Genomic DNA, 72,089 nt, shown 5'->3' with positions numbered 1-72,089 from the left:
CGTGAAACCTTGTGCATATGAGCAGTTTGAAGGCTGCTTGGCATGCCAGCTGCCTTTTGCTCAGGCCAGGTGGAGGCAAAAATCACATGATGCTTTAACTATAAGTGAAGATTTGTACTTGCTTGAATCCCCTGCCCTTGTATTTGTTAGCAAACTCTGTATGATCTCAGCTAGCTTGTGATCTAACCCTCAGGCAGTTTTCCATCGTTTCAGCTGCAGCTGAAGTAATGTTTGTCTCTTTTTTCACTTAATCTGAAGGAGGGCAGCTGGCATGCACAAAAACTCAAAGATGGTCTGTTTACCCAAACTTCAGCCTATACAGTGGCTATAAAGCACCTGAAAATGCTAATGTTTGAAATTCCTCTCCCCGCCACCCCCCAGTTTTTGAACAGTTAATGATAGTTAAAACACTGGAGATTAGAGTCATGCAATCAAAGTCCAGCCTTTACACTAGTGAAATGCAGGAAAATGTCAAAAGTATACTTTGGAGTTTCAAGGGTGTAATGAATTTAACCCTGTTGTTTGTCTTTGATGCTTTCCTCCCATAGACCCAATCCTAACGCACGCTGCCACTAAAAACACAACCCTTTTAAAATGAAAATATAATACAGTCAGCACAGATTGTTCTGGATCAGAATTGGTCATTGAAAGAATCAGGGCTATAAGAGTCATTGAGAGGCAGAAAAAATTGCTTTCTCTGTCAGACTCTGTAATAACCATAGTACTGAGACGAGCAGCTAAAGGCGGGTGAATTTTTTCAGTGTTCCACTGACTCTGACCTAGCCGAGTAGGACTATACATTTATACCTAATAGATGTTTCTTAATGTGCTTGTAAAAGCAATTTGGGTGAATAGTGATGGAGATGGTAATTAGAGGCCAACAGAATTAGTGGATGTGCTTGGAAGATAACGGCAGTGTCGCAAAACGCTTGCCGCTGCAACTGGGCCGCAATGGGAGCTGCTGCGCGGGTGCATGTGTTGTCATATGGAGCAACCCGGCTGCGCTGGGGCTGTGCTCTGCTGAGTGCCAGTCAGTTTTCTGAGGGGCTGAAACTGTACCTGCGACGGTCCCTTTTTTCACACGTGAAAATAGAGCAAAGTAACCTGCCTGGTCACAGATTCCCTGGCTGTACGGCATATCCTGATATTCCCCCCACTGATGAAGTATGCCAATGTGATGGTAATGAAATTGAGTGTGCAACCTCATTAGCCTAATCATGATATCTACAGAGCATATCTTGGGTCAAGAGTTGCAACCCTAATCCCAGAGAAGTCAGTGGGTTTACAAAATACTTGGCTGCTCTCAGTGACCCAAGTCCAGCACTTCAATCATGTTCTTACTCTGCTTATTGAGATTACACTTTTTCAATCAGGGAACAGAAACATCACTGAGAGACTAAGGTGAAAAATTATGTAGTATTAATAATATAAACTGATTGGGCAAGACCAAACTCATTTTTGTTAAAAATAATCTTTTTTACATGAAGCAGTGAAGCAACTATGAGCGAACACTGCCACAGATATCAGTCTGCTAATACACTGTGAAAAGTCACTGAAATTTGTCTACACAGGGGTGTCCTTATTGCTAGCATCATAACCAGTCACAGTGACTCTCCTCCCCTCCCTCTCGTTTTGAAGAATATTTACTGATATTGGTTTTGACACTTTCCCTCTTAGTTCTTTATAGGCCATTTTAGAATCAGGACTTTTCAATTTGATAAATTGTGGTGACTGACATGGGCAGGTACTCAGAGGCACACAAAGAATAGGACTTTATGCCCAGATATCTATCTAACTATCTAATCTATCTGTCTATCTATCTCATGTAGTTTTCTCTAGACATAGAAAACTCAGAAGGAAATAGAGATCATCATATGGTGAGGTCTTCAGGTTTACAAAATGTTCGTGGATGTGCAGTATTCTTGTTTCATAGTTACCTCGCATTTCCCACCCCTGCTTGCCTGCCAAGAAAAATTGGATCAGACGTCTGTTTTTCAGTTATTTGAATTATTTTATTATCCACCAAAGAGGACTTTGGCAAGGTTGGTAAGCAGAAAAATAATGAAATGAGCTGGAAAAATTTAATGAACATAAATAAAACTTGAAAACAACAGCTTAAGGTTTTTGATCCTTGGACGACCCTTTGATTGCTTGCATTATGCGCTTCTGCGTGGAAGTATGCATTGCAGAAGACAGACTGGTAGAGGAGGTTAGGGAAATACAAAGTGGCATGAATAAAAAGGGAAAAATAGAAAGAGGTAAAATTGGGCTTGGGGACTTGAGATATAGCAAAGCGGTGTTTCTTCACTCATGTTCGGCAAACCTATCAGCTAAGGGACGGGCACTTATTCCTTCCTGCTCATGAAAACTAGCTATTTTTGAAGCTGAATAAAAGCACCGGCCAAATCTGATCCTCACGGGCTCTCCTTAGCATGTGCAACCTGCAGTACGGCTCCCCGAGGTGGGAGCTGTGGCTGTGGGAAGCTGCTGCAGCAGCTGGGCCGCCCTCTTGCACCTCTGGGGTCCTGAACCCTGCTGCCAATTGCCTTCTGCAAAAAGTCTACTTGAAATTAAAATGCTATGTTTTGAGAAGGCTTGGCCTTCTAAAAAGATTTTAGGGTAGTCATACCAAAACAAAATTGTGCTTTCTCTTAGACAAGCAAAGTCTCCTACAAAATATCTATTATACGTAACTGCGGTCACAGGCCCAAATCTTATGACATGAGAGTTACCTATAGTCTTCTTGCTTGCAGTCTGTGGTCAGCAATTCAGATTTACGCTAACATTTCCACTGTTTGCCAGCCAGAAGAAAGATAACAATTGCAAATATCTGTGCTTGTCCTGATGCTTCAGCTTTTCTAGGCTGGTGTGCCCCTGCCCCTTCCCTTCAACAAAAGCATCGCCCAGTGGCCAACAAATGTTCATTTTCACCAAGATTTTGTTATTGATTATATTTGCATTATTAAAACTTTGCAAGCTTTTTTGCATTCAGATGACTGACCTCTCTCTTTTGCTAGTGCAGTTTTGCCCCACAAAAGCAATCTCTGCTTTGTTGGAATGCAGGTGAATCTAGGGTTCAAACTGGAACATTAAAATCATTACAATTTAATACCAGAACAAGGGTGACCTTGGTGCGAAAGCGTAACTTCTCTAGCGTAATGCTTTCTACAGACTTGAAAGCAAGAGCCTCCTCATGCAAGCTCATTTCTCCCCCCTCCATCCTCAAGGAAAAGCTGATTTGATATTTTGTAAGAGCAACACATATTGACAAACAGAGTCCACAATCTTCTTTATTAATGACGGCAAGGTTGAGGTGTGAATATTTGTCTCAGTCTTCAATGCTCTGCAAATGTATTCCTGCATGGCAGGCCTGGAATTGTAGTAATTCTATTTTCTATTATGTGGTAAATTGACCTTCTAAAATAAAAAGGGAGCACAAGAGGACAGCCTGGATAATATTGCAGTTACTTCTTGGATTTCTCAGGGACCTGATGATTTCCACCTTTGGACCTTGTGAATTTTGCAGCTAATAAAGAAATAATAAATACTTTGTGCAGCTAAAGTTCAGGCTAGTTTAGATCAGAACTAAAAGGGGACTGTGACAAACTATAGCTGAATTTTAAATGAATATAAGACTGTTATAACCGCTGATGTCTTGAATCCTAAGTTCTATATTAAGGTCATGATAATGGCTTAGTGTTTTATGAGGCTTTGTAGTCTTAGCGGCACCATCTCTTTAATCTTAACTTCGCCTCAAGCCAAAATAAATCTCAGTGTTGTAAACTGTATTGTAACATAACTGCCTTGTTCAGGAACGATCATTTTTTCTAAATGTCACTAATGTCTGGCTGTGGCAAAAAAAGAAAGGAAATCTTACTCTTTCTCCTGAAATGGCAAACCTGGAACTATTGTAGCATTTCTGTGTGAGGTGAATCTTTGTTTTTGAAAATTTTATCCCTAGCATTTTGAGCTGGTTTGATTATTTTCACCAGTGCATAACTCAGGTTAAAAAGACTAAGAGAACTTAGGCCATCTTCAGTGGCAAACTTAAAATGTTACGCACAGCTTATTTGTTTAAACATCTGCCATATTGCCGGATATATTTGAATAAATCAAAATGGGACCTTAGGAGTGCCTGTGTGAATATTTAAAAAGTTCTGCATAGGTCATGAGAAGGGAGAGGAGGTAGTAAGTCGGGTATGGATTTTATGTAGCAAAAATGCCAGCCCTGTGGTTTTGCTGCTGGAGTAAAGAAGACACAAGACTGTGTGTCTATATACAATATATGGGGTAAAGAGTTTGCCAGACGAGCCTTTCTATAGGTGATGTTGCCTCTCCAATTTTCCTCAGCATGGTGCTCCTAATGTTCTTTTCGATATCTTTTTTTTTTAGTTCATTATTAGATTTTTTTTTTTTTTTGCATTGGCAGGTACATATTCAACATATGTTCCTTGTTTTCAGGATCTTAAAAATTAGGACGCAATCCGGAAATGCAGATAAACTCCTTCACAGTTAACTGTGACTGAATTTATAACCTCATGAAGTATCCTGTGATGAGATATAGGGTCAGTCTTGGGTTGGCATGCCCAGCAGCTGATTCGCATGTTGCCATCCGTTCCTGGAAAATGCCAGTAACAGACTACAGGGATGGAAACAGCTGATGATTCTTTACCAAAGTAAAACAAACAGCAAGTGGTGCTCAACAGCAGTTTTAGTGTTTGGGAGGAACACCATGGGGAGAATGAATCTTTGGTCTCTGTGTTATTATAAATAATAATTTTCTATTCACCCACTGTCATTTATGGATTTTACGGATTCAGCCAGTAAAATGACAATGATGGCAATAAAACAACGTCTAGCTGTATTGAATTTCTGCCTACTTTAACCATGCAGATGAAAAGAATGTGAAATTAAACAAACATGACAAAAATTGTCATTTCTTTCTGATGAGAACTGTGGTGCATTAGCCAAGGGAGTGACTAGGAAATGGGTTTCCGGCACCTGCAGGCAGACCTGCAGGAATGAGTCGCAGTGAAAAACAGCACACATGCTTCAGCTGGGGCTGCCCCTAAGAAAGCTGGTGGCTAGCTTGCCGGCGTGGCTTGGCTGGCTAGCATATGTCAGTGAAGTTTATTTGAATTAAATGAGATGAACTGTCCTCTGGAAGCCCGTACTTCTCTTCATTGCTTAGAGAGGGGCCTTGTTTGGGTTAAAGCTGGCTAGCATAACAAGAAAGGTAACTGGCCTCTTTGTGAGACATCCCCGACTGAAAGGGCAAGTGCTTTTGTAATGCGTTTATTGTGGGAACATTCGCTGTTGTTCTCACAGGCAAGGTGTGACACTAGCATAAAATACTCTGGACCAGTTCACTGCTTTCTAAACCCTGGAGGAAGATCTTACATCTCATAATAACCTTCTTCTGCAGTACAGGGTAAGCAAAGGTTGGTATTGCCTGTATTTTTCGGCTGTTCAACGTTACAGTTAAATCAAGAGAAATGCTCCCTTGCCAATTAACATTCAAAAGCTGAACAGGGGCAGTCTGTATCAGTCTGCATTTTTTTTTTCTTGAAACTGTTTGTGCTGCAAATCTAAGTACAAGTTACTAGCTTTTATTACCACTTCTCTGAAGCTCACATCCTCTCTCTAAATGCTATAAAATGTTATTTAATACTATCTCTGAAGTATATTTATATCTCCAGAATCTCTAAGGGCTGGTGTTGGTCATCTATAGCAGCCACTTAAGTGTTCTTCCTTCCAAGCGGTCTCTTTGCATCAAGGAATGCGTTAAGGATAAATTCCTCCTTTACTCCTGCCATATTTTACCATCACTCAGCAGTCCTGTGGCAAGGCAAAAGTGCCTATTGTTTCTGAATCATGCATACCTATGCAAATTATTTGTTAGATATGAAAAATTCTTCTAGTATGGTATATTGGCTAAAGTTCTTCTGTTACCTGAGATATTGCTGAGTAAATGTAAAGATGACCTGTGCTTACTAATCCAGTTCGTTCCTTTAAAGCAGTGACATCATTAAAGGCAATTTTATCCATAGGTATTAAATATAGCTATTAAAGGATGAGCTTTTTTGTTATAACGATAGGATCTTAGGGAACAAAATATCAAAAAAATTTCGTGGGTTGTAAAATGCTACCTTGTGGGCTGGAGTACAAAAAAATTGTTCCGAGGAGCACTCAGCCTTGGATACTGTACCAAGCATCAAGGATTATGGATTTTATTTTACCGTGATTTTTAAATGAAATCTTAAGTGCTTTTGGACAAGGATCTGGAATTCTGCCACCCTCCTACCCCTTGTCTTTCTAACCAATTTACGACATAAGCTCTTCTGGTTGTAGAGTATCTTTCAAAAAAAACAAAATGTATACACTGTTAGGACAACAAGATTCCAGTTTGACTTGAGACCTATTGTAATTATTGCATTACTACTAATAATGCTCTGAAAAGGCACTGTTAAAGCTTAACACCCTTGCAGACTTCACATTAGTGATGTGAGCTGTGCATTTTCAGCTCATACTGAAGGGATTCTGATACATGTTCTTAAGGCAACCAGGAGTCTTACTGCCATGCGCATTTAAACTGAGTAATTTAAACCAAACTAATTTATGATGATGGAGAGAAATTCTTGTGCTGGGGGAAGGCTACTGTCAAAATACCCATCTAGGGGGGGCCACTGCTTAACTGATTGCAACAGTTACTGTACTCCTCACTATAGGGTGCTCTTCCCTAAGCCAGTTGCAGAGGGAACTGTTTCTAAGGGGATCTTGTTTAAAGGGTGTCTCATGGCAGAATTTAACCTCTGAAGACATAACCAAAATAAGTTGCTAGTAGTTCACAGTGAATACTGCACAGGACAAAATCAGCCCCCGCTGCTGAGCGCAGGATGTCAGCACGCAGCTGCTGATTTCTGCTGGGCAAAGCTGCTGCACACATCTCTGGGAGCATCCGTTTCTTATGTTGCACCTGGAAAACATTTTGCAGTGGCCATTCAGAACTGAGTTCCCTGGATACTCTCATGTATTTGTGACCTGTCACAAGATGAGAGGAAAATTTCTCTTTCTTGCTTGGCTGGGCACAAAGAAGGACCTGAAAGAACAAGAATTATGCAGCCTGTGATATGTCAGTGTGAACACCTGCAAAAGCAAGTGTAAAATGTGCTTTGTGCCAATAGCCAAGCAAATAAAACATAATTGTTCCAGTGTTCAACTAAAGCAAATGTAAAGGGAACATAGAAGTTCTGGCTCTTTTTCCCTGCTCAAAGTGAAATATTCTTAATATTCTTTATTTTACCTGTGAGTGTGCCTACTGATAACTTTAGCCTATATACTTTGACAGGTTTATCGTTTCTCTAAAAACATTGGGAAAAAGGTATAATTTATGTTCCTCTACCATGTGAGGAATCCAGCTAATAAATTAGCTACTTCTTAACTTTTTTAATTTATAGAAATTGTTCATCTCTTCTTTTCTGTGCCTGACTATTAAGTGTAACAATTTGGACTACTTTTTTTTTTCTTGCATGCAACACTGAACAAAACCGTTTTGCCAAAAGTCATTTGGTTTTAAGCAGCTTGAATTTTTTTAAATATTGCGTCCCAGTAAGTAAGCCTATTTTTTACTGCAGCTATTTTTATGCTAAATAGTCCTTGGAATTTAATAGCTAATGCAAATCAATATTTTCTAAATAATTACTATCTGCATTAGAGTGCTTATAATTGCTACCACAAGGTCGTAAGATTATGCACCAGCCGTTTTATGAAAGAATATTATTTTAGAGGACAGCACACAGTCAGTGATGTTGAATTGACTGAGTGATAACTGCACATTATTCCCTAAGAAATCTTAAATATTTACACTAGAATAAAATAATCTCTGGTAAGAGTTTTCCTAGTTTTTTAAAAAATATGGTTAGATAAGTCAATGGAAGAAAAACCTTTCACAGGCCATTAAAAACAAAGATACCAACAGTGATGTGGGAAGACACTGAATTACAAATTGCTGGAGTGTATTTTAGGGAAGAATCATATTACTCTTGCCCTGTTCTTATGCTCTTCCCTACAGGGGGAAGCAATCACCACTGGCCAATGCAAGCTGGAGACAGCGCTCTGGGCTTGACTGACCCGGGGTGCCCACTCTTGTGCTCTGCTGAGTCGAATTGTCCTGTGGAATAATAGCGGAGCTGTGTAACACTTGATTTGCTAAGTGAATAAGGACATATGCAGAATATAAGAATGGCCATACCAGGTCAGGCCTAAGGCCCACCTACCCCAAATTCAATCTCCAGGAATGACCAGCTTACGGATGACGAAGAAGAGGATATATGTACAACATATGATGCCTCCCCTTAAAAGTCTTCCATATTCCACCTATTTTCAGTTTAGGAACTTTCTTGATTCTGCTGTGGTTTACCTGTTCGGTAAAACTCCTTCTGGCATCCACAGTATTCTTGGACAAGTATTTCTTTCTGCTGCAGAAAGAAAGATTTTCCTTTGTTTATTTTGAACCTGGCTCCTACCAGCTTCGTCTGGTGGCCCCTGGTCCTTGCATGAGAGTGGAAGCGAGCAGCTGAGCCCTGTTTGCTCTCTCCATGCTTCTGCAGACTTCTACCATAAATTAAGTTGTCTTTTTTCCAGGCTGAAAAGCCTACGTTAAATAGAAGTAAGTTCCTCATTTCTCGTTGCAAACCATGTCTTCTAGCACTCTTGCTGCTCTCAGAGCTATTTCCAGCTCATCTGTACCTTCTCTGAGATGAGGGAATCAGAACAGCTCACAGTATTCAAAGGGTGGGCAAACCATGGGTATATAAGGTGGTCGAACTTCTGTTTTGCTCTTTGTTCCTTTCCTAGTGTTTGATTCACTTTTTGGAAGTTCCACTCAAAAGTTCCTTCTACGACCAACCTCATTCTTACTGCCTTGCATAACCTCATATTAGCTGTAAACTCTCTCACTGCTCATGCCCTTTTTCATATCATTTATGAACATGCTTAATTCCACAGTAAATAGTAATAAGAATGACTGCAGTTACTCTGGACACGAAAAATAGGTCCAGAACAGCAAAAATGGTTTAGCTTCTTCATGATATGTCTCCCTGTACTCAGTCTCTTCTTTCCCGTTGAAATGCAAACAAATTTCACCTGCTTTTTGAATACTAGTGAAAAATAAGAAGTAGAATAATAGAAGGTAAGAAGAGAGTGGATTTTCTGCTGCTTGTAGGTCGAGAGCAGTCTAAATCAGAGAACTTGCTAGCTTCAGTTAAGATTAAGATGCTTAGAGACAATCACAATGGAAGAAAGAAGATATCCACCCATAAGATGAAAATCTATTAACACAGAAATCAAAATGATACACCTTTAAAAGCTTTTAAGATAAAGAATGAATATTTTGTCTGGCTCTTGTCCATCTTTCTGACCTCCAAGAAGGATCAATAGACTATTGCATTTTGGGTCAGGAGAAACTTTGCAGTTTAACATAATATGGTGTACTTCAGGCAAAGCTTTCCATATTACACTTTGTGAATGACCAATGACAGAGCTAGGGAATGGCGTGAGCTTTCCAAAAAGGTCTTACCTTGGGGTCATGGTTTCAGAGGTATGACTTAATTAACCCTATAGATGGAGTTAAACTTACTGTATGGTAATACTTTACCATACAGTTGTTTGCCTGGACTGAAATGTGCAATAAAACACTTCAATCTCACTGTATTTGAAAATTCAATTTATAATTCAATATAATGAATGGCTACCTAAATAAGAACACTTACAGTTGATGTTCAAACAGGAACTAACTGAAATCATACAGAACACTTTCAAAGACACAGGTTTTATTATCTATTTAAAACAAAATCTGAATTTCAATAATCTGCTTTTCTGTTTTGTCATGTACAAATTATGTCTCAAGCAATCTTTGTCTACTGTAGTTTTTAGTAAAATAGCTATATCATTTTTACTTATATGTATATCAAAGTCAAGTTACTGGCCTGTTCTGCAAACAGGTATCTCTTTTTTTTTTTGCCTTTTTGCTTTAGTTTATATATTTTGACTTATCTGACTTTTAAAGATGACAAAAAAGAAGTCATTTGTCAGCCAAGAAAATAAGTCGATAAATTTGTAGCAAAATCATGTAGATCTTTATATGTATTTTATGCAAGATATTGTATGATGTATTTTTATTTGTTTTATTTCTTTTCTACTAGTATCACTCATATGCTTGTGTGTGTGAGGAGAAGGAGAGACTGTGCATGCATATTTGCCACTGAGAGATGAATGTACCCTTGCAGGTGGGCATAAAGCCTTGGTTCTTGTAACTGTGATCCAGAAAGGAAGGCTGCCTCTCCAGATGTAAATCTCAGGGGTGCTGATTCTCTATGTCCCAGTCTCCTTAGACTCTTTTTGTAATCAGAACCACTTAATAATGCAATGCATCCAGTTTCTTGTAATGGTCTATTTTAGAATGGGATGAATCAGGCCCCTTGACTGGCCGTAAAGGAGGGGAGAGTGAGCACCCCATGGGCAGACATCCACACTACACACGTCCACATCCCATCAGCAGAATCCCTGAATTCCTCCTAGCATCCTTCTTTTTTCTTTCTGAGGCTTGATATTATGAAGCAAATAATTTGTTTCCTGAGTTATCACCAGCAGTCAAGCATGCTGCCCTCCTTCTTGGAAGCTGTAAATGGAAAAGAAATGCCCTCTTTCTGTGGAGCTGTGAGCTCTCTCTGTAAAGTAAAAAGAAAAGCACCTTAGAGACGTGAAACCTCATTTGTTTCATTTTACAGAATAAAACAGTGGTTATGAAGTTTGTAAAAGAGAATGGAAATCACTTGAGAATAATGTATACAATGCTTTCTAAAATTATTTTGGCATATACACATAAAATGGGTGATCATAACAGTTATTATATTAGCATAACAGTTAAAAACAATTGTTCATACTGGAATCTGAGACTACTTGCATTTCTACCTCAGTGCCTGATCTAGGAGCCCTGTTGCATTTGTGATAATTAAAAAGCTTTCCCCAGGGACTATGAAATTTGAAGTTATGTTCTAGCACACTTACTGCTCACAATCTCTCTCCTCCTTTCTCTTTTAAGAAACCTACAGGAGATACAGCATGTATGGCACGGTCAGTTGGTGCACTCTACTACGGGAAATGTACGCTAAGCTCCCTGTTCAAATTGCATATTAAGGAGTTTAGCTACCAAAGCTGCAGCTGACAGTCCTAGTAATAAAACCAGGTAAGATTAATGACAGAAGGTTGGGAAAATTTTCTGTGAAACTGAACTACTTTGTCTGCTGCTACTAATCATTGTAATTCATTACAGGATAGTCCTATCAGCACAACAAACACTGTCACCAAGCTTGCTAATTTCCCAAGCTTGTTTACCCACTTGCTTAAGAAGATTGCATGCTTTATCATTTTCTAGGGTTTGTTTTGATTTTCACATGTCGTTCTCTAGAGCAAGTGGATATGCTACCTCTTTGCAGCTCACAACAACGCAAACCCTGCTAAGGTGATGGAGTAAAAAATTCTAAAAATACATAAAGAACTCTCCTCTCTCATGGTCGAAGGAGCAATGCTGTAGGGTTGGAAATACCTTTTTATCCATTGAACAGAGCAATTATGCTCTGCTTAAGTTGCAAGGCTACAGATTTTTTCTTTTAAATATCCTGTGTGTATGTGTTTTTTTTTTTTTTTTTTACAAACATATCTTTAGCAAATGAGTTTGTACGAGGTCCATATGCACTGGAAAATTCACCACTGAAAGATAAGTGATTGCCTTATGGTAAGCAAGTATTATATTCATAGTATAATTTCTATTTTGTTTTTCCTCTTCCTTCAAGTCTTTTTTTAAACTATGAATGATTCCTGAAATTATTGGAGGACTTTGGAAATAAATTATATGAAAAATAAAGTTATGTTTAATCCCTCTAGCTTCCATAAGTATTAGGCTTCTGCACTTACCACTACACTTCCTCTTTATTATCACGTCCCTTGCAATTCTCCTTTAATGTCTCCATATCCTATTACTATTCATAATTTCTGGTAATAGAAAAAGCATACCAGTAGGAAATGATGATAAAGTTCTAAGATAATAGTTGTCTTCTTACATGACCATAGCCTCCAGAGAGTCTAATCAGAGCTTTGCAAATATATTTTTAGCTTGTATTGACTTCTCAGAATTCAAGGATTTGATTTTGAGTTAATCAGAAATAACAAAATGAAAAGTTGAAAAGAACATTCCTTTGAATGAGGTGTGTTTGATCTGAAATTTTATTCAGCAATCAATCAATTTAAGAGGATAAAAAATTTTTAAGAAATGAAATTTTGAGTCATGTACATTTTGAATAAAATATCTGTTTGCAAGCATACAATAATGAAATGTTTGACTTTTTAAATTATTTTCCATGAATAATATGAGCATTTGCATCATTGAATCTCCTTTTTTTCCCACTAGCCTTTTTTTCAGGCAATATTTCTAGCCTTACTGGAGAGCAAAATCCTGTTGTAGGTAATTTTGTAAAATGAGTGCAGGGAGTGATTTCTGATCATAAAAGTAAAGTTATCTTCCATATTTTCTGTAGTGACACTGACTTACGTTTGGCAGCTGCTGCTCTGTGCTCCTGCCTTCAAAGTACAGCTGAGGCCTCTTCAGTTTTGCTGATACAGCTGTTTCCAAATTGTTCGTCATAGTGTTCTGAGTAAAAAAAAGATCAAAAAGTCTTTCAGCAAAGCAAAAAGTCTTTATTTGCCTCTTTTAGGGTTACTTTTAGTCTGGATCAGCAAATGATCTCATTTGCAAAGCAGCCCAAGGAATAGTTGTTCTGCCATAGCAGTGAACTGTAGTTTGATGGTGGTTTAGGATGGCACAAGGAGTGACAGGGGAGTCACAGACTTCTTAAACTGTTTTTTTTCTAAAGGAAAATACAATGCAACTACCTAAAAAAAGGGTCACTAGATAATAACTATCACGGAATAGATGACAGAGAAAAAAGGAATTCTTTTCTTTGCTTTAAATCTAGATATCTGAGTTGAAGTAAAGAAATCCTGTGAGCACAAGTGATTTTGGCACGTAGCTAACATCAAGTGTGTGGGTAATCCTGTTGCTAAGTCACGTGTTAAATCACACAAGACTTTGGCAGTCTCCTCTTCTTCCTCCAGGATATTTAGCATAGTTTCTCAGAATTTTAATAATAAAAGATGATGTCATACGTGATACTGCGTGAAGATCTCTTGGGATCTGTAATATCATGTGATATAATTTTATCCTTGATGCATTGGTGCTCAGAACTTATGAAAATTAGTAATTATTTTAAATTTCCTTAATTTCTTTTAGTTGTTTTGGTGATGTTTTTGAAAATATTTGATCATCTTAATGTATTTGCTAGTAAAGGAGGATCTGCATTACAAGCCTTCAATGTCCCTTCATGCTACCGATTTTCTAGTAATCACAGCAAAGGAATTGATGCCTGAATGAGCCAAATAGTCAGAGCTAGTTCTCTTAGCCATCAGCTCACCTCTTCATTTCTACGTTGGACAAGGCTAGGGAACAGCAGCTGCCGGGTATGGAAAAGCCTTGCTCCAATTGGACCTGCTTTGAGCTGAGGAGATGGCTTCTGGAGGTCCCTTCCAACATACGTGATTCTGTGATTCTTAATTTGTTTTCATGAAGCACTCTAGTTTCCCTAGTGCTAATCAGTTTCTTTTTTCTTCAGAAAATGTGTCTGGAAAAATAGGAAGGTATTGAGGAAGAAAAGACAGATGTTAAGAAAGGGGAAAAGGGCGCAGCAGTAATTCTAAATACCCAGTGTATATTCATACTGCTCAAGTGTAAGTAATTAACATAGCTCAGTTGTATACCTATGATCCTTTAATATTCAGTGAGGAGGTTGACTCAAAGAACCTAAATTAAGCTCTTGCTCTGAATTGCCTTCTAGAGGAGTCTTTCTCTCTCCATTGGCTTTAAAGGAAGCCTATGGGACTAGAAGGATAAGGTAAGTGATGTGAAAGTTATCCTCAGTGGGTGCTGTTTTCCTTTATGGTTTGCCTCTGTCTGTAAACTCCTGAAGAGAGGGACTTTGTGTACACTTGTATAGTAACTAGCAGGATGGGATAGGATTCACAAGAGGATCCTTTAGCTGCCATTGTAATACAAAGTAATAGTAAAGAGAGAATTTAACGTGTGAGACAAGTCACTCAGACTAATAAGAATTATGAATAATGTTTTATTTTAAAAAGATGCAATGCAATCAACACATTAATTGCAAATGGCCCAAACTAAACTCTTATGATTCTGAAGGGAAACCACGAGAAAATTCCGAAGGGGCCTGACCAAGCCACTGGAAAGGAAAAAGAAATTAAATGTTGGAGCAGCAGTTAGAGTAACCAGGATATCTCTCCTTTCTTCAGTTTCTGATCATGTCAATAAATTTGAAATCCAACATTTAATTCTGAGGTGATGGAAGAGTGAGGGAAATCACAGGAAAATCTGACAGGATCTTATCGACGTAACTGAGCTGCAATCTTACCCTTAACCTAGATTGCAACACGGCATGCTGGTCGAATGACTCCTTCCTAAAGAGACAGGCAAAAACTGCAGTAAGTGGAGGCCTGTGCTGGCCTCTACTCTCTCTGGGTAATATACACCCTAGAGAAAGGAAATAATTCATAGCATAATCAGGTAAGATCTATAATTTCGAGGGCATTTCACGGAGCCTTTCAGATAACGTAAGGCCAGTAGATAAATCGCAAAAAGTAAAATGTCATAAGAAACATCGACCTTGTCTTTTAGAAAAAGGGAGCTTGACATAATCCAAAACAAAGATATATAAGATCATGTCCTTGCTAATATTGTTACTGAGTTTTAAGAACAAAATGTGCTATAGGAGCTGAACGACAGTTTACTCAGTCTTGTGCAAAGCGGCAACACCTTAGAAACTTTCTGTTTCCTCCCTGTCCTGCTCAGGTAGCAATTTCACTGGACCTGGATTATTTTTAAAAACATTTCCCAAATTTTTTTCTTTACTAACAAATGACGTTTCCATCCCAATTCCTTCTACTGTTCATGACCTTGATGATAAGCTATTGGACAATGATGCTGAGGTAGGTCTCTCTCTTACAGTCAGTTACAGATGAGTGACAGATTTTATGCTAAATCTGTCAAGTTGTTGTATTTTTAGCATGCAGTCATTCTTCACTATGTTTTTTTGCCAAAATGTACTGTGAACATAAGTATCTATACAAGAAGCAGAAAATTAGAAAGGTAGGAGTAATTCCTACCGTAAGATAAAATGACTAGTGGAACTTGTTACAAGGACGGTCAAAAATCTTTACAGAGCAAGGCTACGATTGGAAACCGGATTACTTTGCTGAAAAATATCCGTTCCTCAAGAATTTTTTCCATCCCATTCCGTAATATTTTTGAGGATAAAATACTTTTTGTTGATTTTTATTCCTGTGTATGTTTTTATTAGACAGGCGTTAACTGAGAAACCTGGACCTGTACTTGTATTGTAAGAACTGAGGTGCAGATTCAGGCATTCTCAAAGCCGTGGCTTACAAATGAACTAAGCAAGTTACAGGCCTCCATAGCAGCAGGTGTGTTAATGTATATATGTATGTTTACACTAAAAAACAAAACGTCAAAGTTTTATCATCATTTAAATAGCTGTAGTGTTCATTAACTTGAAGACCTAACCTTTTTTGCTTTTGTTTAAAATTGAGACAAATCCCACTGAACTCAAAGGTCTTTGGGCGTGGTTTGTAGTCCTCATGTGAGATATGGAGAATACTAAGGTGAGATTGTTCCAGTTCACTGGTCCTTGCAGGCTGTGTGCATTAGTTCCTAAAATATTGATACGGTACGTGATATAGATGATATCATGCAGGACTCTGTATCATGCTCTTACTATGTGTTTTAGTTTGACATGATAAGGCATGATTTTCAGTTAGTAACACTTGCATAGAATTGGTTGCCCTGTAGTCTGCTTGTAAAATGTGTATAATCTTACACAACAAATCATGATAATTCCCTTCTGAAGGTAACAGGCCTCCTGTTAAGACTAAGCTGCTTTTCCAGGCTTGTACAAAGAGCGCAGGCTTTTACAAGTGCATCTGAAAGTTTGGCTAGGGCTCTGATGAGAATCAAAATACTTTGAAGTTCATCAGTCACTATTTAGAATAGCAGGAATAAGAACTATTCTTTCCTTTTAATTAGCATTGGCTGGTGGATGAAACACTAAGAGATAAACTGTTTGTAGAAGCTTGAGAGTACACATAAAGTCTGAGTCCGTATTGTTACATAAATGCATGAATGAATAACAATGAAAACCATATAATGGAAAGTTTTCCCTCTCCTTTAATTCTAATATGCCATAATGCAAGCTTGTGTGGTATGGGAAGCTTTTTGCACATATAATTATACTGTTGAAAGCCAAAAAAGAAAAAAAATTGTAAACTCTGAAGGCCACAGAAGGACAGATAAATGAATGGCAAATTCCACTGAGCATTTTATCAGCTTCCTGCCATTCTCTGAACAGTGCCAGATAAAAATCCCAGTGCTTAAAGGTCTTGTGAAAGGCTGTGCGTATGCTTGTGAACCATGTATTAATTATAGAAAGTATATTATTTTCTCCTCAAACTTCCTTTAGTTTTCTCCAAATGCACAGACACCTCTGGCACCTTCCTATCTGGCCAAGATGGCTACATTTAACATTGAAATTACTGGACTGTCCTTATTAAATTAACTGGCTAATGAGATTTATTATTTGAAAATAATTTTTATATGTGTCTCTCCTTCTGTTTTCCATATCTCTTTTTATTTGTTATGGGCAGAGCAGGTCGTAAGATGTGTGGTTAACTTTGTTCAACACATCCTGATATGAATAGCTTGGACCTCATTGCAGGCATTTGGGCTGAATATTTTCATGATGGCTACTCATCTCACTGATTTTTTTTCTTCTTAGAAAGCCTCAGCTAAAACAATTCATCTATTATAGAATATGAGATTATGGACACATTCTGTTCATGCATTTGTCATTAACCATGACTGGAGAGAAGCATGAATTCATATTCATACTACTACTGCAAAAAATGAGGAACTCCTTTTTTTTTTTCCAGTACTCCTTTGAAGAGCGGACATATATGCACAGTAGTTCATGAGCCTGGTAAAATCATGAAGTACCAAGAAGAAACAAAGTTTCTCTATAAAGTGTCACCAAAAGAAAAACAAATATTATAGACGTTCTCTAAATATTTGTGGGAATAGGAATGTAATATGGATTTAAATTTCTGTAACTATGTAAATCTTAAACTGATATTGCCTCCTAAAGGCAATAGAAGAATCTGCCAGTGATCCAAAAGATGATCTAATGAGCCTTTTGAATGTTCGAAATGCAAATAAATTTTTTTCCATAATGACAAAAACCTGACTGGAAAAAAATAAAGGGCCAACCAGTCATCCCTCATTCCAGGAAGCTGCCATAAAGGGTTCAGAAATAATGAAAGAAGATAGAATAAGCTTGTTTCAAGAACAAACAGACTCTAACAGAACCCTTTCAGTTCTGGGATCTGTAATAAGGCTTTCTCTAACAGTTAAATTTGATTCTTCTCAATTTTCTGTTCCATTCTACTCAGATCTCCTATTTCCACCCATGCATCTAATACCAGTTTTTCCACATTCTAGCTCATGCTGTATTTGTTTTCCTTCCTTGTAAATTCTGCTTCAGTTGTACGTTTATTTCTTTTTTATCTCTGCTTACATTTTTGAGCAGTTCCTTTTCTATGTTGACATGTGAAACATATCTTATTACTTTTATTTTAAAGTTCAAATAAAAGTTACACTTCTCCTTTGCATCAACTGATGCCCCGATTAAGCCACATAATGCAATCTCCTTAGCTCCATCATCACAGAGCACTACTTGCCTTATTTCTATGGCACTCGTAGTTTCTCTGTTCACTTCCCACCACACTCAGGATTGCCCTATCTCTGATACTGGACTTGGGGATTATGAAGAGGATGATAAAAGCTCACAGCATGCAAGATCCACATAGGGAGCTCAAAGAGCAGATAAGTCACACCTGCAGTACAATTACTCTAGGAAGCCGTCATGGATCTGGGTGACCTAGTGTGTGCTGCTTTTCTTGAGAGAAGGCCATTAGCTTTTCTCTGAAGTAGCACACCATGACTCATAATGGATTTTCTTAAGCTTTCACTTTTTTGTCTTACTTATTTTGCTACCAGCTTATCTAAGAAATATAAGAGAGAGTGAGGTCTTCAGCTGGCTTGCTTCATGTAAGATAATTAAATGTTCTTCTTTAGCCTGTGGTCAGGCATATAGTGAGTCTTATAAGCAGGCCAGTGAATCATACTTTGAGGAGTCAGTTGATCACTCCGGCTGAGTGTGCTGGGCTTTTTGCCTGCGTGTAGGCACTTAGCTGGATCAGGACCTGAGACAAGAGCCTCAGATCTCAGCAGGAGGAACAACTCTGTCTCTGTGCTTGGCTTTTAGGTGGTTTTTCTAGCAAAAGTTAATTTGATTGTAAGTTAATATTCACACTTTTAAAACCAGATATTAGGGCTTGGATAGGAGTACTAATGTGTTTTGTAAACTCCATTTGCACCTTGGAAATCTCGGTGGGAGTTCTGTATTCACTGTGAGCCATAAGATGTTCACTCACGAGTTTTTGTGCTTTGTTAGAGGTACTTAAAACCAAAGCAATGCTCCGGAAAAATACACAGAGACTGGTTTTATTCCTCTAACTTAATGCTATTTTTCAGTGGCTCACCTACTTCTCCCTAGAGAGGGGAGAATGGAAAAGAAGATGTCTATAGTATTTTTCTTGTCCTTAACTGACCTTCAAGATCTTCTTTTTTGATTATCAACAGCGGGTAGCTGAGTTTTGTTATGGTTGAAGGTAAATTGCAGACATACTGTCATCTATATCAGATGCTTTGAGTGTTTATGGGTGGCTTGGAGGAAATTTCTAGTATTGCAGTGTTACCGTACAGTTTGTTTCAGTTAGGTTTAAATTTACTCTGGAAACACTTGATTTAATATAGAAAAAAACTTGCATAAGTGTCTGTTGAGAGTGAAAAAACAATCTTAATTCCTCATGAAGTACCTAAGATATTTTGATTACCAGATCTAATGCATGCTTGTGATTTAGAGCAAGCCGAGCAGTATGGAGAAAAGGGAAGAAATGGGAATTCTCCATTCACTTCCACATGCTCAGGTACCCATACTGATGTGGTGACGGGGAAGAGCCATGTGGAAGATGGCTCCTGTGCTCAAGAACACAAGTTTTCCTGTTTTGCTGTCCATTGTAGATACTAAGGACTAACATAAAGATAGCAATGGCCTGTATGTCTGCGTGGGTGTAGCTGTAGGCACCTTCTCGGTGCAAGCTGGGCACAGTGGTGACTTCAAGCTTTACAGTGTCATTTACTTGCTCCTATAGCTAGCAATAAGGAAATGGGACCTGGATTCTGAGAAGCTCCTTTGCTTGCTTGAATGTTGTTTTTAGCTGTATCTAAATCATAAAGAATCAATTTATATTAAAGCAACACTGAAAACCATGGATAAGCTGGAGGAGACTGTGCAGCTCCGGGAGTCCCCTGCCCCCACTGCAGCGGAGTTGTCGGAGGGCTCTGTACCATGTGTAAAGGTGCATGATAACACTGTTGAAGAGGGCTGGAAGCTGGTGACCTCTCGTAGAAGGAGAAAGGCTCTTGCTCCTTCTCAAGAGTTGCCTCTGAAGAACAAGTTTAGCGCCCTCCAAGCTGAGGAGAGGCTGGGCATGGCTCCAAGGGAGGCAGCTGGCCTGGCAGACCCTGTGCCGTGCAGGAACCCCCAGAAGAAGCGGCGAGTGATTGTTGTGGATGACTCCCTGCTACAGGGGACAGAGGCATCTATCTGCCGACCTGACCTCTTGTCCAGAGAGGTTTGCTGCCTGCCGGGGGCTCGAAGAAGAGATGTCCTGGAAAGATTGCCAAGGCTTGTCCATGCATCAGACTACTACTACATGCATCAGGCTGCTCTTCCATGTGGGCACTAACGACAGGAAAGGCAAACTGGAAACCATCAAAGGGGACTTCAGAGCTCTGGGAATAGTGGTGAAGTGTCTGGGAGCCCAGGTCGTTTTCTCCTCAATCTTGCCTGTGAGGGGAAAGGACGGGAGGAGGAGTAGACGAGTTTTCCAAGTTAACAACTGGCTGCGCCGCTGGTGTTGGCAGCGGGGCTTTGGTTTCTGTGACCATGGGACCCCGTTTGAAGATCGACAGCTGATGGGGAGCGATGGGATCCACCTTACCAAGCGGGGCACGCGTGTCTTTGCCAACAGATTGGCCAGCCTGGTAAGGAGGGCTTTAAACTAGGCAAGATGGGGGAAGGGGAGTGGTATAGTGGCAGGGGATAATTTCTTGACCCAGGTGGTGGAGAAGCCAACGAGGAGAGGTGCAGTGCTAGACCTTGTACTAACAAACAAAGAAGGTCTAGTTGGAGAGGTGAAGGTTGGGGGCAGCCTTGGCTGCAGTGACCATGAGAGGGTGGAGTTCAGGATCCTACGAGGAGGCAGCAGGGCAATGAGTAGGATTGCAACGCTGGACTTCAGGAGAGCTAACTTGGGCCTCTTGAGGGACCTACTTAGGGGAATCTCATGGGGTAGGACCCTAGAAGGAAGAGGGGTCCAAGAAAGCTGGTTAATCTTCAAGCATCACCTCCTCCAGGCTCAAGATCGGTGCATCCCTCTGAGGAAGAAGTCGAGCAAAGCGGGCAGGAGACCTGCCTGGATGAGCAAGGAGCTCCTGGCAAAACTCCAACAGAAGAAGGACGTGTAGAGAGTGTGGAAAAGGGGACAGGCCACTGGGGAGGAATATAGGGACGTTGTCAGAGTGTGCAGGGATGTGACGAGGAAGGCTAAGGCCCATTTGGAATTGAATCTGGCAAGAGATGTCAAGGACAACAAGAAGGGCTTCTTCAAATACATCAATAGCAAAAGGAAGACTAGGGAAAACGTGGGCCCGCTGCTGAATGGGGCGGGTGCCCTGGTAACAAAGGATACAGAGAAGGCAGAGTTACTGAGTGCTGCCTTTGCTTCAGTCTTTACTGCTAAGGCCAGTCCTGAGGAATTCCAGACCCTGGGGACAAGAGAGGAAGTCTGGAGAAAGGAAGACTCTCCCTTGGTGGAGGAGGATCAGGTTAGAGATCTTTTGTCCAAACTTGACATCCATAAATCCACGGGCCCTGACGGGATGCATCCGCGAGTGCTGAGGGAGCTGGCGGATGTTATCGCTAGGCCCCTCTCCATCGTCTTGGAAAGGTCCTGGAGATCGATCAGGAGAGGTACCTGAGGCCTGGAAGAAAGCCATTGTCACCCCAGTCTTCCAAAAGGGCAAGAAGGAGGAGCCAGGAAACTACAGGCCTGTCAGCCTGATGTCCATCCCTGGAAAGGTGATGGAACAGCTCCTCCTGGAGGCCCTCACTAAGCATGTGGAGGACCAGAAGGTGATCAGGAGTAGTCAGCATGGATTCACCAGAGTAGTCAGCATGGATTCACCAAAGGGAAATCATGCTTGACCAACCTGATAGCCTTCTCTGACGGAATGACTGGCTGGGTAGATGAGGGCAGAGCAGTGGATGTTGTCTCCCTGGACTTCAGCAAGGCTTTGGACACTGTCTCCCGTCACATCCTCCTAGGTAAACTCAGGAAGTGTGGGCTGGAGGAGAGGACGGTGAGGTGGATTGAGAACTGGCTGGATGGCTGAGCTCAGAGGGTTGTGGTGAATGGTGCAGAATCAAATTGGAGGGCTGTAGCTAGTGGTGTCCCCCAGGGGTCAGTCCTGGGTCCAGTCTTGTTCAATGTATTCATCGATGACCTGGAGGAAGGGACAGAGTGCACCCTCAGCAAGTTTGCTGATGATCCTGAACTGGGGGGAGTGGCTGACACACCAGAAGACTGTGCTGCCCTTCAGAGGGACCCGGACAGGCTGGAGAGGTGGGCGGAGAGGAACCTCCTGAAGTTCAACAAAGGCAAGTGCAAGGTCCTGCACCTAGGGAGAAATAATCCCATGCAGCAGTCCAGGCTGGGGGTGGACCTTTTGGAAAGTAGCTCTGCCGAGAAGGACCTGGGAGTGCTGGTGGACAACAAGTTAAGCATGAGGCAGCAGTGTGCCCTTGTGGCCAAGAAGGCCAATGGTATGCTGGGGTGCATGAGGGAGAGTGTTGCCAGCAGGTGGAAGGAGGTGATCCTGCCCCTCTGCTCAGCCCTGGGGAGGCCTCACCTGGAGTGCTGTGTCCAATTGTGGGCTCCCCAGTACAGGAGAGACATGGCGCTGCTGGAGAGAGCCCAGCGGAGGGCTACCAAGATGAGGAAGGGACTGGAGCACCTCTCCTCTGAAGAAAGACTGCAAGAGCTGGGCCTATTCAGCCTGGAGAAGAGAAGACTGAGAGGCGATCTGATCAACGTGTATAAGTATCTGAAGGGGGAGTGTCAAGAGGAGGAGGCCAGCCTCTTCTCCGTGGTGCCCAGCAACAGGAGAAGAGGCAACGGGCAGAAACTTAACCACAGGAAGTTCCACCTAAACCTGAGAAAAAACTTCTTCACTGTGAGGGTGACAGGGCATTGGAACGGGTTGCCCAGAAAGGTAGTAGAGTCTCCTTCGCTGGAGATACTCAAAACCCACCTGGACGCGATCCTGGGCAATATGCTCTAGAGGTCCCTGCTTGAGCAGGGGGGTTGGACTAGATGATCTCCAGAGGTCCCTTCCAACCTAAACGATTCTGTGATTCTGTGATTCTGTGAGTATCTGCTTGGAAGCTGCTGATCTGCCCTGCTCCCTGGGTTCTCCTGCTTGCAGCAGTTTTGATAAACAGTCTAGCAAAACTGCACCATCAGTACTAGAAGTAGAGTTGAGGAAGACAGGGAGACTGCTGGTTTACACCAGAGCGCCTCTGTTGCCTGTATTGATTGTTTTCTCAAGATCATGAAATGTTTTCATCTCACCTCTGAATTAACCCCAGGGGCTACATGAGCAGCAAATGTCTCCGCACAAATTGGGCAACTCTTTCTGCGTTCATACAAAGAGCCCCTGCTGTTAAGAGGAGTGAGGTTGGAGATGCTGCTTCTCTGGCAGGATGTGACCTGTTAAGAGCTGCATCTGCATCACTAACTGACTCATCCTCCGTGTTAATGTGAGAGCTTACAAATACCCTTGACTGTCAAGGTTGAGTCACTCAAAAAATATTGCGAAGAACTGGAAATAGTGCCTGTAATTAATCCTTATGAATTAATTCCTATTATTTTTAAACACCAGGAAACATGAATTTTCAGCTATTAATTCCAACAACTGGCCAATGCCATCATTTGCATTTCAGAGGCCAGGCAGGAGCATGAGGATAACTTCATATTAACGTGTGACTGGCCTTCTCTCACCTGATCACAGACGGTTATAGGGAGGTGGCTTTGCTGCCTAGCCCAGCCTATGCTCCAGCCTTTCTCCTTATGTGCCAGGGAAGGAGTTATCTGGTGCCAGGGTGAAGTTTCAGATCATTCATTCTCTCCTCCAGTGAGCTATTAACAGATAAAAAGCTATTCTTTGGGATAGCTTAATAAAGATTCTCCAGGACGTGTTATGGAAGGGAGAAGCTGATGCTGCTCGTTGCTGAAGGCAGCTGTGCTACTGCCTTTCACAGCGCGGCTCATGTCCCAGGCTCCACGGGCAGATGGGATTGTGCCAAACCTTGAACCCTCTCACTAATTAGAAATCCTAGAGTTAGACCAAAGCTCATGGATTTGAAATATGATTTTGAGCTGGCTCTTGTAAAATGTAAATTCTTCCACTGAGTGTTTTGGATTAAATTAGAAGTGTGCGTATACATGCTGTTCTGATTCCTTTACTTGTCCTAAAAGCAGGGCATGGACTTGCCTTAAGACAAGAAATTTCACTGTTTTATATAGCAAAGGTTTCAATGAAATTAAAAAAGGAAAAACTGAAATAAAATTTAAATCTCCTTCCCACAGATTTATTAGGGACCCTGCATTAAATCACATGTTTTTGCATGTGATCTTTCGCTGCATTAACAGCAGCCGAAAGATTATTAGGAAACTTCAGATTTATATGAATTCTTGAATACACACTCACTCCAGCTGCTCATGTCTAACCAAGTTAACAGCTGCAAAATCAAATTTCTGTTGAGTATTCCAGCACTCCTGTTTGGTTACTGCTATGGCTTAGATTATGTGACTGTTCCTGCTGTAGTCCATATTTTCAGGTAAACAGGATTTCATTTTACTGGTAGAAATTTTTGTGCATTGGTCTCAGCTCAGAGATGAACTATTTTTTCTAGTTTGAACAAAAATTGTTCTGCAATGAGAATGAAAACAACCACATGTCTTTAATTAAAAGTAATATGCTCACAACAATTCCAGGCATCCTCCAGCTGAAATGACAGAAAGATAAAAGCTAAAATTTGTCATGGAAAACTCCAATCTGTATTAATTTCTCAAACAGATTGTCAGAAAGATTTAAAGTTTGTTCGCAGCAAGAAGATCAACTCAATTAAATAAAACAAATTATTAGTCATATAAACTCAGCTAGGAACATTTTCCGGAAGCAGGAATGTTAATAAAATCCTTCGAATATCTTTTGATACTAAGCTGGCTTTCATACCCATCCACCTCACAGGGTAGTTGCATTAACACTAGTCTGAGTGCGGGTATCATATTTGGCTTTGCAGAGAGACTATTTAGTTACTGTTTGAAGATATTTACGTCAACTAAAGCTTTGTTCTTACAAAGACATTTCTGCTTTAAGCTGGGCTTCGTGTGATTATAAATAAAATTATCCAAAAGATTTAAGGAGCAACCACTTTCATTGCACAGATGGAGTGATTTTTTTAATTAGTAGCTTATTTCTGGTTTAGTTAAACACTGCTTACATGTATTCACATTAATTCGTTCCAGATTACGTCTTCTTAGTTTATTAAAGTAGTTGCTAAATGTGACACAGATTGTACCAAGTGCCACACAGCATTGTCCATTTGGGCACAAGCAGCTTGTGAGCGGCAATCAGCAGAGAAGACAAACCCAAGCCTTGATGGAGATAGTGATCATTCAAAGGAAAATACGTGGGCTCTGCAAGCAAGCAGAATCCATGCTTATCCGCACTCCCTCTCTTCTAGTGCTTTTGGTGAACAGCACCTTGAGCACTCATTTTTTCTGTATCTGCTCAGGTCTTTCTCTAAGTCCTTGCTTTCAAGTTATGTTCGCTTCGTATAGTTTCGCTCTGTGCAAAGGCTCCAAGGGATAAAGCCTTTCGTGTCCATCCACACGTCCGTAATGCTGGAGCAGGTTCTCTTCAGATCTCTATCCCTGGAATCTCCTTCTTTAACTGCTGCAGTCTTGCCTTGCTCGCATTTGCTCACAATGGTGCTGCAAAGATAATGTCTCTACTCTATCTACTAATTTGTAATCAGCTATCTCTTTGGGTTCCTGAGCTGGGTTTCTCTTCCTCTTTTCAGTTCAACCTGTCACCTGTCTTTATTTTTGAGACCCTTTCTCATCCCTCTTGTGATTCCTTATTTACTGCTGAAATGTCAGCTTAAATCTTTCATTGTTCGTGATGCCCTGATGAACTGAAGATATCCATAGACAAGATAGGATTTTGGTGTTTTGAATCATCCTTTGACTTCCAAATACGTATATTGCGTGTGATTGGGAAATGAGCGGATTTGTGGGTCTTTCTTTCTTTCTCTTTCTTTCTCTCTCTTTCTATTTTTTTCTCTCTCTTCCTCTCTCTTTCTCTCCCTCTCTCTTTCTCTTTCTCTCTGTTTCTCTCTCTTTCTCTCCTGTTCTCTCTCTTTCTCTCTCTTTCTTTCATCAGCAGTTATCTCCGTGTTGCTGATTCCCTTCCAAACAAAAAAGTAGTAGACTTGCATTGAGGAAATGTTAGGTGCTGAAATTTTAAAGACACAAGCATTCTATTGTGAATATACTACAGAAAAGAAAATACACTTTTACCAAAACCATCCTGGGAACACCTCTTTTCACACTTTTTGGAAAACACGAGTAGAAAAATTCCCTTTCAATCAGAATATAAATCTCAGCATTATAAAAATGTCAATTTTTACATATGTGGTTATGGTTTAAGTATTATCATCTTTATCATCTCATTATCAAGTATTATCATATTTTATCAAGTATTATCATCTATTATTATTTATCATCTGTTATTATCAACTCTATCATCTCATTATCATTTAAGTACTATCAGTATTTAAGTTATCATCTGTATTTCTTTGTAAAATATTATTGGTGGGATAATGATTTTTTTCCAGACTTCCACCAGAAGATTCTCTTTTCTTTTCCTCAGGAGTTGAACAATCTATGGCCATACTGGTTTTTAAGCATAAGTAGAATCGTTCATCTGTGAATTTTAGGTCTTACGGAAGTAGGAGACTCTCCATTGTAAGTAAATCTGATACAGTTTACCTCATTACTTTGAAAAGACAACAAATTCAAAGACTGAGCCAGCTGGCAGGAGAGAAAGGCTTGGATTAGGGTGCTTATGGTCTGGACAAGGTGTGACAAGCTCTGAGGATGGAGAACCCGTCCTTGCCTTACCCCAGCCTAGTGGTCCCTGGGGCTGGACTACATACGTGAAGAGCTTTTCTGGGCCCAGTATACAGCTGTGATGGGTCATGAACTTTTTTTTTTTTGTTTACTCTCCCTTCTGCTCCTGCCTGGGGAGGGAACAATCTGGCTCAAACATTCACCACTGCACAAACCAGTGCCTTGACTTTCCGAACCAGCGGGAATGCACTTGCTAATTTACTCTTTTGAAATGATTTATTCCGCAGACCCGTCTACTTTAATTACTATTTGAGCATTCTAGAACCACAGGACTGGCTAATTATTTTCATTGCCTCCCTCTGGTTGCTTGTGCTGTGTAGATCTGCTGTTTAATGAGTCACTCAGAGGCCAGGAGGCACATTAAATTCTTGAAGTATAGAGTGTCTAGACAAAAATGCACAAGCACATATTTCCACTGTAAGCAACAAGATAGTGTTTGTTTGTGACAAACTGGTTCTGAATCATTTATTTCTAAGCTTGAGGTATACTTTTTTTTTTGCATAGGGATGAGAGACAGGGGAAAAAGGAACACAGTAGTGGGTGGGGGAGCTGATTTCATTTGTTCATTTAATTACTGCGTTTTATAATGCCCTGACTGAGAGCGGAGCCCCACTGTGTTGGATACCGCAAGCATATAATAGGAGACAGTTACTGCAGTTTAGCTTTTAAGCAGGTCAGTAATGGCAAAGTTAACATTTAATCTGTGGCAAGAATTGTACGCCTAGGTACTGTCCTCACATAAGTGTGCTTGGCATAGCTTTTAGAACTAGTTATCAGCTGCAGTTTTTATTAAATGTTTATATTATATAATTTATATTTATATTGCTTGTTGACACCTACCCTTGCGAATACACAGTTATCCGTACAGGATTTACCTGGCTTATGGATTACTGTATGACACATGGGGCAACACGCCAGCTAACTGTGTGCAGAGCCAGCCATAGTCCTTTTTGTTTTTCTTTTTTTTAAGTAACTCAAACATAATACTGTGTGAGCATGGCTGGGCTGCGTGCAGGGCCAGCTTAAGAGCAGAGTGAGGGCAGTTGTGCTGGAGCCACAGTTACGGGAGACCAACTGCTTTCTGGAGCAGTGGTGGGTTGCTCCTGCGGGGCTTTGGCAGCAGCAGTTCCCCGAGCCCTTGATCGACTGTGTACGCTGAGCAAGCTTGCCCGGCTTAGCACAGAGGCTATTGAATTATTCCTGTAACTCACAATGCTGGAAACACAATATATAGACAAAATACAGAGACTTCTGACATAATAAGAAGAAATCAGCATGGTTCCACCACAGCTAGGTCTGGGTCGATAATAATAAATTCTACCGGACATGAAAGATCCTGAGATGTTGCTGCACTGCATTCTCCAGAGCACCCCTTGAACCTATGATGTCTATCATTTTTTCAGTTTCCCAGAATATTCCAACAATTTGTTCTCTCAGATAATGTTGGATTGGCTATAGGTCTGGATAGGAAATAGTTTTCTTATTCTGTGGAAAATTTCCCCACTGTTTCCGTCTCATATATTGAATTGTTTGAAAGGTTGAACAGGAATTATTTCACTATTTCTAAGTGTTAAGTTAGGGGAAACTGTTTATTTTATTGAAACTGAACACTTTTCCTGATTATATTTCTTTGAAAAAAGTCATTAGAACGGGTAGCTGTTGGCACCAACCGAAGGAAATTTGACCAAAGCAGTGATGACATGGTTAGAGACAGTGAAGGTGTGTTTCAAACTTTTGGGTAGAAACAGAAGAGAGAAATTGAAACAGCAGGCCTGAGCATTTTGTACAGGCTTATGTATTCTGTATAAGTACTTTAGCAGAACTAAAGTTTTTGTAGTTACTGACCCCTGTACAGCAATATGTATTAAAAGAAAAAGAAATACTTTTGAATAAGAAAAAAGTTTCTTACCCTCACCTCATCAATGGATGTTTTCCTCCTTGTTTTATGAAGTGTATCTCTTCTCTGGTAGTTAAAACCATCTCTTTTATCATATGTCATGAAACGATAGCTCATTGTCTTGCCTCTAAGCTATCATACACACTTAAAAAGAAACTCATCAATATAAATGTTTGTGTCTATGTCTGATTGGTTTCTCATGTTTAAAAAGAGTAAAAGGGAGATTGATTGCAGAGGCCATAAAAGTAATGATGCGTTTAATGAAAGCATACATTTTATAGGCAAAACACGCTTAAAAATTACTAGAAGCTGTTGTATATGAGTTAATGAAATTAAATGACCTTCAAAATTTTGCTAGTCTGACCTCAGGTTATCCTTTTGAGCCTTCAGCCTGCTTTACATTTATTTGCATGCATGGCTTTTGTTTTTGTGTATTTGGTCTTTCTCTAGAGCTTATTTCAGCTCTCCCTGTCAAATACTGTAGCTACAGAGCTACACTGTAATGGTTATATAGCATGAAAACTGGGATGCTGGCTGTGTTGCTGTCCCTGAAGACATAACTGTCCTTCCTTCTCCTAATGCTTCCCTTTACGGCTATGCCACAGATTTATCTTGAGGAGATCGTTCCCTCTAAACTGGCTATTGCTAGGTGCTTCTTTTCATACTAAAACCAACCTTTGACTGGCTCCAAATTGTAATGTTGCTGCATAGCACAGTTTGCTATGGGAAATCATATCAGAAAGTCTATATGTAGGTGATTAAGTAGTGTCGAATCATTCTACCTCTTGCCTAGCGGAACAACAACTTTTTGATCAAGATGACAAGTGTCAGGCCAGTTCATGTCTCTGAGGTGGTACTTATTCATTGAATGGATTAGAAAGACAAAAAGTGCAGGTAGTGGTCATATCTACATTATAGCTATGGTCGTGCTGATGACATTCAACTTAATGGCTGATCTCTTGCCAAGCGATACTGCAGAACTCATGCTCCCACTGCTCAGGATTATTCCTCGCTGTGATGGACTGGTCAAAGCAACACTGCTTAGCATTTAGCTTGTGTTCATGCAGCCCCTTGGGCTTTAAGATTTTATTTTTTCTGTTTTTTTTTTATTTGTTTTCAGTTGTAGATATAATAAGCAATGAGATGGCTGTGTTGCAGCATGCCAGAATGGCTTTTTTGTGGTGTGATTTCACAGACAGATACACCTTGTGTGTCCTCAGCTGTGGTATAAGGATGGTGGGGATGTTAGTGATTGAAAGTGGATAGAGCTGGAGGACACTGAGAGGTGTAGTTGTGTGCATACTGTGCACAAAAAGCAGTCCCCGGAAAGAACCATCTCTTGAAACTCATCTGGGTTTCTAAAGGGAGTTACAGCCCAAGGGTGAGCTAACACACGTATAATGCAAATAAGCAGGGCCCAGGAGGGTACTGGGGAACTATCTAACAGGATAGATGTAACTGCTATATCTCAGACTGCTATATCTCTATATGTAAGAGCTTCTGTGGATCCAGTCTTCCCCTGCTGGCGCAAGTGGGTGAGATTGTGTGCATCGGGGCATCGAGGAAATACAGGCTTTGGAGCGAGACATACGTAATGCACGGTGCTGTGTGAGGAGGGATTGCCGCTTCGCTGAAACAGGGACCATATTGTTGGGATCTGCTTCGTTGCTGTTCCAGCCCTGTGTAGCCAAAGAGCTGCCTAATTCAATTTTGCTTTAAAACACTCATATGAGTATTTCAAAATCAAATTAAATTCACAAGCAGCTGAAAACTTTCCAGATCATACTGTTTTCATGCTTTTCAAATGCAGATTTTTCTGCATCAGTGTGATGTAGCGTTTTTAAGTGACTCTGGTAGCTCAAAATAGCATAGAGTGAATAGGTTGTTTTACGTCAGCTACAGAGCGGAACATTTGGCCTTAAGTATCTTTTCGGAGCAGCTGGAAGGACATGTTAGACCAAAAATCCATACCGCTGCAAGAAAGGAGAGGTCTTGACCAAAGATTCAATTGTATCATACCCTTCCCACCATCATTTTGGGAAGGTAAATTTGCCTACTTACAGATGCAGATGAAAAAGGCTGCGGTTATCCTGAAGCCTTGGCCCAGCTGTAGGAACTGAAGAGCTGAGGTTTCCTGCGCTTTCCACTGGCCACAGCAGCCTCCCAAAACACCAGACAGATTCCACAGTGTCGCTGCTGCAACAGGGGATCTTGCTGGGAATAGTGGAGAAAAAGCTCCCTCTGTCACCCCTCTCGCCTAGCTGTGAGCAGATCCCTCTCTCAGATTTACAGAAAATTTGCAAAGGATCTGGAGAAGAAGAAGATGAGAGTTGTACTGTTTACTTCTATCTCTCCTCCCTATGACATGATATAGTAAAAAAAGTGTCCAGCTCTATGCAGCCCTGTACATGGCATTCTGTGAGTAACCATCTTGGCTCCCAAATGGGAAAGAAGTGCCATAAAAATTGTCCTCAATTCAGGCCCCTGGGCAGGTAAAAACTAGTAACAGGAGGTTAAGAGAGAGCATGAGAATGAAGCACATGTCCCATAATCCTTCTTTAATGTATTCTCCTGGCTTCAGATTACTAGCACATTTGCAGACAAGTTTAGTGCTGGGCTCTTTCTCTCCTTTTTTTTTTAAGATGGAGAAAATGGAGCAGACAATCTTTTCTCATTTACCTCATTTTAATATCTTTGAGAAAAAAGGAAAACTACCATTCAATGGTAGTTCCTTTCTCTCTAAGTTTTCCTTATGGGGAAAATTACTAGACTATTTCTTTAAAGTGGTAGTAATGATACCTATCTCCCTTTTAAGATGCATTGTGATCTAGTGGGAGAGTGCTTTGTAGCAGATCAATACTATTTTACGTTGATCTAAAATTATAGTAAGTAGTAGGATCTGGGTTTTTTTTGGTATCACTTAAGCCAAACTTTTGCAAGAGTTTATGGAGGGACAATAATATTTTATGTGTGGTTATAAACCATATGAAAGTCTTTAGATTTCTACCACAAATCTCAGCTTATTATTTGTACTTGACTCTCCCCTGCACTGATAAAATAATTAAGGAGTAATGGTGGAGACTGTTGCTCTGGCTGCAGCGTGTTTCCTCATCTGCACTTTAAGATGCACAGAGATGCCCTTTCTCCTCCGGGAGGTTTGGCTACCACCTCAGAGCCCAAGGTCCCAGCTGTCCTACAAATGAAGCCAATAGAAGAGATGCTGCTAAATTCAGTGCAGGATGAAATTGGGCCCTTTATCAGCTGCAGTTCCACAGCTGCTCCCTGCTGAATGATTTTCTTTTATTTCCCCCCTTTCCTGCCTCCTCCCAGCTCTCCGGATGCCTGCCTCCTCCCTGGCAGGATTGCTTTCCGTCTTGCTTGCCGAGTGCTGCCGTCTCTGTGGCATTTGGGTTCTTCGAGCGCCTTAAGGTGAGCTGAGGGCTTCAGATATTCATGATCAGTAAATTTCACTGTACAAACAAAACTATAAATCCTCCGAGCCTGGATAAGGCTGGCACCTTTCAGAATGGAACTGCTTTTGTTCCTGAGGTGCCTGTGAAAAAAGCAGCTTGGACTTTCCATTCTTTGGGCTCTTTCATCTTCTGAGAGTGAACTATGGACCCAGAGTATTTTATTCTGGCATCCACAGAATTTAAAATGCCTATTTTGAAGCAGTCTTCCTGATAAGACGTATTGAGAAAACAAGGAAATAAAAGTAGACAAGATACTTAGTTTAGGCATTTTTCTTCACAGGCTATGAGACGGATGCATTTTCTTGCTCTCAGAATAGCACTATTATCCTTTTAAGAAACTTTAGAACAGAAAGAGGCTGAAGCCCATCTAGGTCAATCCCCTCTAAATCTTCAGACATTATGTGATTATTTTTCAAATATGCAAATTGTAACAAATAGTTTCAAAGCATTAGAAATTTACCAGAAAGTGTTAGAGAAGAGCTTTTGAGAAGCTTTTGCTTCAAATATACCTGTATCAGCCCTTGACAAATATGCTTTTCATGTCTTCTTCATGTTACTGGGTGCAGGCAAGCTACTATGTAAAAAACTGTAGAATTATAGAGTAAAATGTGACCAGGAACCTACACAGTAAATTCCATGTTGCTACAGAATAGCCACTAGAGACTCATTTCTGTCTTTCGCCCTACAATCTTCTTGTAATATCCTAACATGCTGCAAATTATATAGTAATTACAGATGGAATAATGTGGTATCTTCAACTATTAGTACTGTGCAATTTGCAGTAGAGAATGACTGGCCATGTTCCACTCTAATATCAGTGGGATTTCTATGTCTAGATCAAGTTATCTGGACTGCATATTAGCAAGAAGGATGGATATAATAATTTAGACATGAGCAAATGCAAGAACTAGGAAAGAGAGTAGGAAGAGTCTTTGGTATTTTGTGCATGTTTAAGAATTTTTTTATTTTCTTTTTGCCATTTTTATTGCTTTTTAATTAAGAAGCTGACCATTTTCTTTCATGTGGTTGAACCTACTGACTTAGAAATTAGCCCCGTTGCTACTACCAGTTTTGTTCTGTCTCCTGCAGAATTGCCCAGTGCAATTGCATTTCTTTTTTTTTTTCTTTAAAATATAACTATCAGATTGATTTTCCCATAATGTAGTACCTGCGTATGAGCCACTACTGTCATGAACACGTGGCATTTTGGCCTGAGTATGTAAAAAGGAAGAAAGCTGAGTCACTGCTGTCTCTGATTACTTCATAGTTGCACTCGGTTCTCTCTCTGAAGGACTGTGAACAGCTAGGTACCGTTTCACAAAGAAAAGGCATAGAGAAAACATTGATGAAAACAAGTATTATTAAGAAGCACTTAGATATATCTGATGAACTCTAGTTTTGCTTTCTATGCCACCTCTACACAATTAAATAGATTAAATTAGGCTGCACTGAGCTCTGGGCTGCCACAGGAGGCTGCTTCTGATACCCCAGCTGCTTGTTTAAAGTTATCTCTGCAGAAATCTCCGTGTCCAACTGTAGTTTGCAGTCTACAGCTCATTCCCCCAGACTGATAACAATATTCCTCTGAATAAAACCACGTGCAATCCTTGCTCTTCACTACAGTGAGATTAGGAGGTGCTGTACAGAGCACTGTACAGAGAAGCGGAGCATGCATGTAATCGGCATTGTTGTTTTCACAGCTTCACTGTAGCTGGCGTGGTCATGGCTAGGAGAGATTCAGCCCTAGATCCTCAGTACTTCTGTGCAAAGTGTTTCTATGAAAACAAAATAATGCTTCAATGTTTTTATTTCTGCAAAATAGAACTAAACTCTTGCAATAGCAATCCCTATGGTAGTCGTTATTGCCCTGGCTAAGTCCGCTATTCGTGTCTGGTGCCAGGCTGGTGTGTTGGTCCAGTCTGGGGAGTGCAGCAACTCTCTGGTGTGAACAGTCTCAAAACGGCCAAAAGACTGCTCCAGAGGACTTGGTAATGCACCTTTTCAGTGTATGGAAAGGTTGCCAAAGATCTCTTTCTGGGATGTAACACCCAGTTGCTTTAATGTGCCTGCCATGCCGATCTACTCAAACTCTTTGATAGCTTAGTTACACCTTACTTTCTAAGTTATAGTTTGAGTCTTTGGAGCCTATGACAGATAAAGCAAATCATTATAGGCTTTTCAGTAAAATCTCTGAGTAAGACTCACTTTCTGCTGCTGAAAAGTACAGAAAGAGGAAAAAAGCTGCAAGGAGCATGATTTTTTTATTCTCTCAACCAAGATGTTCCTATTCCTTTGGCTATTTTCTCTCAGGGACTCTGAATTCTCAGGCCTCCTACGCTTCCACTTCAGTCTTTCTGGGGTCAGAAGAAAAAAAAAAAAAAAAGAGATTTCAGGTTTAAAGATGTGTCCCAGAAATCGAGTTACAGCTTCTTCCATTGAAAGGATGTTTACTCTTCATTTTGCTCTTGTCTCTGTCACTGGACCAAACTAATGAATTCTCTTATTATGCAGTTAGGATTCATTGAAATAGAGCAGAATCAAAATTGTATTTTCGATTCACAGTGTCTCTCCTATGTGTAGCTGTATATTCTAAAAACTTCCTGCATGCCCTCAATCAAAAATGAGAGAAAAAAAAAAAGGATGAACTACTTGCTGCATAGGCTGCAGTCAAAATGGCGTCTAAAAACTGGCCTGCTGACTGATATGGATGTATGCAAGTAATATGTATGTATATGCACATCATTCTACACTCATAGTATTTCTTCCTTTTTCTAGTTTCAGACAGAGTGATAATGAAAAGACACATACAAAGAAGAAAAAATGAGAGACTTTCTAAAGTCTCTCATGATGAATATTTTCAAAATAAAGTCGTCTTATTAGGCTTCTCGGTGTCTCAGTGCTTCCTTTTCAATTTTGTTAAAAGGACGCCATTTTCAGAGAGCACCTGTGTCCCCAGAATGGTGGCTGTATGATATGTCAATGCCAATGGTGCACCTGCCATCACTAGTTACTTTGGATAGTTTAGGTCTCAAGTGTCTACACTTCACCAGACTATCCATCTTTTCGTAAGAGTTTCAAACCTGAAAAGGTTTGAATTTGGATAGATTTTATTGTTATCTGAATGGCTTCCCCATCCTCATTATCACCTTTTTTCCCAGTGTGAGACTGACGCTCTGGTATGGTAATATCCATCCACAGAGAAATGAGAGCTTGATGCATTCTAAGAGGCGGGGATTTTTAATCATTTGATGAAGGCAGAATATTCTGAGTAGGTCTTAAAACTTTAAAGTCACACATAGTGTATTTTTTTTCTTTCCAAGGTCTGTACAGCTGGACTCTTGATACTACCGGATAGCTTAACTTTTTGGATAGAAGACAATGAAAAATAGCACCACTTCATCTTCTAACAGCTATAAAGTGTTTCTAAACACCCTTTTCCTGTAAATATTGATGATGTGCCTGCAATACAAGTTGGTGTTGGTTTCTATGGCCTGGCAAATCTATAATGCATCGTTTGAATGTCAGTCAGGAGAAATTTAAAAATATATGGCCTTTCTTTTAGAGGTGGATGCAGTAGTCAAAGCATTTGAGGAACTATACCTCCTACTGAATGTTAAATGAATGACAGTAGCTAAAAACACAACCCCTGTTGTCCTAATGGTCATCTAGAAACCCATACTATCATAGCAGACACTGAACAGCTTGTCTGATAGGGATACATTCCTCCTGCTGCTTTGATTTTAGTAGACAAATATAGACTTTGAATGTACTGTAATGCTGCTGTCTTCTAATTTCAGCCTGTAGCAGCATTCTCCGTATGCGTACATAAATATTGTTGTCTAGGATAGACGCTAAGTATGCATTAATATTTGTTAATTCACACCGTTTTGTAGTATTATGTCTTGGAATTAGTTGGGCCATGTTTCCACTCTAAATCAATTTCCAAACAAAAAATAATTGAGGGTACTTTAGTTGGAAGTGGATGATCAGACTCTTCAATTAATTAGCAAAAAATCGAAGAGATGATGGAACATGTGTTGCTCAACCACAAGTAACTACATGAAATAAGTTCAAAGCAACAAAAACCTAATAAGAAATCATGTAATTACCTATGATTGCTCTTGAAAGATAAGAGGTGCACAAAGTACCTACTACTTCCAAAACAGGGAACTGAAACAGTGGAAGCTAATTGAATGTTCCAGTAGTGAAATGAAACATCATCTATGTGGACATGAGGCCAAAGTAAAAAGTTTCATAAGAATATACATATTAATTAGTTCAAATAAAGCACTTCATGTTAGTCCTCTTCTTGCACAAAAATCAAGTTGACCAAAGTAGCATCCAAATGGAGACGGTGCTTAAGTGCTTTTTTGTATGTAGAGGAATATGAAGGGGACTGTAGTCATGTCAGGTAGCAGTCATGTCTGGTTTTAGTCAGATTGGTGGGAAAATACTAATTTTGTTGAATGCCAAAACTAACAGCATCTTTTAAGAAAAGTAGAGCTTTACCACAGGAATTATACTCCAGCGTCAGCTGTAGGGAGAGTAAAGGAAGGAGCACAGTCTGACAAAGAATAAGCTGGCAAAGCTTTTACGAAATGATCACTCGCATTTTAACAAACTGTCTATCTACTCATAAAAAATCTCTCTCATTTTTATTTGGCTGGTTGACATCAATACATCAAGAGGCAATAGCTCTAAGTCCAAAATATAAAAGGCAGTGCTAGCTCTTAGCCGAATGTTCTATCCAGTGCAATAGCAAGTGGGGAGGTAAAATTCCCACTGAAGCATGGGGAATAGCAAGAAGAAATGCACCTCTGCTTCACTACATTAGCAATAGTGCATCCCATTGCCTATAAAGATTCCTGCTGTGGTTAAGTATCTCTGTTTTTGAAAACCTTATCAGAAACAATCTTTTGAAATCTGCAAAACATGACAGAGAGTAAAATTAATTATATACACATGTTATTTTTTTCCCTCACTGGTCTCTAACAGACAACAATTTTGGAGAGGAAGAAAAATGTTTTTGTTTCCATGGCAACAATATCCACTCTTTTCCTTTTTGTCACAAAGCATAGTTTCTAAGCACTTTTAGGAAAATTGAAATGTGGGAGACTCAGATTGATAAAGCCAAATGCAGTAAATTTTTATCTGAATAAATATTTGTATTTGGTCTTGTATGCATTGGCTCTGAAATTTTTCAAGGTCATGGTATTTGCTTGCAGTGCTGATGGTGCTCCCATTAGACACTTTCGGCTGTTCACAACGAGAAGTCTTATTTAAATGTATCTTGAATGTTGCTGATGCTACCCTAAACAAAATGAAGTAATTAAAACAGGAAGCAGCACTGCGGCGCAGCACCTTTCAGAATGGCAAAGTATGCAGTTGCAGCACAGCAGGGCATAAGACTAACTGGTGTATACAGCATACAAGAATAAATGATGGAAGAGTCAGGTCATTAATTTATAAGCTACATGAGGGTCTCTCTCATCTTCTAGGCAATGCTAAGTGTGCTGTCAAAGTTCAGCAACAGCCGGTTAGTGCAGAAAACTGTCAAACTGATCTGTTAGGGCTCTGCTTTCTTCTTTTTAGTTCCTTCTCAGCACAAACCTCTTGGCTATAGAGTCAATCTCTTTCTTGTCTGTTGGAGTTGTTTCTCTCCGAATAATTTTTTGCACTCACCGGGACCGACTTTTGAGTCTTTGCTCCAGAAATATTTATTTATAGAAAATGAAAGGGTTTCAACAAAAGAAATAGAGACCCGCACTGGAATGTACACTGTGGTAGTACTTGGCTCTATAAAGCTGTATACAGTTGCTCACCCTCAGCTTCAGAACATAATTAAAGTGTTTTTATTGGAGTCATTCCAACCTGGAGTGAAATATGGTGTTTTTGTTGTTTTGATGGGAAAAAAACCTCTCTATTGTCGAATTTAAAGTAACCCTTACAGGAACTGTTGTTCACTGACAGAAAATTCTCCAGTAGTTCTTTTTGTAACTTTGATAAAGTGACTTGAATAGGCAAACTGTAAACTATTGAAAGGGCTAGAACTGAGGCCATAAAAAAATGAGGCTTCTGACTTTGTTGCCCTCCCCCTTGTGTAATCATTTAAGTCTGTGCCAATTTGGGAGCAGTTTGCACACCCCATGCCCTTGCGCTGGTGCAAAAGCATCCTGCATTTGGAGAACTCTCTCCTGGGGATGCAGTCGACTGATTAGTTTGGACATAGTTGTAAGGAGACAAAAAAAATCCATGTGGTTTTTGTAACTATATCTGGCCCTGAAAGACTTGTGCTGAAGCACGGCGCTTCTGGGCACTGCACTTAAGCTAATTAGACAGATATGCAATGGCAGGTAATGGAAGAGACAGAGGTTTTTCTCTTTCTCATTAGCCCTTTTCATCTAAGTTTTTTTTTTAACCTTACTTATTGCTCTATCAAATAGATCTTAGTTATCAACTCCAGCATTGACTTCTAATTAACCACCATCTCAGAATATTATAGTGTCTACTCAGACAATATAAAAGATCATCTAATTTGAAATAAGAAAATAAAATTGTGCTTTTCCAGGTGGCTCCTCGCATCAGCCAGCTTTTTTATAGGCAGCTGCTTTGCATATTAAGAGGGCTAAACTCTCTCTCATGTTGGACACAAGGAAAAATTTTACGTTAAGTCCATTCATTTTAATAGGGGCTGTGAACATTTTTGCATTCGTGGCTCCTGAAGTTGGATTATTAATGCCTCTTTTGTAAAAAAAAAAAAAACCTGTTTCTAACGGTTGGCAGGATTGGGGTCCTAGTTAGAGCTTGTCTTTAGTACTGCAAAAGCTGTATTTTACCTCAGGGTACTATGTATTTCGGGTAGCCTGAGGTAAAAATACAGTGAAGGAAATGCACAAGGTAACTTTGCACAAGGGTACCGATTTTGTTTCCATTGTGTTTTTAGCTTGGAATAGCTGGTGCTTGCTAGTTACCCTGAGGTGAAAAGTGAAGTTTTGCTAGCAGGAAGTTTGAGGTCTTATTCCTGTTTGTTTTTCAGAACCTGAAAAATGGTATAGGTACTGCTTATTGTGCCTGCTGCAATTCTTTATGTGTGTCTGTTTTGTAATATTTTGTGTTTAGTACTGAAAATGAATCAGTATAAAAAAAATACCAGGGGTACAGCATGATGAATGCAAAAACTTCACTGCTGAACTGAGGCACTGAATGAAGAATTACAATTGGGTTTTATCTTAAGGCATAAAACTCCCTGAAAAATAGGGGTTTGTAATGGAAAGGCTATTGCTGACACAACTTTAACATGAACATTGCCAACGGTCGCACTATCCCTTTATATAGTAATTTAATGGCCAGCTTTTTGCCTTGCCAGTGGGAACACAGCCAGTTGAGGTGACTAGGTTTGCACATTATAAAACAGCTCAACCTTGGAATGCACTGATGTAAAAGCACTCGTTCTTCATTAGCCAAATTTAAAATAATGGTCTGAAAATAGACGCATGTGACTCACATGTTCTATTTGCACTTGTACTGGATTCATATAAGTCACCTCACCTTCTAAGTTTAATGGACTTAATGAACAGTTAAAGTGTTTTAGGCAGTCCGTAATGGGTAACTGTGATGGCAGTCAACAGCTGAAATTGGCATTTCGTACCTCTTAGTAACCCATGTGCAGCAGAGCCTGGCTTACTGGAACAACTTCTGTTTATAGCTCAGAGACTGTTCCTCAGTTCATTTTATTTCACTGAACCAGCTGATCTAAACAACCTGTTTCCTTTTGAAAAGCAATAAATACAATAATAATCAAATTGCATTTCTTTAGGCATTGATTTTTGCCCCTGATCTAAAGTTGTCAGAATCTGGAATTTCAAAGCTATTGGCAATTTGGCTATTTTCAAAAGTACTTTTCCTTCGTTATGAAAAAAGTATTGCATTGGCACCATGAGCCTGTTTTGTTTTTATAACATGAAATATTTTACATCACATTATGAAATGATTAAAATGTAACCCCCTCCATAATTTGCATAAATGTATAACTAACATAAAATAGAACATATATAACATGTCTATTATGTGTGTGTTATATATATATATATATATAAAATATGAGTGTAATATAATGAGCTAACTTGAGAGCACAAGTTTTTGTTAATTTTAGTAAAAATCTGTAATATTGATAATATTTTGAGCTGGTCTTTTTATCTAAATGAACTGAAAAGACTAAGCATTTCAGCCTTATCAAAATGATTTTCATTTGACTTTATTCTTGATGAATTGAAATGGATAGATTTTTCAAAATTCAATTTGGCTGGGTTCTTTTTGCCTTAAAAATATTTTTCAGTTCACTTCAAATCTCCTTCAATTTCTTTTTTTAGGCCTATCCTGACCAGATGCTATGTCAGGTGCTAAATTTTTTGTAGGGCATTCATTTGTGTTACCTGCCCCACTGCTCCAAACTGGGGTGACCAAATCTGTCTATCAGCAGCCCTAAGGCCCTAATAGCCATACAGAGCTGTCCTATTCTCATATGAAGCACTGTCAGTTGCACCAACAAGATGACTGGCTCGGTGCATGAGGGGAGAGCAGTGGATGTTTTCATATCGACTTCAGCAAGGCTTTTGACACTGTCTCCCATCACATCGTCATAGCCAAGCTGATGAAGAATGGGCTAAGTGAGCTGACAGTGAGGTGGATTGAAAACTGACTGAACTGCTGAGCTCAGGGGATTGTCATCAGTGATGCAAATCCCAACCGGAGTTCAGTAACTAAAGTTATCCCCCAGGGGTAGATACTGCGGCCCTTGCCTTGTAACCTCTTCATTAATGGCTTGGATCAAAGGACAGAGTGTATCTATCTTCAGCAATTTTGCAGATAATAGAAAACTGGGAGGAGTGGGTGATACATCAGATGGTTGTACTGCCATTCAGAGGAACCTCAACAGGCTGAAGAGATGGGCAGAGAGGAACCTCCTGAAGTTCAACAAAGGCAAGTGCAGGGTCCTGCCCCTGGCGGGGGGAATAACCCCATGCACCAGTACACATTAGGAGATGACCAGTTGCAAAGGAGCTTTGCAGAAAAGAACCTGGGAGTCCCAGTGGACACCGAGCTGACAACGGGCCAGCAGTGTGCCCTTGTGGCCAAGAAGGCCAGCAGCCTCCTGGGCTGCGCCAGGAAGAGCATTGCCAGCAGGTTGAGGGAGGTGATCCTTCTCCTCTGCTCAGCCCTGGTGCAGCCACATCTGGAGTGCTGGGTCCAGTTCTGGGCTCCACAGTACAAGAGAGACATGGACACACTGGAGCAAGTACAGAGAAGGGCCACTGGAAGGGACTGGAGGAGCTCTCATATAAAGAGAGGCTGAGAGCTGGGCCTGTTCAGCCTGGAGAAGAGAAGGCTCAGGGGGATCTTATCAATGTTTGTAAATACCTGATGAGAAGGGATAAAAAAGATAGAGTCTTTTTTAGAAAGGCTCTCTTTCTTTGATGCTATCCAGTAACAAGATAAGAGGCAATGGGCATAAATTAAAATACAGGAAATTCCATTTAAACATGAGAAACAACTTTTCTACTGTGAAAGCGTTCAAACACGGAAACAGGTTTCCCAGAGAATTTGTGGCACCCTCATCCTTGGAAGTATTCAAAATGCAACTGGACAGGGCCCTGGACAACCTGCGGTAGTTGACCCTGCTTTGTGGAGGGGGGTTGGACTAGACGATCTCTATAGATCTCTTCCAACCAGAGCTATTCTGTGATATGGCGTGATTCTGTGATCTGTGAGCAGTTCAGGATGGTACAGCACTCCTTGGGCAGTGGGAAGGACGGGAAAAGCCCAGGTACCCTTTTTCCAGTCTCATTCAGACATCTGGGGAAGAGTATTTATGGAAATAAACAGTACCCTTACAAAACAGCTGCTGGTGTTGTAGTTGTGAGACCCCCTCACCTACAGAATTTACTCCACTCCATTCCCTACTACCCTGCAAGGCAGGTCCTGCTTCTGCTTACGTAGCCTCAGAGGAAACACAGGGGCTGTAACAGCAAACAAACAGCAATTGCTCTGGCTCTGCCTGCTCTCCTCCTTTAGACTGTCCTTGCTCCTCTTCTCTCTGACTCCTCTGCAGATGCTACAGGGTCACTATTAGCAGCCCCTCAATTACTCTACTCCAGGACCATATGAGTTCACTGTTGCTTAAGATATTGTACCGAAGAAAGAGGGAGAGAAGCTTATATACTGCATCCCGAGCCAGGATCATTGAATGAAATGCACTGGGGGACAACCTGGGAGCTTTGGCTCTTCTTTCGAGAATGATCTGATTTCAAATACTTTGAAAATGTCTGGGAAGACACCTGAGTGTATTCAACATAAACACATATAGGATGAGGTCTCAGTATGTCCAGGAATTCAAGGGTCTGAAACTGTCTGAAAGGGAGGTGAGCAGAAAAAGCCTTTTAGACTACTTATTATGTTGAAGGACTGACTTAACTGAGGTGTTCCTTTTTGGGAGGAAGTCATATGTGTTCTTCACATGTATTTTGTGGGAGTGCATGGGCTGAGAGGTGCAAGCAAGTGGTACAAGCTTAACCTTGCTGCGTACCAGAGACTTTAACTACTTCCCTCAGGGAGCCTCTGCTCCCTCCTCTTGCAAGCCTTGCAAGCTGAGATGTGGGACTGTGCGCTGTAACTCCTGGCAATGACGCACAACCACCACGAGAAGCCAACACCCATTCCTTTCTCCTTCGCTTTCCTTCACAAGAATCCCAGTGTTGTTTACGTTTGAAGAACTATATTTAAAAGAGAAAATAAGAATGATAGTAACATGAAAGCAGATTTGTATTGATCTTTTTTCTGCCAAGCTTATGCAAGTAGAGATTTAACTGTTATTTATGTTAATGCAGCTTTTAGCATAGCTTTTCCCTTAGTGTTAATCATGAAAATCCTCTTGAGTCTTTCAGTCCATAGTGAATTGTATTGCTGTTTTTCATAAGTGATACAATTTGAGTTATCTCAGAAATTTTGAGCTGGATTCTGCTTGATGCCCAGAAGACTGCTGCAGCTCTGCTCAGGGTCAATTGTTTCTTAAACTACTTTTAGACTCTGTTCAACATGACAAGCAAATCAATCTTTTCAATTCGCAAGCTGATGAAACTCAACATTTTATAAAGTGTTGCCATGAGAGTATGAACTGAGCAGATGGCTTTCAGGCCTGTTCAATGTCACTTTACACTATTTTACTACGATTTCTATAAATGCAGAATACTAGCCTATTTGAAGCTGTTAAACACAAACAACCGGATTAAGTGAAAGACATCCCTTTTACAATGATATGACTACGCTAAGATACTATTTCTGTCCTTCTTTCTCTCTTTTATCTGTTTGTGTATACTTACACACACACACACTACATTTAAGAGCGAGTCTATATCATTTAAGAGACTCTATATATACTACTAGGCATAATTAATAGATTTTATATAGTGCACAATATTGAATGAAATCAGATGATCAATAATTATTTACAGTTAGCTTAGTTAACTTAAAGCTATATTATTTTATTAGATTCTCCTAACAATAGCATCAGATGGTGACATAAATTTATAACTCTGTCTTAATTTATGAGAATTTCATCACCTGCCTATCATAAATTCTGAAACCTCTGTGCTAGTGAAGTAACTTATTATTACATTTTACATAAAATGTAACCAGTTGGGTTATCCTTCTGATTGACAATGATCCTTGCTTGAGTCACTCTCTCTCCTGCTGATATAAAGTGAGTGAAGTTTTGCTTCATTAGGTCTCCATACTTTGCAGTGACTGCCATCTTAAGCTTCAAGACGCAGGACACGTCCTATGTTCATGATAGCCTATTTGAGTGGGGTATGTAGGAGAAGATATTAAAAATGATTCTTGGTTTTAGATGTGTAGTTTTTGTGCATCCAGCAAATCAGGAAATCAGTATTTTCTGAAAAAGAGATGTCTGCAAGGCATCTCAAGTTGTACATTCAAAGCACCCAGTACATCATTACTTATTTCTATAGTCTGTGTCCATGGTTTAAAGCTGTGGTCTGAGGATTTGCACAGTTAGTTTGCTTTCTTACACAGTTGGCCAAACACTATGGTCAGTAATGGACTGAGGATCTTTCAAGTGTCTGACGAGCAATAGAGCTGAGTCCCTCAGCTGCGGAAACGTTTCCTGGAGAACAGCTGTACATTTGAAAAAGCTGTTCTAAACCTTCCAAATTTTATTTGAAATGATTCTGCGTTGCACCTTTTTGTGAGGTTGGTGATGAACTGAAAATAAATAGTGACTGGAAATTCACATAGAGTTTTGAATTACATGGCATTAAAATTTCAGCACAAAATCTGTGCACCCTCCACCACGGATCCTCTTCTCTGTTCTTCATCTGTTTCATTTACTCTGGCAAGCATCTGAGACTTATTATTTGGTTTTGGTATTTTTGGACAATTCTTAAGCGCCTTTCATCTATGTTTGAATGTTACCTGGTGCCAGGTAACACCCTCTCGTCCCTATCCTATTTCTGTCCTTCAAACCGGCACATATGTTGATTTTGTATTTCTGAGAGCTGTGAGAGAGAAATGCTGCGCTGGATGACTGTATTCTAAAGTCTCTCAAAGGTTTTGAGAGAGAAAGAGGGAGACTGAGAGAGAGAAACCAACAGACTTTTCCCTTGTATTCCTATGCAGCATTAAAAACCAATAATCCTTTTACATTGCTTCAGCTCTCTTGTCACTCTCACACCCGACATTTGAATTTGTGTAACTTCTCTTCATTGCTGTTTCAATAAATATCTCTACTCTACTTCATGAGACTTGTATCACTCTAGCTGGGGTGTGCAATTCTAGTCCTGGGGATTAGGAGGAAGAGCGAAAAGTCTTGAGTGCCAATATCCCACCCTGAAGTTAGCAACAGAAAATTATAGATCATTACATTGTCAAGCAACAGTTCAAAAATCAAGCTGAGTCTCCGATTATAAGACTGATTTGCAATCTATGAGTAAGTATAAAGTCTAATAAAATTAGTTTTATTTTGTTTTATTTTATTTCTAAGTTTTGATACCTGAGGAATTCTTTTATCCATTGACACTTGATTCAGATTTACTGTCTTTTCTCCCATAATGGCACACTCAGAAACACATACATTTTAGGATATAAGATTCTCAATTTGCTTACCGAGGCCCAATCTGTTAAAACAAACATACCTTGAGACATGTAATAAAAACATACAACTTGACAACACTGAGATCTGAATCTTATTGTGGAGAGAGTGATTGAGTTTATTTTGGGACAACACTTTTCAGCTTACAAATTTTACCTGTTTTAAGAGTAAGAGTACCCTCTTCCAAATTTGTGAATCTAGTGAATCACAAATTCCATATGACTGAGTTCTGCTTAGTCTTTTTCTGCAAATAGCTTTACCATTAGAAAGTGTATCTGATGTACTATTAAATTTCAGATTTGATTTTTTTCTACATTACCCTTTCAGTTAATAGGAACTTCTGCTACCCTGTTTTTCATATCTGATTGAAATTCTGACTAGCTGGTCTTACAATGGCTGGCAACCAAAATCATGGAAGCTCTTTGGTCTTGTCCGGTTTAGATCAAACTTTTTTTTTTTTTAATATTTAAAATGTTATTGGACTTTTAAGAAGAAAGAAGAAGTATAAAGAGGCAACATACATAATTAAAGTATAATGTTTTGCCACATTATGAAGAACTTTCAGATCTATTAATGGGTGCTTTTCCATAGTGTAGGGAATAGGGAAGTTGACACCCATCAGAAGTAACTCAACACCTGCTAGCACTGGATCTTAAATGACGCAGTAAGTATAGGACATTTTTGAACTCCAAGAATGCTTTTCTACATGATTGCTGTCACTAAATATGAATCAAAATTCCTCGATTATTCCTGATGCCAAAGTTCAGACTGCTGTGTCTTCTAGTCTTCATATAACATTTTTCTTCTGAAAACTATCAGAATCATAGTCTGAAAATCAATAATATACTGCTTTTGCCATTTATTTATTAAATTAGGCAAAACTATTTGGCAAAACATGCCTATTGCTGAGGTTACAAATGTGTATCAAGTCACTAAACCTTGTGACAGAGGATAAGATAGAGAAGTTAATTCATCTTTCGTAAGAGGTATGAGACATCAGACTTCCTTATCTCTTTCTTTTGGTACAGATTGTGAGAGGAACAGAAAAGATTACTACATAAAACTAAGCTAATGACAATGATTTTGACAAGAATGGTGCAATCCTGAGCTTACAATGGTAAGATTACAATTTAGCAAATTTTCTCAGATACTGAACACTGCAGGTGATTAAAATACTGGTTTGTCTTAAGGTAAGTTATTGAAAGAGATGAAGAGATTGTAATTTCATACTTGACAAAAAGACTTTAGAATGCACTTAGCTGTAGTAGTTAAAGATTCTCAGGTTGTCATTATCCATATGCTTATAACCTCTGGCAAATATGTCGAACCCAATAATTCAGCTCCCAAAGATGCTTATACTCAGTATATGTTTAAATAGAGATATATCTGAAAAAGGCTTCAGTCTAATGCCTTACAGAAAGGTCACCAGCAGGTTACAGATCAGTTTCTATTATAAAGTTCTGTTTTTATACTTTCTTTAATTCCTGCAACATTCACCTTTATGACATAGCTTTCCATGCTTGAGAAAGTATTTGGATTCAGCAGAATCCTTTCAGCTGCTTTTGAGTTATAAAAGAATCCTATTTAAATATATGAAGTAAATCCTACTTTTTTTGTCCGGGGAGGAGGAAAGGGAAATGTTTCAAACCCAAACAAACTTTTACATTGTAAATTCTTCATGTATAATAGCTTATAAAGAGTCGCTGAATGAATTTGAAAGGATTTAAGGAGTTGGTCACATCGTCTTGTCTTAGGCAGCAGATATAATCAAACCTATCACCCAAACTCTTCCTCTGGTCAGGTTCTCCAAAGAACACAGTATGAATTATCCCCTCGAAGAGCCTATTTCTCTCTCCATTAACCACTACAAGAACGTAGAGAGAATAATTGGTTAAAATTAGATGGCTAAAGTTGGATGCTATGAATAATCTCTTTAGTCACAGGACAGAGATATTGTCAGTTTTTATAAATGTGCCCTAATATGTGCATGAGATGAAGTGGAACTAGTCATTCTTTCACAGAGTTTCACAGAGACCATGCAGCATGCCAGAGTGATGTGGAGGATGCAGAGCTTAACATTTAGACTGCACTGGATTTAACAATATGCTGTGCTTATGTTGCATTTTTCAAAAGCAGTTCATTTAGCTATTCTGACATGTTTACAAAGTGAATTTGTCTTCTTTATTCTAGAGAAGTACCACTGGAGCGAAGGAAGAGCGCCTCCCTTCCCTCATCGTACTGTCTATGGTTGCAGTGCTCGCTTAGCATCACACGGTGGAGGAGCAGCTCTACAGCCTTCTCATTATTTTGAGGCTTTGTCTAGCTCTGGTACCACACCTTTGTTTTTCTTCAGACACTGTCCAGTGATTTCTCAGTCACTGAGTTGGCGATGTTTATGGTGGGCCATTCAGTCTGCAGCAAACACATGGACACGCTGTTAAGAATTTGCCTGTTGGGCTTGATTTGAGCTGAAGAAACTTCAGCAAAGACTCAGTACTGCTGCTTAAAAATAGCCTATATGGTATTATTGTAGGTGAGAACTGGTAGGTTTAAATCAAAGTGATTTTATCCACGATTTAAATCATGAGGCAAGAAATCTTGATTGAACTAATTACTGGTTTTAGTCCTGCTTCATTGCTATACTTTCAAATTATTTTCTTAAAAAGACTTGATTGTTATTTATTGTTATCCACAGAGACATGCTGATTTGCAACTAAATGCAAATTAAACCTACACATTAAACCTACACACTGCTATTCCTTGATACAATGTTTTATCATTAAAATGTCAGATGACATTTCTTGTTTATTGTCTGAATACTTTTACTTATTCTTTGTGTCAAACTGCTTTAGATGGAAATTGGAAATATATCAAATTGAAGTTCTATTTAATTGCAGAAAATGCATCTTTTAAAGCCTTTTGTTTATGAAATAAATTTTTTTTAAATAGACTTGTTACATAATTTTTAATTAAAACATTTTGTAGTTTGACCTAACTGATTTATTAATCAAAAAGTATTCATTGTAGTTAGTGAATTAAACTGGTTGCTTATGGTTACAATCTCCTGAAGACTTGAAAATAATTAGCTTTTAGGCTTTCATGGCTTGTTTTTGTTTGTAGACTGTATGAGAAAGACGAACTATCATTTTTTCATCCCACTCAGTTTCTTTACTTTGAATGAACTAATTACAGCACTAAACTACTAAACCAGAATGAAAGAAAAACAGTTCTTTCAGCTCTTGAAGAAGACCTGCTAAAATAGCTTCAGCTGGAGTTTACCCAAGAACTCACCTGATGCCCTTCACCAGTTTAATGATTTTACCTTTTGTGAAAACTTAGTTACAAATATGTTCTACCTGCATACTGTTTTTAATGAGTTAAAAATGGTTTTACTAGATTATAACAGGCTTAGCCCTTACTCATTATTTCAAATTTAATTTCAGAAATCTTTATTTATTTGTGAATTATTTTAATCCCTTTATTTATTTAATAAACTCTCAGATTTTAGTACCTGAATAATATTTACATATCTCTAAAAATATGATCATTTTCTTTTTTTTTTCTCTCCAGACAGTATAGACCTAACTTGAATAGCTTACAGGGTGGATTTATCCTTAAGATGTGAGAAAAACAAGTCAAGGAGACCAAAACAATTTTGCCATGATAGTCTAAGGCCCAAACACAACTTCTCAAGCACATAATTGAAATTGATTCATGTGAAATCAATTGAATAGAATTGGTACATGTCGAAATCAAGGAGACTACATAGAAAAGTAAGAATTACTTCCTTGAGTCAGATTGTGTGCAAATAGTTTATAGCCAGATGAACAGAAAAATTTCATGCTATATCATGAAAGAAGGTTCGTGTATATTTTTCCTTTTCAAATGCTGGAATTCTTGTAGCAGAACAGCTTCTTTTGGATAAACTAAGACAAAAGATTACACTTTTAAACAATCAAGCTGCTAAGAAGGAGGTAAGGTACTTGGCAACGCTTTTTCTTTTGAGTTTGAGTACATAAATTCAAGCTTTTTAAGAATTGCACTCAGAAAATTGTGTGTGCTGTAAAAGAGTGTAAGTAGTTCTCCAGACTGACTAGGAGTAATGCCTCCTGTACTGTGCGTGTGGAAACTAATAGTTAATTCTCATCTTAACTCTTCTTTGCTTGCATTGCTCTAGAATTTTGAGTGAGGATATGGAGCCAGGGTGCCACTAGATGTTGCTCTAAGACAGTATCTAATAAAAGAAGAAACTCAAAAACCATGTAGTCTTTGATATTTGCATAATTCACCATAGTTCTCTTTAAAATAATTCACAGACTAAATCTAAAGCTTTTAAAATGGATCTCTTTTAAAAAAGACCCCCTCCCCGAAAAGCATCATGAACTCCTATTAAAACACACAATATCCAAGCTACTATATTTCTGGGAATAGACTATGGATAAGAATGCTATTTTGTCAAAAACCTTTGGTTTTTAAAGATTATTATTTCTAATTCTTGAAGTGCTTTCAGTAAATTCCATCATTTAAAAAAGCAAAATATGCATTCCTTAAGTGTTTCTGTTCCAAAATCTAAGGGTCATGCCTACTGGAGGTCATTAGTTAAATGCGTTTGCTGGTCTTGGCTGAAATATCATCGATGCTTCTTGGTATTTAGCTGAGTTAATCTTGATTTAGAGATGCTTAGAAATTAAATAGAAGAAATGCTAGTTAAGTCAATATGAAAACAAATCTGCAGAGCTGTAAGATGTTTGCAGGCTTTACTGAAACAGGTCTAGATTTTAGTCTAGGCTTCCAGTATTTCAATTGCAGAAATGAATAGTCTAATAGAAGAGAAGGAAAAACCCTTGAAAAGTAAAGAGCTTGCTCTTATTGGAATTAGTTAAGGTCCTTAGTATGGCAGTTCAAAACAGGAAAGGATATAGTGTAGAAGATTTTTGCAGTAAAAGAGCCTAAAATAGAAGGAGAGCAAATGACACAGCTAGATACTCCCTAGGGTGAACGTCCTGTTTTGTGTTGGCCACAGTGAATAGTTCTGCATGTGTTTAACTTAAGTAGTCACGTTGCTTACATTTTCAAAATTTTCTCATTTATGCTTGATTCACCTGACTGAACAACTTAAAGATATGATCAGCATCAGAGATAGAAGGTTATTTTTGGGGGACAATGTTAGTAGCTTTTTGATTAAATATGAAGTGGGCATTGAGTGAGCATTAATACTGTGAAATGAATTTCTGACATCTTTAAAAAAGCTGCATGTGTCTTTGTCTTTAGCTCCGTGGTGGATCTTAAATGAATGAAGTCTGTGCTGATCATTTCATTTTTGTATTTGGAGATGATATGTTTTACCTCCACAGAAAATGTTTGGAATTAGTTTTCATTAGTTCATTTATACTCTATCCTTTGCAAGATCGCAGCTTCACTTCACTTTAATATCAGATGCAGCAAAAACTTCTTAAAGCGAAGCATTTTCAAATAAGTAACTTTTTAAAGAATCTCAGTACAACAGCACTAAAATAATATAATTTTAGGACCTTTACCTATGGCTGTCCATGTATAGAAAAATATTTCAAAATTAACCGCATCTATTTTTACAGCAGTTTTTCAGTTACTTTACTGCACATTGGCATTTTCTTTCTTTTCCTTGTGACATAGGCAGGCACGCACACATGCATGTACACACACGACCATATGCCGTGTTAGAAGCTAATAAAGATGTCAACCACTGCACTCTGTTATGAGCTGCGACACATAACACAAAGCACCCTGCCTACTCCTGATATTGTCATTTTCTGTAAGTGCTAGCTTCACTTCCGTTTTTATTAGCTGATGCATCAACACCCTACACCCAGGAAGAGATTCAATAAAATCAATTAATTAGGCTACTCTTTTAGGCAGCAAGTGAAACAGGAATACAAGAGCTGGGTATGACCACCTTGTGCTTTTCTTCCTCCAAAAGCCAAAGCAGCAGGCTCATTTTGAGGGTTAACAGAGACAAGGAGGGGGGGTTCTCAGCTCCTTGCTGGGCTTTTGTACTAAGGTTAGTTTTGGTAATGCAGCTGAGCAGCAGGATATGTTAGCGTGGGCATGCTAACTGAGCCATGTGCCTCCTGAGCCCGCCGCCAGCTACTACAGTGTGCGAGAGGAGGGAGGCGAGGACGGCATAGTCATGCCCCATTTTCCAGTGAAAGAGTAAAAACCACTAAGGAGACTTCTCCATCTGCACAGCTATTACATATCAAAAACAACGCCTGCATTTTCAGTAGATATATAAAACGACTACGCTTGAGATTTATTCTGGCTGATTAAAATAGTTTTGTCTTCTTTCGGACTGAGTATGTTAGATGGCTTTCTTCCTTCTGTAATTCAGTAACAGCTTAATTCTTTACAGACATAATGCACATATCACTGACATTGTTCCAAAAAGTAGATGGTCCAGGGCCACCTTCTTAAGGGAAGAATCAGAAATTATCGTTTTGTGCTGGGGGTTGAAGCGCTCTGTCTGCATGCTGAGAGTGCTGAAGGAGAACTTGGAAAAGTCCCTGCGCACATATTTACCCAGCAGACTATAGCTACTTTGAGTTGTCAGCCTAGTAGTTCAATAACGTTCACTCTTAAAAGCCTTCTGTGTGTATTTAGATACCGGAGTTGGGATTGTAAAGGGCATGTAGATATATACTGCTCACAGGGAGGAGGCCAGTGCTCCCTAGCTTTATTGCATGCCCAGGGACTCAGTTTTTTCTTCCATGAACAATTTCCCCCTCACAGCAGTGGGAATAAAATTGGGACCCTGTTCCACAGAAAAGCTTTCTGCCCTAGAAAGTGAATGAAGCAGACAGAATACGTGCTGCCACATGTTCTCCGTGTGCCTCATAAACACTGGAGATTTTTTCCCCTTCTTTTCGTCTTCAAAAAGGAAAGAGTTTTACACAGTGTGGAGGCATAGGATGGATGAGGGTGCCATGGACTAGTCGTATGAAAGCTACCAGGAAATGAGTTATGAAAATTATTTTCATTTTGGCTTTTTGTTTCCTCACTTGTGCTGCAGGGAGGAATGGGTAGGCTGTGGGGCAGCACAGCTCGATCTCTGTGGCAGAGGTTCCTGGTGATGAGCAGTCCATTTTCACAGGCATTAGAGAGCATGTTAAGGGCTTGCTCCATACCTGGAGCCCAAAAAGCAGCATGTGAAGGAGTTTCCTTCTGGCAATTAACTCAAGACCAACAGTCATTCCCCAGTGGCAGGCTTGACCACTCACTGGAGGCACTGCAAAAGCCCAGTGGTCTGTATTTGAGGGACCTCTTGGGGGCAGTTGGCATGGTGCTGATGTTCATGCACCTCGTTCGCACATATATGTTTCGAGAGTGGCAGCAAGCCGATGGGGCCTGCGGAAGTGCTGAGCTGCCTTCAGAAATCATGCACCAGCCGTCGTGTGCTCTGCCTGGGGCTGCACACCAGGGTCACTGCCTGTATGGATGGCATAAGCGTCCTTAATGGGTGCCTTGTCTTGCCCCTTAAGGAGGAGGGAGGTGGAGTGGGACAGAAACCCTTTAGTGCCTGGTAAATCTGCACTTCTGTGTAAGATGTAGATCTCGCATGGTGCTGGGAGACAATTGTTGAGCTGAGGGAAGTATAAAGTGTTTGAAGGGCAGATGAACGACTTGTCAAGATCCACAGGCTCTGCCGTCGTACCTTCTCCATGATATCTAGCTTGGATTTGTCTTTCAAGGGCAAACCTGTATCAGACAGGTCTCAGAAGAGCTGCCACATTGGGATGGGATGCAAGTAATATGTTATTTAAAGAACAGCCATTAATACTTTGCAACACTTAATGAATGAAGGCGTTTTTTCAACAATACCAATGCTAGAAATTCAACTGCAGAATTTTTGGTAAGATTTTACATTTATTTTTATGTTTTAAGAATGGCTAAGTGGCTATACACAAAGCTAGATGGGAGATTAGATAGTTCCTGTTCACTCTTCTGCCCTCACTAGTTTCTGTGCGGTCTTGGTGGGACAGGCTCTTCTCCCATGCATGATAACGCATCCATGGCATTTTGTGGTGAGAAGTAACTAAAGCTCTTTGAATCTATGCATGAATGGAGCTGGAGGAGCACAACATTTTCCTTTAAACCATTTTAGGAACTAAATTTTAGAACTTCTTAGAAATTCACCCATCACTAGCAGTTTGTATCATCTATGAGAAGATATTCTGTGCTTCAGGCACTTGTCAGTTAAGAACGAGGATAGGACCACCACATAAATAAACTCATCTCATTTTATATGGGTGATCAAACAGCCATCTTATGATAACTCTCAATCACTGTCAGAGTGAATCAGCTTCAAAACATAGGAGAAAAAGGAAATCTCTCTTAGTTCCTTTTGATCTGTGTTGCAAATGTTTGAAATCAGTTTGCAGATATGCTGTACTGCTGGATGTTGTAATACTCTGCTCAGTTTATAGTTATGCATGTCCTAAGTGTTGCTATAATTCCTGAGTACAGTGGGGATATCAAAGTTTGACTGTAGCCTCAGCTCTGACTTTACTAGCATTGTTGATTTTTGCCACAGTTGCAATGTAGATTTAAAAAAATGCTATATGCTTGGCAGTTAATGTTTCCTTTAGCCTATTCTTTACTGGTAGTAGAAATCACTTGTTCAGTTTAAGTTAAAACAATACAAAAATGGTAAAATAAATAACCTGGGGACATTTGAAGGGGAATGGAGGCTGCATCATTGTCCTAATATAATCCTGCACTGTTATAGAGCTTTAAATGTATAGCAGCCTCAGGCAGAAAATGTTATATCCAATCTGAGTAGTACATCTAGGGTAGGGAGAACCTGTGAAGAGCATAACAGATGGGTTAAAAAAGGAGACCAATAAATATGCATTTACTTATTTATTACAAAATAAATTATGCATTGACACAAGAAATTACACTGTGATTTTTCTGTTTGAAATGTTACAGAAGTAAATTGGTTTCCTTCTAAAAGGTATCATGGAGTACTGGTCTTGTGTTTCTGTCATGACATTCAACTCATTAACATGCAGGTGCACTCCCTGGGTTTCATGCAATAACTGTTCTTCTTTCACTGTGTTTACAGATAATCCAGCAAGTTTGCAGGCCAAATGGCTCTCTAAATATAAGCCTACAAAGCACTGAATGACACAGCACACTGCTCAGGGAGATTCCAGCACAGCTAGCCAGAAGGTGAGTATTAGCAGTGGCATTAAAAAGAAAAATGGCTGAAAACGGTTTGTAATTGACCATCGTGAAAATTAATTGCAGTTAATGCTGCAGTTACTCATTATGCTTCCCTTTCCTTAAAATCAACTCTCTTGTTTTCAAGAACTGATTCACAGTTAATAGTGATTAGCACGGTGCATCTGAGCTCCTGGTTTCGTAAGCGTAATGAATCATTCTGCTTTGTGGGGAACCAGTGATGCATTTTGAAGCGAAGTATTTGGTGTGTGAAATAGGGAATCCTTTGTGGAGAGCTCAGGCATGGTGGGAACCCTACTGATTTCACTTTGGGAGCAGATAGCAGATGAAATGCTGCAGAGAGGAGTCCTCCTGCAGCTGCGTGGAGCTACCACCGCTTCCAGCGATGTAAGGGTGGACAAGCTTTTGTGGGAGATGGGACCCGAGGCTTTTGCAACTGAAAGGATCTGGGCTCGTGTCTGGGACTAGCACATAATTCCTGGGCAGCCACAGCAACCTCCCAGGGCCTCCCATTGGTTGGATGGGAGTAAAGTCCCTGTTTGATGCTCTTGCTGGGAGAGGCATCTGACCTCCTTTTAGCCACATGAGGGTTGGGTATCTAGCTAGTTGTCTGGGCTCCTTCTGTTATGAGTAGAGGGGCAGATGTTCACCTCAGGTAAAAGAGATATCTAAGATAAGTGGGAAAAATGCCCTCTGTGTGTCTGACCTTTCTCTCTGACTGTGAAGGGAGCCTACATCACTTGCTTGGGCTCTGCCTATTTTTATCTGGTTGAAGTTAGTTGAGGTGAATTCCATCTGCTGCATCTGCTTCTTTTTATTAAAATTGCCAGCTCATAAGACAGGAACTGCCTTCTGCCACCACTAATGTTGCTGTAATGTAACATGACAAAGTCGTCATTGTACATGGAAACTCAACATGCAGCTGTAATACAAAGAACTGGTAAAAAAAACCCCATGGAGCTACAGAAGTTTAGTAGCCTGACAGCACCACCCCTCTCCTATATAAACAGACAGGAAATGGAAAACCTCTAGGTACTAACCCAATATAGGCTCTGCAGCCAGGCTCAGACAAAATTGTGCTTTGGCAGCCTAACAGACTGCTGCATGTCCACCGAGCAGTTCTTAATGATATCTCTGTGCTGATCTCATCCTCATCGTTTTATACATGCTCATGTGAAAGGTGTGCGTGCAGATGGCTAGCATGCCTCAGACTGATGCACAATAACTTGGTAAGCCACTGTTGCCCCAGCCCAGAGTGAACCCAAATACTAGGTCTTTTTTTACTTGGGCTTCATGCTGACACTGAGGATTTATCCCAGTTATCAAAATCTGCTATGCAGCTGTAAAGATTTTTGCTAAATATGCAATAAACATCAATGTGTGGGATGTAGGAAATGGAGCAGAATGACTATTAGGAAAAAGAGAAAGTTTAACATCTGTTCGGTGAGTTTTCATGCACGATTTGGTAGGTAAAGGTTATCAGAAAAGTCAATACAATGTGCTCTGAAAACATAATATCAGTCAAACCTCTTGGCAGGTATGCCACAAAGCAGCGGAAGACCATTGTGAACCGACCAGGAATATTCTGTTGCTCCTGAAGGCATAAATGCCTCTTCATACTCCAGGGCTGCTTTATGAACCTGCTGATACAGTAAGCTGAAAGCTGTCATTCTGCTCCGAGAGAGAATGAATTGCGTTTGGAAATGCACACAGTGTCTCTTGTCCCTGCAATGTGCCAGTTTGGCTCTCTGTGAAAGCAGGTGAATGAACATTGTTTTAAAAGAGGATTTTAACGCTCATAAAAGATGCCAGCTTGAGACTAATGAAAACTCAAGTCCTTTGCTTGCCTGTGGAATAGGCATGATGTAGGCATTAACAATACACACAGCAGCCACACAAATATTTCTCAGCTCTCTTTAGTTTGAAGCCAGAACAACGGGTATATCAGGATTCATTTCCATTCTCTTCAGCATGGGTATTGCAAAGGCATTAATGCTCTCTTGTCTCAAGAGAAAATGCTGTGTGATTACTAAACAGGGGATGCCCAGGGGAAGCCCCATGTGAATCCCAGCAAGGCCATTCCAGGTGATCCACTCTGTCTGAGGAGGCCACAGAGTAAGGGTCTCTACGTCCCTTATGCTCTGGTTACCTCTTCCCAGCTGCATTCCCTGCTCACAGAAATGAGACCTTACAGCCTGGCATCCTCGGCCCACGCACCAGTACAGATCCAACTTGGCTCCACAGTGCTCCTGCTTGTGAAGGTTCTGGGTTTTCAGATCACTTCTTGAGGCGTATGTGTCCAACAGGAAAGATGAAAGACACGCAGACTTTGCCAGGTTTAGAAGTGTAATTGTGCTGTGCCTTGTGCAAGAGAGGCAGATGCCTACCTAAAACAATTTAAAGGCCCATATGTATGAGCAGCAACAGATGCCCCTCTTTGGTTCCGACTTTGACTCCTAGCCAAGAAGCTTCTTCCCTCTGTACAGCACAGTAAGTTTCTTCTTTCTGTTCTGGTCTTTCGTCTTCCTGCTTTAATATAGCCAGGGAGATACTGCTATCTCATGCAAATGTCCTATCTCATACAAACCTTTTGTCGAGTCAGTGTCTAATTAGGCCTGCCAAACGGTTAAAACATCACACCAGATGATGTGTTCCTTACTGTTTTGAAGAGCAGTGCTGAACCACTGTTTTATTCTGAGCTTGAGCCATCCCCTTGTCTAGGGATACCTCATTTAAAGAGGAGACCCACTGCTTAGTCTTATGCCAGCTGAAACCTTTTTTTTCTTTTCTTTCTCACTGCTTTTATCCAAGTTTGGAAGCCAAAGACAGGGAAGAAGGCAATAACGCCCCATATTTAAGCTGGAATTCATAAATGGTATTCAGACAGGTTCTCCCAAACACTGCAGCCATGCTACAGGCCATTAAGCTGTCAGTGAAAAGATTTGTGTTCCTCCCATTTCAATCCCTTTACAAGCCAAATTGCCAGATGTAAAAGTTTTTAATTAGATATTTAGAAGTCTTTATAAACTGGTGGGATTAGTGAGCGGAAACCCAGCACAGTGAAGGCCATAAGGTCTGCTCAGGAAGGAAAAATCTTTATAAATAAACATACACTGAGAGAAAGAGGAAAATAACAACTACCTCAAGCTACAAATCAATGTGTTCCTCAGAGGTTAAGGCCGTGAATCAGTGAAATCTTTAAGCATACAGTAACTTTAGGTATAACCCCATTGACTTCAGTGGTATATGAATCAGTAGCTTGCTCATTTGAGACTTTCTTTTATGGGGTGAAATAAATTTGTTTTTTATTTATTTTTAGAGTGTGGAATTGTGGCCTCTATGCACTACACAGACACAATGTCTGGAAAAGTATAAAATCTAAGTAAAGAAATCAGGTGTGAAAGAAAGGAGGTAATACGACCCCCCTTTATCTGTATGGGAAACTGAGGCTTAAGGACCCAGTGACTTATCTAGGGCTGCACAAGCAGTGTATGGCAAAGCCAGGAATCATATTCCCATCTCCCAGGTCCTGCTCTTTATACCTTACTCCTCAGGCATCTGTCCTCTAAAATTCCATATCTCCCTGTCAGACTTTCTGCTAATACCTGAGGAAATAGAAGAGAAAGCAAAGAGTTAGCTAATCCTTTACCTACTGGAAACTAGGGAATATATAGTCTTCCTGCCCTAGTGTTTATTTAGAAAGTTGAGTATGATATGCTAGTGAAATAAAATGACCTGAATGAATGAGATTAAAAAAAGAATATTTCACTTTTTCTTTAAAATTCATAGAAAGATTATTAGGTGAAATTATTAATTTTAACAGATACAATCTTTTTGACTAAGTGCATCAGCCAGGCTATTGCACGCCACTTCATAGCACAGGAGTGTGAACAATAAGAAGCAGACTCACCAAATCTCAAGTAATTAAATACAAGTAGAGCAGTGGTAATAAAGAGAAAGAAAACACTGGGTAAGTTTTCTGAAAAGGAAAAAGGTATAATTACTTCAGCCGAAGGGCAGCAGTAACACAGACACTGACAAAATATAAGGATTTTATGTGGTTATTGACTCAGGCATTCACAAAAAAGTCATTATCTTAGCAAATGCCACATCACATGATCGTAATCAAGCTACTGTACTGTACTTCTGAGATACAAAGGACCTTTTATTGAAAATCAAAGGCACTCTTCTGAATAGTTAAGAAAAGAATTTTACGGTAGTGTGATGATATGGCCACATATTTTTCCTTTTGCTTTTATAACATTTACAGTTGCTTTTTTACTGCCTTTCTTTTATCACAAAACGTTCTTTAGTGTTTCCACTGGCTTTTGGCAAACTAGTTGCAGAGTTAGTAGAGAAGCTTTTAAGAATGCCCAGCTGAGGCACATCTGACCGACTCAGCTCTGGGTGGTAAGCTTGCGATGTAGAACAAATGAAAAAGATAGAAGTAAGTTTATCTGTAAGCCTTAACTCGCCCTTTTTCCATCCATCCTTACAGTTGGCAAGATGTTTGTTGGACTAATGATAGGGATCCTCCATTTTAAGACTAAAAGATTACCAGGATGTGGAAGAAGATGGTGATGAATGCTGAGAAGGTACTGGAATTTGTAATACTTGTGGGTAATGACAGCAGCATTGACGAGCAGGGCAGAGAGAGACAGCATGTCCTTAGGCTAAGCAGCCCTAACCCCATTTTAGGAATCTATAATTACAAGTATTCAAACTGCCCTTGGAAGTTATAGGCAGCCAGTTCTGTTTCCAAAGTATAGATGTCACATTCATGGCAAGATATCCCTGCTTTGTACGGAGTGTATGAGCCTTCTCTGTCTCTCTCTCTCTTTTTTTTTTTTTTTAAAAAAAAACTTTTGGATGTATTTTTAGGCAGACATGAATATTGGAATAATTTAACTAAGGATGAGGCATTTTTGATCTCTGCTTATGTATGAGGCACATCTCGGTTTCCTTGCCATAGGAAATTGAGAAACAATCATCCCGATTACTGTGAGGCTGGGGCATCTAAAATTGCCATTCAAATTTAGAACATTATCCTCACTGGGAGGATAAATATTTCTTCACTCCTTTCATATTGGTGTCTTTGTCCTAAAGAATATAATCATCTCCATCTTAATTAAATCAGGAAAAAACCCTCTGAAATTTAAGGAAGGAAAAAAAATACCTTCCAGAGGCAAAAAACTGATGAATCAGTCTGGTCTACTACCAAACTGTGAATTGCAAGTATCTGAGACCAGCTGCTTTAGCATTAGTATGTCCACGGTATATCTTATATTATAAAAAAGCCTTATATACAGTAGTTTACCCAAGACTGTGGGGCATAAGAAAATAATATTATCTCGTCTCTGTATTTTCCGTTATCAGCTGCAAATATTTAAGGAGCTTTATTTGCTGAAGCACATTTCTTTCCCAGTAGATAAGATATGACCGAAGCAAATCGCAATCTCTAAGCTCTTTGGGATAGCCATTGTGATTAAACTTCCTGACGTTAACTGTACTGTATAGTATACAAAATTTTTACGGGTACATTTTATTTTGGACAGAATGATGCTAATTAGCATCTAATATCATGTTTATCTTTTTCATTGAAAAAGGCACTCCCTTCACAAGCCTTTTTAAGGTGAAGAGCAGGCAGGAAAAACATTCTTTTTCTATATCGAATTTATCATTGGCTATATCTATGGATAACAGGTTCTGAGGTGAACTGCTGAGCATGTCACAGTAAGCCCGACAGAGTTAAGTGTGGAAAGTCAATCTGAGCACATGCTGTAATGGATTTGACCTCGAAGAACGCTACAAAGAGAAATTGCAGATAACCATCTGAACTGACTTGAGAAGCCTGTAGCCCTAACTCCCTGGATACATAAAGAAAAGAGAAGGACTAAATAGATTGGAGTGAACAATCAGAAATACAGGAGTGAATATATGCTTAATATTTGAAGTGCTGACAGTAGAAGAAAAAAATATAGAAGAGTACATTTCCCTACTTGATTCCAACCATACATTAAGAAATTAGAATTCCTAAAAAGAGAGTTCTATAAAAGTAAGAAATACATTGAATAGAAGTGAGACATGAAAATGATGTGGGAACAACAAATACATACAGCTGGGAAGATCCTAGGCACCTTGCCATGGTGAGCAATTAATGATAAAGAATACAATTTTTGAAGCAAGTAGAAAAAACTATTAACATTGAGAATGAGAGCTGCGTTCTCCTGATTCAGTATATTTTAAGTTCTTAATCAGCACGGATCAGAAATTCAGGTAGGAGCAGATCAGAAGGTGACATAGGTATAGGCTACTCTGCTCATCACAAAGCAGGATTTCCAGTTCAGGGGAAAGAGCTGAAGGTTTATATTTCATTTTGTCCAGAAATACAAGAAATTCCCCATAAGCTGCAAATTCTGCAGGAGTTTCTTCTCCTGGAAACCACGCTTCTCATTCCAGATATGCTTCCTGGGCCCTAGTTATTCAGGAAAACCTATATTCTTGGCCCTGCCTGGCAGATGGCTCCTTGATAGTGAGAAAATCCCTGCACTCGAGAGCTGGTGGTCTGAAATGAGAAGATAAGGCAGAAGATAGAAAATAAAATGGAGGCTAAGAGTCAAAAGGATTTCAATGCTTGTAGCCACAGAAAACATCAGGGTAGAATACCACTCAGCTCACTTTATACCCTCTGCTTCTTTTAAAGGAAGGGTTTTCTCCTTGGTTTTTCTTCAGATAACTTTTATGAGCAAAAAAAAAGGGATTAGAAGGAGCTTTGAGGATCCTCTGGGACTGGAGACTGCTGTGATTAAGTGCTACTTGTTTTCTGCCTATTGTGTTTAAAAAGAGAGGAAGAGAAAGAAGATAGAATGTGTGCACATGTACGCTGCCACATCTGCTCTACAAAACCCCAAGCCAGAGTCAAAATATGCCTTTAAAGAGAATACAGACAGCAGTGTATTTAGTTTTGATTTATTAAAATAGTTTTCAGACTGCAGTCTTATTTGTCCTGTGAGAACTGCACTCTCTGGTAATGGGAGCATTGAATTTTCATGTGAAACATTTTAGAGAGCATATTTTTTTCCACCTACAAAAATGTGACAGGAATTTGTTCTTGTATGATGATGTGCAAGTTATTATAGCTGCTATGCTAAACATGTATTTATGATCACTGCTGGCACGGCTGCCGTGCATTTTGTTTATGTTGTTACAAACCTAGTTGTGACACATTATAAAAAATACATTCTTTTGTGGTAGTCTCCTGCTGAGGCAGAATAAATCATGCTTCTTAGCTCTGCTCTGGCTTTTTGGATATTATCCTTTTGCTTTTGCTTACCTTGGAGGAAAGAGCACCTGTGTGATTGGAGGTCCCACACCGGATGATGTTGGAGGCATCATGAAAGGGCAAAAAGAGATGCCCTAGTGCAGCTGTCAGAGCAGCAAGCCACAAACCACAGCATGCAGCAGTTACTGTCCTTCAGTCAGCATAACCTGCTTTCATTAAAAGCCGGTATGGGAACAGTCTGGAAAAGTCGTATGCATGAGAGGAGTAATATAAAAAATAACTTCAAAATGGAGAAAACAAAGAAAATAGACCTTCTAAAAGGCACAAGAGCTAGCCAGATCTAGCACTAGACAAGTACTCCTCCAAAGTCTTTTATTTTCCCTGCTCTTTCATATTAGTGTGGACAAAAGACATGACTATTATCTCTGTGTGCCTTTATTACAGACTCCTTTTCGTGATTTTTTTTTTAAATGAAAACATGGTCAAACCAATGCATCACAATTTTGAAAGCTCAAAATGTGATACTTTTGAATTAGATTTCTTTGTCTCCTTTCAGTTTCCAAAACAGAACGTTTCATTATTGATTCATCAGCAGCATTTGAAGACCATTTTTGATGGCCTGTTTATCACTGGTATATAAATGTTCTTTATAGGCTTCCTTCTATTTGCCTGTCCATGTTTCCATTGACCTCAATGGTGCAAGATGAAATCCTACCGTTTTAAAAGCGGATCTTGCAGAAGCTTAGCTGTGAGTTTCATACCTTGATTAACCCATACAGTGTTGTAGGTGTTTAAAGGATATGAGTTTATGCAGTGCCCATAGAGAAAGTGTGACATTTTACTTATAAACAAATTAAGAAATTAAAAAAAAAAGATTTGCAAATTCAATTTATTTTTTCTTTAAAAATTGTTATGCCATGCAGTAGACGTTTCACTTCATAATTCTTAAAAAGCTAATACTATATATCTTATGTTTATAAATATTTCAGGACTTGACATTCATTGCCAAATTATTATAATTTTTGTGTTGGAACATGAGAACATATGAACAAAATAACAATTTTATATTTTCATATTTAGTGTATGAAAAGGATACTGGGTAAGAAAAAAAGCCGTCAGAATTTTTTTCAACAGCTCTGGATGCAAAGACTGAAAGCACACTGTATACACGTGCTTAACTTCATGTCTTTTGACAGTCTTACTGTGAACAAGGGCAAGGTGAGTGAGATTTGTGAAGAAGTGTGTTTGCAAGGCTCATGTCTTAGTTTTATTCTGCTTTTATGGAAAAGACTGTTATGTTAAAGCAGTTTCAAACTTAATGTATTTAGGATATTTTAACTGACTTCCTCAATAGCTGATGCTGCTGGAACAAACGAAAAAAAAAAACTATTACAGAACCCTGAGAAAGAACTAATGGGAATTTTAGTGGATATTATAGTAAAGTCAACATTTACTGCCTGTTTTCATAGGTGTATTTAAACTTTTGTCTTTACCCAGAACAGAAATAGCACCCATATGTTATGTATCATAGGGCTGCAATTTTTGGTTGATGCTGAGCTTTTAATGGCATATTGTATATACTCACTGACTCTTCCAAAAAAAAAAAGGTTATGATGCCTTTTATTTAATTATGTTTTGTTGTTTTGACTCTCCTGTAGTGTTTATCATCCTGAGAGATATGGTTGAAAATACAGGTCAATGACCCTTTATATATTATAGTCTAACACACAGTTTCATGGGGGATTAGCTACATAAGCTGAAATTTCCCTCATTATGTCTTCTGTGTAGCTACTCTGAATCACTTCTTTATAAGGCTACAGTAGGAAAAAACTAAGGTCAGCAACATTTTGCCTAGTCAAGTCCTAGTAAATTATTCTTTGTAGTCTAATAAAAGGATACTTTTCCTACAATGCAGAATATAAGAATTCGGTAAAGAGAAACTAATGGGAAGAAAGAAGCATAAAAAAAAGCAGATGTGTGAGAGCAGGAGAGCTGCTAAACATTCTTAAATTTCTTTTGACACTTCTCAGTGACAGAAAACCCTGTGCTAAATATGTTTGCGTTGATCTGCTGTGAAAATTCCCTGTTCGCTAGCTTCCAGCATTTCTCATCTCTTTCCTATGGTGAGGAAGTTTAGTGGCTGACCATCGGGCTTCCTTACAGAGTGTAGATGGCTACTGCGTGTCTCAAAGACATTCGAAGGATATTTTTTAAACTCTGTTTCCAAGGTTTATCTTTACTTTTAATCTTCTCATGATGGGAAATTGTCAATTCATCATACTAACTGCGAAGGCTAAAGTTACTGAACTCTATGAATTAGCAAAAGGGTGAACTAACACCCTTAAGATTAACAGTAACCATAGGATCATAAAAATAAATGATTCTGCATAGCATGCTTTATTTTGACAAATACAATTCCACTGTAATTTGAAGCAGCAACATTTGACGGTGTGGCGATTACACGTGATGCCGTACAAAGCCACGCAGTCGAAGAAGGCCAGGGGGGTTGGAGAGGTGCATCAGAGTGGTCTCGACCCAGTGGGGCTGGTTCTGCATCTCCTTTTGCAGCCCCTGGTGCAGCTGGGGCCATGGCCAGATTTGCTTAAGCTGTGGCAAGCTATCTTTGGGCTCGTGGCTCCTGGGGGAGTGAAGACCCTCTCATTTACAGCAGCCCTGAGCTTGTTCTAAACTACCATAATGTATATTTTGAAAGAGAATCAAATTGGTTAAAATAAATGCTGCCACAGCATTCTTCTGTTAGATTACCGTACATTGGACATGCAATCCTTAATTCCTGTATTTATATTCTGAATAATGAATTAATGTTTCTGTATATTTGTATTCTAGTTACAGTAAGGACATAATGATGTGGCAGATTTTAGGGACAATAGTTACATAGGCTCTCTTTGGCTTAGGTAGGTTGGGAAACCTCTGGGTAGCTCAGAGCAGTAGTTGAACCCATCGCTCTCCATATTCCTGTTAGGTTAAAGCTGAAATCTAGGAAAGCGTCTCTGAGGCATGCATGGCTCTGTATATCAGCACAACTCTGTTTTGCTAATTTTTAGTTTAAAAGACGAACAGAGTGGTTTTTCTGTCAAATCTAGGAATATAAATCTGTCAAGACATACCAATAAAGACTGAGTCATGGGCAACGCTGTCTGAGCAAACTGAAGCTGTCTGAAACTGCTGGGGTCACAGAAGATTAAAAAGAGCTGCAAACTCCATTTGACTGTAGATGCCCTTTAGTTCCTCTCAGATACACATGGAAATATTAAACTTGGTGTTCCAGCAGGGTGTTGGTTAGATTTAGCTTGGTGCTCAACCCTTGTTTACTGTAGATGAATCAGAGGTTCACTCTGCTAAAGCACCAAAATTCAAACATCATTGCTCATTGCAGTGACACTAAATTGTGATCTAGCTACCACTGAAGTAAAAATGCTGGTTAGTTCCTTACAGTGCATTTAGCTGTACAAAAGCTAGGAGGGAAGGCATTTTTCCTTTTGAAAATGGATCATGGAAAAGAAGGCAGTGGGGCTCCCAGGTTGCTCTCCTCAGCCCTTGGTACGCTGCTCCTCAGGGCTTTTGGCAGCTTGAAGTGAAATTCCTCCCTTCCAACCTCTGCAGGGTGACGAAACATTGCTTCTGCCTCCATGCAACTCTGTTCCCCACCAATGTATCTGCTGCTCATTGCAAACCAACAAAAACCACAAAAGTTTAACTGCAGAATTTTGGCATGAGGACAAAGTGCGAGGGCAGGGGCGGTAACCGGACTCTAGGGTGGTACCTCCCTTTAGCATCATTAATCAAAGTTATTTAAGAATGAATACAATAGCATGTCAATAAAAATGCTTGGAAATAGAATTACAGTAACCAAACTTACTTGTTTACCATAAGTGAAATACAGTATATAGAGAAATGGAAAATGTGGTAACTATCAGCTGAATGTATTGGTGCAGTTTTTAGATGTCTTTCTGAGTTTCCCAGAGGAGGTCTTCCACTGTGTTTCCTCTTGACACTCCTATGGAGCTCCTGTGTAAAATTTCACAATATTTTTTTTCCTAGGATTTTTTTCCCTTCTCTATTGGCTAAAACTTTCTGCTAAAGTACTGGAATTTGGCACTATGAAAAACTTCAGACAGTGAGGCTGATTTTTCTTTTCCTATTCATATGTCAATTAAAAATGTGAATTACATTCTTGACTATTTGCCTTCTGTATAAATCAAACTTGGTGGACTCTGAATGACTTCATCTGAAAAGCAGCATGGTGGAGGTGGTTAGCTGTCAGCTGGCTGTGTGGTACCTGGATAAAGTGCAAAGAAGTCTGTTGAGGGTGGGGATCAACGTCCTTCCCAGCTCTAATCTCCACACAGCTTTTATAATGACTAATTCACCTTTCTCATCCCAGATCATCAAGGAATGCTTCAGCAATTTATGTACAAGCACTGTGTCACCACTGGCCATCACATGTTAGTGGATACCACCACTTCCTAACGTACGTAGTATTCCAGCAAAATAATCCTTTGGGCCATGTTATCCTTGTGACGACATCGCTGTAGTTCTGAGGTTCACCAGGTCACAGGATAACCACGCATTGACTTTGACAGAAAGGCTGAATTGCTAAAGCCATTTCTTGCAAATTGAGGTTTTCCTCAAAGCTGTATTTTTTTCTAGATGATCACAGTAATAGGATATGTAATCCTTCTTTAGGAAGGACAGATTATGCCATCTGGCCTGGGAGCTACAAAATTCTTTAGGTATTGTATATACCTAAGAACAATTTTTACTTCTCTCTGGAGAAGGGTTTCATTGTCTTGACACCCATTAACATTGAAAACTAATAATCACAGTACATAGTAACTTTTTTCCTGTGCCTGTTGTGTAAAATTGTTCCAAGAGGGAAAAATGCTTTCTTCTCTCTCTTAGGGGCAGATTTTAAACTGTTGGAAAAACTGCCTTGAAGTTCAGTGGAGTTCCAGTTGCATAAACAACATACAGAATGGCTACAGTTCTGTGACTGGGTTGATCTGTGCAGGATTGATTTTTTGGTATCTTTAAAATCAGTGGATTTTGACCTGACCTTCCTGCTCCTACTACTCTGGACATGAAAATTAGTGGAAATGTAACCAATGACTTGTCTGGCTTTAGAATAATGCTCAGCAAAGAAACCAGAAGGTTGACTTAGCAGGACGTAGAATGGATTTGTTGCAGGAGAGCAGAAACTTTTCCCTTAAAATGAGCAAGCTGCGTGTTCAGAGTCTCATGCTCAAATACAGATATTTAGAAACTAAACATATTATATATGTATATTCTGCCATATCAGGATAAAAATTTTACCCTTTGTTGCCTTTCATCCAGGGAAAAAGAGAGGTGGGAAATTGCTTAAAAAAATGTGACATATAAGAAGCAGAGAAAATGGGCTTAGCAAAGATGATGGTGTAAACCCGGGAGGCATATCATTGAGTCATGCTGTGCCAAAATTAGATCTTAAAATGGTTTCTGTCATCTTATGAAAGCTCACAACACTTTGTTCTGAAAATCCTAGAGCTCTTATAACTTTTGCTCAAAAAAAAAAAGTTGGCTGTCCTCATCCCTGTTCCTCCAGACATTCCTACATGCTAAGAAGTTGATATAATTTTGACAGATTTCATTTGAATAAATAGATGTCCTTTCTCCTCACCTGCTAGAAGAGTCTTCTAAGTCTGGAAGCGGTTAGCAGGGCCAATTGAAAAGCATGACAGAATGCATAGGAACTGTATGAAGAAGCTGTTATTGGACTGATTTCTTCATCTGGTGCTGCCAATTAACTTGCCGAATTTAACCTTTTAAAATGTCATTCTTTGCCCCCTCTTGAAGATAACTAACTAATGCTTTTTTCCCCCCTCTCCTGACTTCTTAAAAGCTCCTGCCCTTTCTGTGGCTCTAGTGACTTCTTAGGATGATTGTAGAAAGGAAAAATAATATAGTGCAAATGCTGCCTGCTGGTAAATGATAATTTTGCCCAGCTTAAAGTCATTGTAACATAATTAACAGTGCTTTTAATCACCTCAAAATACAAAATGCAAAGCACTGAAGACAGAATTGTTCAACTGCCCATTTAAACAGAATAATGACTGTCCATGGCATGGCAATCCCACTGGCATCTTGTTTTAATGAGTATTATGAATTCCTCTCCAGTTTAGAAAAAAAATCTATCATGCTGATATATCTGTAGTCCTTGTATTTTTCATAGCTATGAATCTTGTATTATGTTAGGAATCTGTGGCTCTTTCTTCTTTCTAGTGACATTTCATTCCTAACTGTGATGACCATTAATATTACATGCAGAGAACTATGAAAAATGATGATACTAAATGTTTTACAAATAGGCTTTTATTCATCCTATTTGCCATAATGTGGAGTAACATGATTAGTAGTGATTTTTAACTGACTTCTAAGAAGGTGTCATATATCAGTATTGTTATGGGAAGTAGTTGTTATGGTAATTATATCATATCAGTTATTCCTTGGTAGGTTGCATTAGATCAATCTATAATCTATCTTGTTTCTTTACTTATTTATTTTTATAGTAATTATGAAAATACTGCTATTACTATATGCAGTTAGTACTTACTTAATTTTTCTGATATACTTGCACAGATTATTTTGCAATAATATTCAGGTATTTTTATACTTTTCTGTTTTCTGCTGAAAATGGGATCATTTTACCCAGTTGCTCTAAGAATACTTGTAAGTACTCTTTTGTATTTTTGCATAAATTGTTTGCACTTTATTATTTTTATTAGGGAAAAACACAAGTTTGTCCACTACAATATTCTTTTTTTCCTAGCGCAGTAAAACATATCTGAACTGATGCTATTTACTGCGGGAAATTTCAGAGCTGTGGGCTTTCCTGTTTTGACTGTGATCCTTCACCATCAGGTGTCAGGTTGCTTTTCTGCTCCTGTTACTCTTCCATTCTTGACTGTATAGGGTCCTAACTTCAGGGAGGAATGGAGATCAGTCCTTGTTTTAAACCCATGGTTTGCTTCATACTTTGGTATGAATTCCAGTACCAGCCAGCTCTTCTGTGCTCTAAAAGAGTATTTTCTCTACCAAATAGCCACTTGACTGATGGAAATCATTACACTTTTTATACTCAGTCATTATAGTCAAAGGTAAAAGGCCCTTCTCTGCCTTCGATCTAGGCAGTGTAAGTTTGGGTGCTTATTACTGCCAGCATGGAATAACGGGCTAACAGAGAGCCAACTTTGTCCATTTTATGTTTCACTACTTGTTCATTATTCCTCTCTGCTTGTGAACAAATGTGACTGTGGCTGCTTTGATCCCTGCTGGGCTCCTCGCTGTCATAGGTGTGATGTGTGCTCCAGTCTTGTTTAGCAGATTGAACACTTCCAGGATTAGGATTAATTTAGGTGTCTCCTTGCCTTACCCTGACTCTGGATTAGGATTCAGTCTGGAGCGAAGTGTTTCACAGCCCTCCTGGGGACCCTTCTGTGCTTAAGCCTATGATGTACTGTTTAATGGTCCATAATTTAGTTACCATCTGAATTTGGACCTGTCCAGGCTTGGCTGTGTTGAAGAGTAAAAGTTCCCCATTATTCTTCATACTTTGCATACTTTGCCAAACAACACAGGCAGATGATCTGAATCTTCCTGAAAAGCTGTGTAACTGAATTATCTGTATATATAGAGGACAACTATTGCTATATAATTTATTCCAAGACAAATCCTATCCTGATTTTTTTTCCATACGTTTCTGCTCAGTTTTCTCAAAATGACGTGATTTGATTAAAAATATATTTCTTTAGAATTTTAGAAAAAAAATGAAAATCCTTGTAGAAGGTTTAATTTGTGAAATATCCAGCAGCTATAAGACTCTCTGTTAACCCTTTATTTCAGAACAGCTGGCTTTCCCCTGAGGTTTAGGCTGTGATTTTTTTGTAACAAACCTACCTTCTAAGTGATAATTCTGTTAAGTCTGTAATCTTCTATTGAGATAGATGTTTGTAACTATACAACAGATAATGAAAGGCAATATTGTATTGGTTTAGTAGAGGTCATCACTAGGAAAAAGTAAATAGCTTCCAGCACAGAAAACGCTAATATACCCCTGTAAGGTAGAGGGGAAAATTAGTGTTAAGCATTTTAGCTCAGGTCTCCAATGAGCTACAAGCCTTGTTTTACTACCTGAATAGTAACTCAGACATTGGAAAGTGACATAATCATCTTATGAATCAGGGTTGTTAACAAACAGGTCTACACTCCCATTTTTTGTGGAAAGCTGAGTTCAATCTCAAGCCCAAATGTGCCTGTTAGGCCCAGTACTCCTTTGCAAACATATAACTGTGAACAGATTTTGACTGAGTTTCAGTGTTTTCTGGAGTGGGACCATTCAGCCCACCAACACAGCTCTGAGCCTGTGTTCAGAGCAGACCATGCCGTATGGCATCTCAAACCACCAGTAGTTGTTTGAAGTATATAACTGATGTTTTGAGTCATAGAATTGGGTCCTCGAGATGAATGAATAGTGCATGGGTCACAGAGTCTGCTTTAACTTGCTTTCAACCTTATGAGTAGAAGCAGCTGAAAAGATCAAACAGCTTTCAAAGAACACAAATGTTTTTGGGAAGCAAAGGGAGAGGTTATGCCATGCAATCCTTCAGACATCTGATCTAGAAGAAACTTAAATTCCTCAAATTAACCAACTTGTAAATGGGCAAATACTAATCTGTGTCGATATCTAATAACTTTTCCCTCTGAAGTCCTTTAGACCTAAATATGATCAGTTGTTTGGAAGACTGCATGTTTCTTGCATTAGTCACTAAGATTTTGCAGGATAAGATCAGGCAGTATCAACCTACGCTATACTTGCATGGGTAATTGTGGCTAATGCCCAGGTGAAGGGTCATTTAACTTCACACAGAGATAGTGAAGTGATAGCTCAGACATGAAGTCTTAGAGAAAAGATCAGAAATTCAGTTACCTCTATGGCAACATTTATAAGGTTTCTCAACATAATACATGACAGAATGCAATGAAAGACTTCAGCAAGGGTTGCCCTCAGCCAGGCCATATTTGATAATTACCAGCACCGTGTTATTGTGTCTAAACACCATTGTAACAAGTTTTAAAGATGATCAGCTTTGTTCTGACAATAAATTGTGCACATTCAATTGTCATTATCTCAGTCTTATTCCTAATATGAAATTGTTTTAAAATCTTGACGTTGTGAGAAAGGTTCATGGATGTTGCTTTGCACTATTATTTTTTTTTTAATATTGGTACCACACGTCTAATAAAAAATACTTAGATGCTCTATATAATTTCTCATCAGGGCACGAGTAGAAAGTGGGTGTCATTAACTCCTTTTTGAAGATGGGAAAGCTGAGGTCCAGAAGAGTAATGTATCTTACGAGGATTCAGTAGTAGAGCCCAGAACAGAAGCTGGATTTCTCAGCTCCTAATTCTGCACTAGGTTGTGTTGCCACGATTTACAGTGTGCTTGAAAGTGGTACTGATGTAACAATTACATATCTTTCCAAAGGAAGGCACAATGTGTGAGCAAATATATTATCAAAGGAGTACAAAAAGAAATACTTTATGATTCTATCATGGCAAAGAGACAGGTGAGACACAGCCTTTACCTCCAATGGCTTGCTTTTATTTTATTTTTTGTTTGTTCTGTGTATAAAAATGATCACTGCTTTCAAAAAGGAGATGTGGTCAAAGCTATCTTCTTCCCTTTAGAAATACTATTGAAATATAAACGGAACAAAAACTGAGTGAATTACAACTGCATCTGATATTCTTGACAGTCATGCACAAAAACTGCTGTAAAACTTTTCTTCTCAAGGTGTAAAAATCTCTTTCTCCCTCTCATTTTCCTCTCTCAAAAATATCTGAGGTATTAGTGTTCCAATGTATGCTTGCCTTCAGGCGGTGAACAAGCTGAAATGCTCAGCCCCAAAGCTGAGAAAATACTTTAGAAGTTTATAGACATCAAGGGTACATCGAAACTTTTTTTTTTTGCAATCATAAGGGCAGCAGTTAGTCTTCTTGTGATAAGATATCACTGTAGGCCCACCACAGAGCAGGGAGATAGTATTTATGACAACTCACCCTGGGTGGAGTCATTGTGATATGGGTACCCTTCTCATTATTACTTTTTTACCAATGAAAAATTACCATTTCAGCCCTCAGGCAACATTAGCTGGCAAACATAGGGCTGGAACTGGGAGCTCATTTACTGCTTCTTCAGTAAGCTGCGGAGTAGCTTCATACAAATCTGTCACAAAAACCATTAGGAGTTTTACTTATCTGTATGTAGGTAAGTATAGCCATCCTAAACTTACCATGAAACAAAAAGAAAAATACATTCCAGCTCAATATTTGTCTTCTCTGAGTACAGTAATCAAATAC

Source organism: Struthio camelus, chromosome 3, assembly GCF_040807025.1.
Source record: "Struthio camelus isolate bStrCam1 chromosome 3, bStrCam1.hap1, whole genome shotgun sequence".
Taxonomy (NCBI): Eukaryota; Metazoa; Chordata; class Aves; order Struthioniformes; family Struthionidae; genus Struthio; species Struthio camelus.
Note: the sequence above shows the minus strand (reverse complement) of the source record.